Here is a 66,077-nt window from a genome sequence, read left to right on the forward strand (position 1 = left end):
GCACCAGCTGTCAGAGCAGCTCACAGATCACTGCACCTGTACATAGCCCATCTGTAAATAGCCCATCCAATCTACCACATCCCCATACTGTATTTATTTATTTATCTTGTTCCTTTGCACCTCAGTATCTCTACTTGCACATTCATCTTCTGCACATTCTACCATTCCAGTGTTTAATTGCTATAATGTAAATACTTCGCCACTACGGCCCATTTATTGCCTTACCTCCCTAATCCTACCTCATTTGCACATACTGTATATAGACTTTTCTACTGTATTATTGATTGTATGTTTGTTTATTCCATGTGTAACTCTGTGTTGTTGTATGTGTCGAATTGCTTTGCTTTATCTTGGCCAGGTCGCAGTTGCAAATGAGAACTTGGTCTCAACTAGCCTACCTTGTAAAATAAAGGTGAAATAAAAAATGATTTTTAACGTAAATCTGAGACACTCCATTTGGTATGATATGTTATGATTTACAATTAGTATTATATGTTACGAATTTAAAATGGTATGTTATGTTGCGAATTCTAGCTAGGTGGCTAACGTTAGCTAGGCTAGGGGTTAGGGTTAAGTTAAAGTGTTAGGTGAAGGGTTAGCAATCATGATAAGTAGCTGCAAAGTAGCTAAAAAGTAGTAGTAGTTCAATAGTTCCTAATTAGCAAAAATGAAAAAGTTGTTTGTTGAGATTTAAACTCACAACCTTTGGATTGCTAGATGCTTGGGTTATATGTCCATCCCGACCAACCACCCTACATTAGTTTTGCCTTAAGTAACCATCTGTCTTGTTTAATCATACCAAAATAACATTTCATACTAATTTGAGTGGCCTGGATTTACATTTACTATGTTACATCTAGTATATGAGACCAGGCTGAAAAATATGATGACGTGGGTAAGAAAGGATAGACTGGAATCCAGTAGGAATATCAACCTAACACTTGTTCACAGTTGTCCTATTTGTGCTATTTATTTACCAGGTTTCTGACCATTTTCCTATCACAGTAGTCTTTTGTTCTACATTTCCCAGTGCAATGACGTACCATACACACAAACCCAAACAGTGATTAGGTGACAACTACCATTAGACTTGATGTGATTATGATTAGAATGGGTGGTTACTTCCGTTTGTATTCAACCTAAAAGGCAGTTGTTGAATATAAGGCAGTTATTTTGCTACAGTCCCTTCAGTGTTCTCAGTATAGAACTGCTTCAAGTAAGAACTGCATGAGCCCTTTTTTCAATATCTATGGTCATCCATCCAGTTTTTAAAGGTAATTGGTTGAACTGCCTGTCTGACTGAGGTCCCTTCATTGAGACGGACACACACACAGGCCTACAGTGTTTAGAGATCTACAGTGTTTGGAGAGAACACATTTCAGGGCCAGGTGTGGGAAGACGACATCTTTCAGCACGAGGATGTGGGTTAAAAAGCTACAGTGTCAGAGAAGAAAAATCTCTTAAGATGGGCATTTAGCTTCCCCATGCGGAATCCTCCGCTCTCCACTTTAGGAATGGCTTGGACAGTCTGGCTGAGTAAATAGACAGTGTGTGAGGGAAAGAAGGAAGGAGAGAGGAGGCAGAAATACTACATCTTGAATGCTAACCTGAACAAGTGAGAGTTATTGTAGACAGGTGAGAAGGATGAAACGGGTGAGTTAGAGCAGTGGGGATTCCTGAACAAATTTTCAGGGACATATATATTACCCATTGATATGACAAAACAATGTTTTTTTTTAAGATATTGAAAAACTAATCATCAGTCTTTCGAATCATCAGTCTTGTGTAAATGTTATGTTTAATTTGGGTTCACTATGAATGATGAATGCCAAACCTGGTTGAAAGTTCAAAGCCTGCTCCTCAAGGTTAACATTTCAATTAATAATACTGTCCCTTCATATTGATGAGTGTATTTTGGAAATGTAGTATTTTGTATCCTGGAGGAAAAACCTTTTAACAAGATTATAGCCTGTGTTTTATACTTCCCTGGTCTATCTTTGAGAACTGTTATAATGGAAGAAAAAATTCAATTTATGAGGTGGTGAAAGCATGCGCTCCTGCAAAATAGGTATAATTCTTTATTTTCCGATAAGAACCCGTGGTAGGTTTTTGAAGTAAGACTTTTTGGGGAAATAACTTTTTTGAACTAAGTTATTAATCAATGAAGTGCACTTTAAAATACCAAATGCAGGAGAACGTAGGACTAGTTGAATGTGATTTTTGGTGAGTGACTGATATAATATTTAATTTTGCTATTCAAAGAGTTCATAAGTTCAAATATATATAATAGTTTAAAAAAATAATCTTTACGCTTTGTAAATCATAGGCATATTCTGGAATAATGGTAGGTTAATTAATTACTGACTGCCTGACGTTTCAGTCGGCCGTCTCAATATTGTGACTATGGTCTTGCGTTTCTTGGAATAGTAATAACAACTTCATGAGCTTTTGGAATGAGGTCTTGGAGATATTGAGAAGTTACAACGTGATTTGTCGCCTACTTTATACTATGAAATAAAATAAACTTGAAATGCTTTATTTTGAGCTCTAAAGAATCACATGATAACACACCGGAGAGAAACTACCCCAACGTTCCAATGTCTGTGAGAAAGCATTCAAACAACTCAGCACACTGAAGAAACACCAGGAGATACGCATTGGGGTTTAAGAGGACAAATAGCTTTCAATAGCTCTGGATACGAGCGTCTGACTAAAAATGTAATGTAAAAATGTTTTAGCAAAAAACGTTTGTCTTTTATAGATATGTATTATATATTTTTTTTATTAGGCCTTTATTATAATATTTTTGGCCGATTTAAAAAATAATAATCCTATTAACAAAACCAAAAGAGAAGCTGATAGCAGACGGACCAAAGGCTTTCTTCTGAAACTGTTAACCAATTGTATTAAAATGTGTATAAGTTTAAACAACGTGTTCCCTCGTTTGAAATTAGCCCAATTATGCACCAAGGATATTTGGTGTTTTGTAAAATATCACGTATTCAAATATTGCATGGTATGGCAATGGCATTCACATTTCCCCACGATTTAAAATATTTTAAAAATCTACGAAACAGTTTATTGCACAGCCACTAGGCCCGTCCCTCTTGCATTGTTGTTCAATGCAATTGCACACCTTTCATGATTTGGACAAACATATGGCATGTAAAATAAACAAATTAGTTGAATTTTGTGTCCAAAATTGTAGGCCTGCACCCCGCCACGGGCCTGTATTGGAAATGTGACAGTAAGAGGCCATTGATCTTGTGAATGTTCATTAATGGTTTTCAGAGCGTGGCAGGGTCGAGTATCCTTACATTGTCCATCAAGAAACTGCGGATAAAATGGTGTCTTGGGTGGTCCAACTCATTAATACACTCCGTAGTCCTTGATTTACGACTCCCATTGCAACCACCAATTAACGTGAAAACAGACAAAAAGAGAACTCCCATGATAGAGGAAGCCAGCTTGAACTTTTATATAAAATGTAAAATAAATCATACACTCTAAATAAAGGTCATCATCAACCTTAACGTCAAAGTATCAGGCAACCACTGTTAACTGTTTATATTTTAGGCTGACCCCCGGGATAGGCGAGAAATTATTGGAGCCTTCGGTCTATATGCTCACTTTGAAATTGTAGGTAACTGGTTACAGGTTAATTCATTTGGTCTTAATAAATGTTGGTCCAAAATGTGTCTGTTCTATTTATATGTGACTTTGTTTAGCTAGATTAACGAAATATGATCTTTGATTGGACATCATACTTTCAAAATCTTAGCAAGCAGTCATCATGAATCAAATCAACAATTTACTGGCAAATCCTTCATAATCCTTGTCATATGAAGAGAAATAGTGAATATAAATGATAGATAAACATATCGGTCCTCATCGGCCTTTAGACATAAACATTACACAACAAGTTGGAAATCGCAAATTCAACCATGACTGGTTTGGAAGGAATCAGCTGCTATAACTGCAAGCATTGTAAAGCAATCATTAGCCTGCTATTCAGTGGAGTTGCTGTATGATCCCAAGTCTAAGATTAAGGGTCTCTTTTCCTATTTTAAAATGATAAACATTCAACATTGGCCATGCTGTCAATGAAGCATGATTTGTGCCATGCTCAAACAACTTAACTTGGAACTGCAAAATCTGACTTTAGTGAGTTCAAGACAACTGGGAACTCTGGAAAAAATGGGAAAATAGGTTTTGAACTTTCATCCAACTCGGAATTGTAAATTTGGAACTCGGGCCTCTTTCTAGATCTACAACCTGAAGATCACTGACATCATCATGATCAGCCTTTTTTTCCAGAGTTCCCAGTTGTCTTGAAAGCACTATAAATCCAGAGAATGCCAGGCTTTGATGGCAAAGTTTGATGACAAAATGTACCCAAAAGGACCACCTTCCAGTTCAAGTGAGCACAGCACAACAAGGTGAGTCCAAAAATGTATTGTTTGCTGCTGCATAAATTATGTAATATGCCAAGGAGATATGTATAATGTAGCTAAGAAAGTAAGATGAAGTGTATGTTGTGTAGTAAGTTGTTAGTAGCCCATGTGCCTCACCCTAATAATTTGGTCTATTTTCACCTCTTAATTTCGCCTACTGTTTTGACTTGGTGGTGAAATTGTAGCCTATTATCTGTTTTTGAGAAATGTAATCATTGAATATTGTAAGAGCTTTCATTGTCTGCTTATATGCCCCCATTATTTATCCTATGGTTCTGACTTGGTGTACAGGGAGAACACTGTGAGAACGACCTATGTTCTGAATTCTATTGCTGTACATTTCAAAAGTGCTTAACAAATAGTTATATTGACTACGTCCATCCTAGCTCGCTCATTAATGTCTTAATATCAAATTGCAGATTGTCTCTTGTCCACTTGTTGTCCCATTATGTCATAGTTTGTACATCTCAATTGTCAGTAGAAACCACATTTGTTTAAGCAAGTCATTCATATCAGCAATGTTTTTTTTAAAGGCAGTAAATGAGGCTGAATGAACTGTTTCGCTGCCAGACAGACTCCGCTGATAGTTAGGCGTAGCAGTGGTAAGATGTTGGGACTGCTGTTGGGACAGCTTTATGTAGGCTTTTGTGGGCACCATTTGTCACCGTTATTGTGCAATTAATGTATTGTTTAGTGTTGTGTAGTGGCTTTTCTGGCATGCATCCCACTTTTTCCCCCCTACCAAGATTTACATGCTAAAATCTCCACTGTTTGTGTATTATTGTAAAGTAAAACATTGCCAAATAACTTAGCTTCAACTTGAACTGAAAAGAGATGAGCCGCTCTGGTTTGCACGCACACACCATTGTGAGACAAGATGACCATGAATCTATATCCTCCGGCCATCTATATGTTGAACTAGACATCGCAAACATTCAAAATAACAAAAGATACTCCTGTATGTAGACCTACAAGCAGTAAATTACATTCCCAACGAACATGGCATGTAGTAGGCCTATGTCCACAACATGTATATTTCACTAAACTTGTGATAATTGAATAGTCTACATGTGGGAAGACATGACGTTGTTAATTAAAACCTGTAAAGAACCCATCTTGCACAAAACTCCTATATCCAATTAAAACCAGTTGGACTGTCTGAACGTTGTCTGATTGGTATAAGATCAATCATTATTTTCCTCTGAGAATGCATGTTCGGAGTCATTAAAGGGGCAATCTACACCGTTTCTGTAAACAGCTGAGGGGTTGGGGCTGTAGAAATGTAACCATTTTCAAATTCATAGACAGAGCTATGGGTGCAAGGACTGACCATCCATGATATCACAATTATATACTGAACAAATATATAAACGCAACATGCAACAATTTTGATGATTTTCCTGAGTTACAGTTCATATAAGGAAATCAGTCAATTTAAATGAATTCGTTAGCCATAGATTAGGGCCTATCACATGACTGGGCAGGGGCACAGCCATGGGTGGGCCTGGAAGGGCATAGGCCCACCCACTTGGGAGACTGGCCCACCCACAGGGGAGCAAGGCCCAGCCAATCAGAATAAGTTTTTCCCCACAAAAGGGCTTTACAGACCAATATACTTCTCAGTTTCATTAGCTGTCCAGAGGGCTGGTCTCAGATGATCCCACAGGTGAATAAACAGGATGTGGAGGTCCTGGGCTGGCATGGTTACCTGTGGTTTGTGGTTGTGAGGCCAGTTGGACATACGGCCAACTTCTCTAAAACGGCATTGGAGACGGTTCATGGTAGAGAAATTAATATTAAATTCTCTGACAACAGCTCTGGTGGATATTCCTGCAGTCAGCATGCCAATTGCACGCTCCTTCAAAACTTGAGACGTCTGTGACAAAACTGCACATTTTAGAGTGGTCTTTTACTGTCTCCAGCACAAGGTGCAGCTGTGTAATGATCAGGCTGTTTAATCAGCTTCTTGATATGCCACACCTGTCAGATGGATGGATTATCTTGGCAAAGGACAAATGCTCACTAACGGGGATTTGAGAGAAATAAGCTTTTTGTTCATATGGAAAATGTCTGGGATATTTTATTTCTGTCACGGATCCCTCCGGAACTTTCATCACGGACACCTGTCCCCTATTCACATTGATTAGTATTTGTATATATGTGCCCTTTGGTTTCCATTGTCTTGTCGATTATTGTTCCCATGTCCGTTGGTGGTGTGAGTACCTATGCGTTGGTGCAGCTGTTATGCTGTGTGCTATATATATATTGTGTATTACGGGTGTCGGTCAACGATGTTTACCCTCGCTCTTTTTTTGGGGTACAGCCCAGTGTTTTTGTATACGTGTTTGTTATGGGTGTATTAAAAACCCCTATTGTGTATTCCTGCGCCTGTCTTCAAAATCCTTTAAACCAGCATGACATTTTCAGCTCATGAAACATGGGACAAACACTTTACATGTTGTGTTAAGAATTTTGTTCAGTATAGTTTTAACTATGTTTTTAGGCCATATAGAGTTTGTTTAGGCTACCGTTAGCCTACATTGTTTACAAACAAAGACATAGCTTATAGATCTTATATGTCACCATATTTTTTCACTTCTGATTTTGTTTTCATCACAATATGGCTAATATCATATTGTTTTGAGTGGCAACAGTTGAAAACAGATCACCCTTTTCAGTTGTGTCCCTTTGTCTATCATATGTGCAGGTGTGTCCCTTCGTCCAGATATATGCCAACCGTAATTGGGTATTGGAAATTGCTAAATGTAGAGAGGAATACTAGTTAAATTGGCATCTGTGCAGCAAAGTAAATTTCTGTTAAGGTCATGCACTGTTGCATGGCACCCCATGACCTTGTCAAAAGCAATCACCGTGGTAACAGACAGGGCTATAGCTTTCCTCTCAGTTTAAAACATAATCTCTTTAATTGGTGTCAGAGTTGGAGTCTTGATGGTGAAAGAGTTCCAAAAACACCCACAGACCCACACTTCTGCTTGTTTCCACTTTTAAAAACAAATAAAACAGGCTCTGGTCAATGTGGTGGAACTCGTTAATTCCGTGAGGGTTGTCACCGCAAGCCCTCAAGCAAGTCAAGTGTGACCAAGCCCCTAAGACTGAGACCACTCACATCTGACCTCACAGACTATTAATCCTTACTTCATACACCCGTTGAACCCTACATTAACTATAGTGTTACAGAGATTAGGGAAATGGACTAAAAGTTCCCAGGTATAGTATTTGTCTGAAATCCCACTGCGGTTGTGCTCATGAGAGAGACACTTATAATTAAATACATCAGTAATAACAATGTAAGAAATGTCCTGAAAGAAGTGTCCTCTTCTGTTTGTGCATTGTGTGTGGCTGTAGAGAACCATAAAGTCGTTTTTTTTCTTTCTAACTGGGAAAACTGAATAAGTTTGCAGAGTGCTAGTCTGACATTAGTTTACGTAAGCAAAGATGTGGACACTATCAAAGAAAACAGCTACATGTGTATGAAAAGCAACATACATGGAGCAGGGTTACGTAAGCCAGTGGCTCAGAGATATGCATTAAAAAACTGCATATCAATGTCTGAACCAGAAATGATGTCTCCTTTCTCCCCGTCTCTTTGAAAAGCCTCATGCTCACTCATTGCTGTGCAATGAAGGCGAGAGATGGGACAACATCCAAAGCAATTATGTAATTCAATAGCAATCTATATGAGGTGTGAGGAGAAACCTTGAGGAATACAACAACCTTTGCTCTTTGATGGCCACAAGTTTCATGTAACATGTCATCAGTCATGACAACAATGTACAACAATGTACAACAATGTACATTGGAAAAAAACATGCTGACCCCTTGGAGAGAGTGGAAGGTTTGGTTTTTTGATTAGGAACAAAATTCTCTCAAGCTTAATTACAACCCTTTCAAATAAAAATCTAACTAAGGGGTCTTTCAATGTGAGGGTTTTCTCTTTGTTTTTTACTTTTTCTCCCTTGTACATTCACCTGTACATTCACCTTTCCATTCGTTAAAGTGAAGGAGAAATGGAAGAAAACCAAGTGGATGTGGAATGAGGAAAAGTCCAGTTAATGAAACAGGAAATTAGAGGCTAACATCTGCAAATCACCAGTGGTTGTGAATGTGTCCATTGAGGCAGTGTTCTGGTGTTTCCCCGATGCTTCCCCTAATGGCCTGTTTATCTGAAGTAGCACAAGGAATGCTACCTCCTCAATACCTCCCAACTCACTGCAGGTTTTAGAACCGGATGACAGAGCTGTGTGAGTGAGTGTTTGTGTGCACACCCTTTTCCTATCTGAAAACCCAAATTCCGGCATCCTGTCTCCCATCCTGTAATGAACCAAGTGTTCATATTTATGTTGTTCTCACTGAATACTTGAAACACAAGAGGGGTTATAGTAAAGAGCCCCTACAGGGTGGGGGAGGGGGGCTTCTTTAAAATAATCAGGTGACCAGAGGAAAATAGTGTGGCCTTAACAAGCCCAAATTAAAAAAGAACATCATTTTCATTACGCAGTCAAACACAATTACAAGCAAATGTTTTCTCTGTGGAGCTGGCCTTCTTTCAGGGGCTTTGTCCCCAGCTCCTTAGTGTGTGCAGAGAAAGGCCCCGGTGGTCAATGGGCAGCTGAGTGGCGTGTTCAGCGGAGGCCCACATCCTTAGCCCCCAGCACAGAATGCGTTTTGTCAGGAGAGCAGCCATACATTCTGAGCAGATTTGTTGAATTAGAGAGCACAGCGGGAGATGGGGGGGATAAGTGATGGGGACAACTTGTTGCTAGGTGACTGACAGACAACTGCATTATGCCAGTTCTCATTGCTTGGCACTTCTTTCTGTTTTCCTTTTTATTTTGTTTTATTCCTTCCCTCCTCCCACCAATTTACTTGTCTGTCCCTCCTCATTGATGAAGTGTTGATAATGAAGGTAAAGAGAGAGTGGCTGAAACAGGCAGGAGACATACTGTTTACCGACCACTACTTAAGAACCCAGTCATCATCTTTTTAACTATGTAGAGGTGAGTATAGAATCTGGCATTAAGTATTAGCTTCATAGAGACACTTTGCAACATCAGCAGAAATATGGTATTTTCTAGAAGCTGGTGACATACAAACAGTCTGAATTTCCCTTTGTCCCCACTCTCATCCATAGCAGGGCTGCTACCAGGGAATATTGAGGCTCTATCTGCTCCTTATCATACAAATACAGCATCAATATCAAAGGGAACGAACGGTAAGATACATTGGACCTGTCTCTGAATTTCAAAGTATATTATATTAAACATAATATAATTCAGTGTGGTGCTCTGTATGGTTAGTTTTATCTTCCACTATAATATTTAACTTCTGCTAAGATCTATGAATTATAGACAGTCATTTTTGTTATCAAGGACATTTCATTGAATTAATCTGCACAGCAGCGACATTATGCCTTGTATAAAGTATACCTTTGCTACCTATTTCTACTAACAGTAGAATAAAGATATGCACAAACTGGCGCAGAAGGAGAAGGCTGCCGTTTCACGATCCCGCAACCAATTGTGCTATTGGGTATGTTTTTTCGCGTTATTTGTAACTTATTTTGTACATAATGTCTTATTACCGAAAAGAGCTTCTAGATATCAGGACAGCGATTACTCATCCCGTACTGGAGGAATACTTTTTCTTCAACGAGAAGGACGGGAAGGATATACTTCAGACGCCCGACAAGGCCCACATCCCCGTCATTCACAGGAGAAAGAGACGGAGGTAACGTGGACGACGGTCCGGGTGCCTTGTAAGGATCCATTGCAGAGAGGGAATCTACCTTTACCATCGGTCCGATTAGCCAACACACAATCAATCGATAATAAAATAGACAAACTACAATCACGTATATCCTACCAACAGGACAATAAAATAGTGTAATATCTTATGTTTCACCGAGTCGCGGCTGAACGACGACATGAATAACATACAGCTGGCAGGTTTTAAGCTTGTTCGGCAGGATAGAACAGCGGCCTCCGGTAAGACAAGGGGTGTCGGTCTATGTATATTTGTAACCAACAGCTGGTGCACGAAATCTAAGGAAGTCTCGAGGTTTTGCTCACCTGACGTAGAGTATATTATCATAAGCTGTAGACCACACTATTTACCAAGATAGTTTTCATCTGTATTTTTCTTAGTTGTCTATATACAACCACAATCCGATGCTGGTACTAAGACCGCACTAAATGAGCTGTATACGGCCATAAGCAAACAGGCAAACGCTCATCCAGAGGCGGCTGTCCTAGTGGCCGGCGACCTTAATGCAGGGAAACTCAAATCTGTTTTACCTCATTTCTACCATCATATTAAATGTACAACCAGAGGGAAAAAACTCTAGATCACCTTTACTCCACACACAGAGACGCGTACAAAGCCCTCCCTCGCCCTCCCTCGCCATCCATTCTGCTTACAAGCAAAAACTAAAGCAGGAAGCACCAGTGACTCAGAAGCACCAGTGACTCGGTCAATAAGAAAGTGGTCAGATGAAGCAGATGCTAAGCTACAGGACTGTTTTGCTGGCACAGACTGGAATATGTTCCGGGATGGCATTGTGGAGTAGACCACATCAGTCACTGGCTTCATCAATAAGTGCATTGATGACATTGTCCCCACAGTGACTGTACGTACATTCCACAACCAGAAGCCATGGATTACAGGCAACATCAGCACTGAGCTAAAGGGTAGAGATGCTGCTTTCACGGAGCGGGCCTCTAACTCAGAAGGTTATTCGAAATCCCGCTATGCCCTCCGACGAACCTTCAAACAGGCAAAGCGTCAATGCAGGACTAAGATTGAATCGTACTACACCGGCTCTGAGGCTCGTCGGATGTGGCAGGGCTTGAAACTATTACAGACTACAAAGGGAAGCACAGCTACGAGCTGCCCAGTGACACAAGCCTAGCAGAAGAGCTAAATTACTTCTATGCTTGCTTCGAGGCAAGTAACACTGAAGCATGCATGAGAGCATCAGCTGTTCCGGACGACTGTGTGATCAGTCGGCTTGGCCGGTAGGGATATCCTTGTCTCATCGCGCACCAGCGACTCCTGTGGCGGGCCGGGCGCAATGCGCGCTAACCAAGGTTGCCAGGTGCACGGTGTTTCCTCTGACACATTGGTGCGGCTGGCTTCCGGGTTGGATGCGCACTGTGTTAAGAAGCAGTGCGGGTTGTGTATCGAAGGGAGTTGTAGCGATGAGACAAGATAGTAGCTACTAAAAAACAATTGGATACCATGACATTTGGGAGAAAAGGGGGTAAAAAAAAAGAAAGAAACGAAATAAATATTATTTGTTACTTTTATTTTTTCTTAACATCTTGAAGCATTGTTGTTTAAGGGCTTGTAAGTTAGCATTTAGCTGTAAAGTACCTGTTTTATTCGGCGCATGTGACAAATAAAATTTGATTTGAAACTGTGTTCTTTCCCCATTTTGGTCAGCCATTTTAACAAACCTAGGTACACTAAGAGGCTGTTTCTTTATTCTGCATAATAATTCAAATGTCCTGTGCAGAATCTCTTGCTCTTCCATCCTCTGTGTGCCTGGCTCCACACCCCCCCCACCCCACACCCCAGTGGGTGACAGCACCCACTGAGACAAGGAGCATCTTAATAATAGTTTAGCTTCACTATGATGTGCCAAGGAGGACTGGGCCACAGTGAATGGGTTACACTGTTTATTAGGTGCATTTTTTTGTTTTGCGGAACTATGTGAATGTCTGTCATAGTGGAATTCTAGTGCTTGTACAGAATTTACCCAGGTCTCTTATTTGTCAAAAATGTAACAAAACATTCAGAATTTGTCAAAAAAATCTAATCCGTCTTTGAACATCACGTATTCACCCAAGGCATAGTGCATGGTACAGAAATTCAGGGCAATGCCGATGTTGTGTATTACCCCTTAGTGTTGCATTTATTTGAAGCTCAGCTTGAAAGTCTCAACCAAATACACCAAGAGGGGAAACCCATTGTGGATATGCTTCCCCACCTCGCTCTGCCCTCCTCTTCACATCGAAAGGATCTTCTATTCCTTTGTGATGCTGGAGGCTGCTTAGACTATCAAGGCACACCTAGGCTGTGCCCAAAGAAAAATTCCCCTGCTTACTTGAAAGCTGAGTATTAAGCGCAAGGCCATGATAGGCAATGTTTCTAAAAGCATTCAAGGTATAGAAAATGGAGATGAGAGAAACTCCTGGGCTCTCAGTTACTTACAAAGACACAACAAGATAAAAAATAAATACAATGATCTCATCTGGCACACAATTTCTCTGGAACTACAGTTAGGCAACTCATCTGACAGTAACCCTTCTGATTCACTGCACAATGCAAAGGGAGCGATAAGACCAAACTGTCTCTAGGTAGAATGTCTATATGTCACATTGTTAAATTATTTAACAATGTGACATAGTGACAGTTTGGTCTGACCTCTCCCTTTGCATTGTGCTGTGAGGCAGACACGGATAGAGTGTAAATCTCCTTTGATATGATATCAAGATCCATTCATCTTGATATGAGACACTTATGGGCTTAGAGTGAACATACACTACACTACCAAAAGTATGTGGACACCTGCTCGTCAAACATCTCATTCCAAAATCATGGGCATTAATATGGAGTTGGTCCCCCTTTTGCTGCTATTGCAGCTTCTACTCTTCTAGGTAGGCTTTCCGCTAGATAGTGGAATATTGCTGCGGGGACAGCCACAAGAGCATTAGTGAGGTTGGACACTGATGTTGGGTGATTAGGCCTGGCTCATAGTTGGTGTTCCAATTCATCCCAAAGGTGTTCGATGGGGTTGAGGTCAGGGCTCAGTGCAGGCCAGTCAAGTTCTTCCAACCCGATTTCGACAAACCCTTTCTGTACTATCCTAGCTTTGTGCACAGGGGAATTGTCATGCTGAAACAGGAAAGGGCCTTCCCCAAACTGTCCCCAAAGAAGGAAGCACAGAATCCATCTAGAATGTCATTGTATGCTGAAGTGTTAAGATTTCCCTTCACTGGAATTAAGGGGCCTAGTCCAAACCATGAAAAACAGCACCATACCATTATTCCTCCTCTACCAAACTTTACAGTTGTCACTATGCATTCGGTTAGGTAGTGTTCTCCTGCCACCCGTCAAACCTAGATTCCGTCGGACTGCCAGATGGTGAAGCGTGATTCATCACTCTAGAAAACGTGTTTCCACTGCTCCAGAGTCCAATGGCGGTGAGCTTTACAACACTCCAGCCGATGCTTGGCTTGCGCATGGTGATCTTCGGCTTGTGTGCGGCTGCTCGGCCATGGAAACCCATTTTATGAAGCTCCTGACGAACAGTTCTTGTGCTGATGTTGCTTCCAGAGGCAGTTTGGAACTCGGTAGTGAGTGTTGCAACCCGAGCACAGACAATTTTTATGTGCTACGTGCTTCAGCACTCTGCGGTCCCGTTCGGTGAGCTTGTGTGGCCTACCATTTTGCGGCTGAGCAGTTGTTGCTCATAGAGGTTTCCACTTCACAATAACAACACAGACAGTTGACCGGTGGCAGCTGTAGCAGGGCAGAAATTTGATGAACTGACTTGTTCGAAAGGTGGCATCCTATCACGTGTGCCAAGTTAAAAGTCACTGATCTCTTCAGTAAGGCCATTCTACTGCCAATGTTTGTCTATGGAGATTGCATGGCTGTGTGCTCGATTGTATACACCTGTCAGCAATGGGTGTTGTTGAAATATCCACATACTTTTGTAACTCAGGCATCTGCCGTAGATCTTTACTGACCTCATCCGTCTTAATACTGTCTCATTGTTCTACAAATTTGTCTATAGAAAGTCAATGTACACAGGGATACAGGTATGTACTGTATACAGTGCCTTGCGAAAGTATTCGGCCCCCTTGAACTTTGCGACCTTTTGCCACATTTCAGGCTTCAAACATACAGTTTTATATCTTTATTTTTTTGTGAAGAATCAACAACAAGTGGGACACAATCATGAAGTGGAACGACATTTATTGGATATTTCAAACTTTTTTAACAAATCAAAAACTGAAAAATTGGGCGTGCAAAATTATTCAGCCCCCTTAAGTTAATACTTTGTAGCGCCACCTTTTGCTGCGATTACAGCTGTAAGTCGCTTGGGGTATGTCTCTATCAGTTTTGCACATCGAGAGACTGAATTTTTTTCCCATTCCTCCTTGCAAAACAGCTCGAGCTCAGTGAGGTTGGATGGAGAGCATTTGTGAACAGCAGTTTTCAGTTCATTCCACAGATTCTCGATTGGATTCAGGTCTGGACTTTGACTTGGCCATTCTAACACCTGGATATGTTTATTTTTGAACCATTCCATTGTAGATTTTGCTTTATGTTTTGGATCATTGTCTTGTTGGAAGACAGGTCTTTTGCAGACTCCATCAGGTTTTCTTCCAGAATGGTCCTGTATTTGGCTCCATCCATCTTCCCATCAATTTTAACCATCTTCCCTGTCCCTGCTGAAGAAAAGCAGGCCCAAACCATGATGCTGCCACCACCATGTTTGACAGTGGGGATGGTGTGTTCAGCTGTGTTGCTTTTACGCCAAACATAACGTTTTGCATTGTTGCCAAAAAGTTCAATTTTGGTTTCATCTGACCAGAGCACCTTCTTCCACATGTTTGGTGTGTCTCCCAGGTGGCTTGTGGCAAACTTTAAACAACACTTTTTATGGATATCTTTAAGAAATGGCTTTCTTCTTGCCACTCTTCCATAAAGGCCAGATTTGTGCAATATACGACTGATTGTTGTCCTATGGACAGAGTCTCCCACCTCAGCTGTAGATCTCTGCAGTTCATCCAGAGTGATCATGGGCCTCTTGGCTGCATCTCTGATCAGTCTTCTCCTTGTATGAGCTGAAAGTTTAGAGGGACGGCCAGGTCTTGGTAGATTTGCAGTGGTCTGATACTCCTTCCATTTCAATATTATTGCTTGCACAGTGCTCCTTGGGATGTTTAAAGCTTGGGAAATCTTTTTGTATCCAAATCCGGCTTTAAACTTCTTCACAACAGTATCTCGGACCTGCCTGGTGTGTTCCTTGTTCTTCATGATGCTCTCTGCGCTTTTAACGGACCTCTGAGACTATCACAGTGCAGGTGCATTTATACGGAGACTTGATTACACACAGGTGGATTGTATTTATCATCATTAGTCATTTAGGTCAACAATGGATCATTCAGAGATCCTCACTGAACTTCTGGAGAGAGATTGCTGCACTGAAAGTAAAGGGGCTGAATAATTTTGCACGCCCAATTTTTCAGTTTTTGATTTGTTAAAAAAGTTTGAAATATCCAATAAATGTCATTCCACTTCATGATTGTGTCCCAATTGTTGTTGATTCTTCACAAAAAAATACAGTTTTATATCTTTATGTTTGAAGCCTGAAATGTGGCAAAAGGTCGCAAAGTTCAAGGGGACCGAATACTTTCGCAAGGCACTGTACGTGGAGGGTTTGAAACTCACATTCGTTCTGTGTAAATTAAAACAGTAAAGGCTTTCTCAAATGGAACATACCACCCTACATTAAAAAATACTACAGTTTACTATAGAGTACTATAGCAATTTATATAGAACTGTGTAGTAAACTGTAGTAAACTAAAATATACTGTAGAACTCTATACTCCACACTGTAGTATCATTCAATCATGTGTAGTACTTACAATAGAATGTTTAGTATACTGTAAAATACTATATTCCACACTGTAGTATCTCTTGATCATGTGTAGTACTTACTATATCATTTTGTAGCACACTTTCTAATACTATAGTAAATACTACAATATTATCCACAATAAACACTGCAGTAAATACTACAGTAATGTCCACCAAAACCCTACAGTGTATGCAAAGACACTACAGTAATACGTTTGAAGGTAAGACCCAGTTGCAGACAATGTCGAAGTAACAAAAGTTTATTCATTCGAACACGTGCAGTCAAAGGTACAGGACGGCAGGCAGGCTCAGAGTCAGGTCAGGCAGAGGTCGGTAATCCAGAGTAGCGGGGCAAAGGTACAGGATGGCAGGCAGGCTCAGAGTCAGGTCAGGCAGAGGTCGGTAATCCAGAGTAGCGGGGCAAAGGTACAGGATGGCAGGCAGGCTCAGAGTCAGGTCAGGCAGAGGTCAGTAATCCAGAGTAGCGGGGCAAAGGTACAGGATGGCAGACAAGCTCAAGGTCAGGGCAGGCAGAAAAGGTCAAAACCCGGAAAACTAGAAAACAGGCACTATAGACAGGACAGGAGCAAGGGGAAAACGGTGGTAGGTAGGAATCAACAAAACGAACTGGCAGACAAACAGATAACACATGTATAAATACACAGGGGAAGATGGGCGACACCTGGAGGGGGGTGGAGACGATCGCAAAGATAGGTGAAACAGATCAGCGTGTGACATACAGTTTTTTTACTATAGTAATACTACAGTATTTAATTTGCATATACCCTACCCATTCCCCTCCCCCACATCCCAATTTGTGCCACCAATGAGTAAGTAACCTACATACAAAGTATAGACCATAGGTTGTGTTCCCTATAGGTTATAGAAAAGAGCAGAAGCTCTGAACTATCTTTTCGGACTCCAGTCCTACCTATTAGTATTTATACCATAGTTTACTATCGTATTTTTCCTCCTTATCCCATATCAACTGTCCCAACAACTATTACTGAATTGAGTATTTTACTCTCTCTGTCTTTTCTTTCTTGCCCTCGCTCAATGACTCTCATCAATGTCCTCGTTTGACTACTTCATAGAATACATTTATATTTTTCCCCTTGAAGGGTTGTTGGTCAGAAAAAAAGTTAATTTTGTTCTCCTAAAGAAAAGTTATTCCACTTCGAGCTAATTGCATACTGTAGAGAATGGGAAAACACTCAATATTGCACATTAGTTTTTCTACTTGAGTTCCAATGGATCATCATTTCTGTATGAAAGTAAAAGGCTTACGGACAAAAAGGGGGAGATTGGTGTGTGGGTGTGGTGCAAACTGTGTGCAACATAATATGTTTTCTGAGAGAGGACATACTGAATTGTGAGTGATTTTCCTTTTCGGATCACAACAGGAATAATTAAAGGCCCAGTGCTGGCGTCATTAGAACCAAGAAATAGATGTGGAGGGAGAAAGAATTCTAAACAGCGATATCAAGGTTAGATGATGTTTCAGCCCATAAACCAAAACACAGGGATAAGTTCACAGGACACTGTACACTGAACACTTTAAGTTCATTGTTGTAAAACGATAGGACAAATTTCTACCTTGGAGAAATTCTCAATTTACATTAATCGTTTGCTGTAACAGTACTACGGGCGTGCTACTGTAGCAGGACTGATATGTGGGTGCTCACGTGTGTGTGTGTGTGTGTGTGCGTGTGCGTGTGTGTGTGCGCGCATGCATGCGTGCGTGCGAGTGTGTGTGTGTGCGCGCGTGCATGGGTGCATATGTGCGTGCTTGCGGATGGTGTATGGTGTGTAGTAGCATATTGTAGCTGCATATTCAATCAGTGTTTTTTCAGAATCTTGGCAATGCAAGGAACTGTTGGATAGGAGAGCAGGGAGTCTACATCTGCATTGCTTGCTGTTTGGGGTTTTAGGCTGGGTTTCTGTACAGCGCTTTGTGGACTCTGCTGATGTAAAAAGGGCTTCATAAATACATTTGATTGATATTGATTGGCTCAATTCAATGCCTGGTTCAAAGCATATGGGCTTGTCTGTTAGCTGATTGGATTAGTAGCCACATCCCCTTGGCCACCCTGCATACCTTAAAAGGACTTTAGGATGTACCAGGATGAGATTCTCTAAGCTATGAAGGCATTATCACTGCCAAGGATTGTACTTGTACTCTGTTTGTGTGTCTGTCTCTGTTGTGGGCTACAGTAATGTAGAGCAGTGTGCCAAACTATTTGGCAAGGCTTCCATTGAACTTAGATGCCTGTGCGTCTTCTATCATCTCCAAGCCAATGGGAAGGGCCATTTTTAATGTTATTAGCTATATTCATTTACACTCAAAAGGAAAAAATAAACGTGACGAATACTGTTGACAAAAAAACTGTGGTATATTGTTAGTTGAATTTATATGAAATTGTATGATTGTATTATGCTGGTACATTGGATAAAGGAAACCGAGTTGGGATACATTTTATTTATATTCCATGAAATTAATGAAATAATTTAGCAGGTTCATTTAATCAAGGATTTGTTTTGAATTGACTGCAATTTAGATGAAAAATATTCAGCCCTATAAGGTAGACCCCATGTGATACAGTTAGTCTGAACATATGCACCCATGTACAAGGACTTTTATCATGCATTTGTCATTATCTTTATGCCCCCTTTTGTAGAGTTATCTGGGCGACAGTTTGCAAATTTATATTGACACTGGTCCTGAGAATGTATATTAATTCAAATGATTTCATCTGCTCTGGCAGGACCTCCCAGTGCACCCCTCTGCTTGCTCTCCAAACATACATTTTCTATCAGCATATTAGAAAAACTCCTTAAGATGTAAGTTAAGATGTAATCCCTCATTACACTAACAGACTCATCAAACACACTGCTTCTTGTATTATTGCAGAGGACTGTTAGTGTAATGAGGGATTATTTTTTAGTGACCACAACACTGGAGAGGTTCTACAGAGATAAATATTTGAATATGTGTGAGGGGTGAAAGTGAGATGACTCTCAGCCTGTCAGTTGTGATCGGAGTCATGGCATCAAGCAGGGGACCTGCTCTGTGACACAGTGTGACTCAAGTAGTCACACGGGCACACACACACACACACAGACCTGTCAGCAAAGCCCTGTCAAACTCATCACCACATCAACCCCCTGGTACTGGTACAGCAGGGTTTGCACAGACAGTGATCGGGCATCGCACCAGCTCTGCCTTCCCCTGCCTTCCCTCTACCTAGCAGAGCCTCTCAGCCTAATGAACTCTGGCAGAATGGCATTTGACATAAGCCATCAATAAAGCACAGTTGACAGACATTAAGACTGTGGAAATCCAGGAGATCCCTGGCCCCTGGCCTCCTGAAGAGGAAAAATACACAGCAGTAATGCTAACCTGATAATCTGGGCACAAGTCCCTCTTCGGATGTTCTGATCTAATGCACAGCTGATAGTTATCCATGTAACATCACTCAGATTGAAATCTGGGTTCTGTGCTGCCACACATATTACACAAAAGTGCATACTTTATGCATTCCCATAAACGCTTTGCTTATGCAATGCATACATTGTTGATTGCAAGCTTAAACACTGCCTTCTATTTGGTTATCACACTGCACTCTCAGAAAAAAAGGTACTGAATTGTACTTAAGGCACCTCAGGTGTTTGTGGTATATTGCCAATATACCACAGCTAAGGGCTGTTATATTGGCCATATACCACACACCCTTGGGCTTTATTGCTTAATTAACATAACCATAGACCATTTAAACTGGCACAACGCTTCCACTCATGAGTGCCCAAAAATATCTAACTAAAAGCCATGCCTCCACTAAGCCATGCCTCTTCACTACATTGTCAATTTGTAGCTATTCTGCTAAGCAAAGGGACATATCAGTACCATGGACACTCATTAGTGTACCCTTGAGGGTACACAAAATAAGTTTGTACCCTTGGAAACAGAAATGTACCTTCTCTGTACCCCTTTTTTTGAGAGTGTGTGATGATTGTACGTTATATATTCAAAATATTGGGTACAAAAATGTTCTATTATTTTAGATTATCCTCACATGTACCCTAAAAGGTACCCAACAGTACCATATGAGATCATATGTGTACCTCTGAAAGTACATTATGTGTATTTTGATATTTTTGCACCCCAGGGAACAATACAGTACAATAACTGTACAGTTTTTCTAATAGTGTGGGAATGCTTTTTTAGTGCTGCAAAATGTAGCTTTACGTTATGTTGTAATTTGAAAAGAACAGTACCAGAGGAAATATGTATTTGATGGCCTTTCCCTGTAATACTTGACTAGTGATGTCCAGGAATGTACAACATGTTCCAGACACCTATTCCAAGACAGGATCATCATGCTTTACTGTTAAGTAACAGATTGGTGTCTGTAAGCTACATGTCGTGACATATGTTACACTGCTTTTGTTGTCTGGTGATGTTGCTCCTGGACATACTATGCAAAGCCCAAATACCCATTCCCGCTACAGAAGGCCACGTCAGGTGCCTGACTGTACTACGGCTGAGTCTATTAAAATACTTACTCCTAAATAGGAAGCAGAACAGTGCTATTTTTATGGAGACTGAACTAATTAAGGGAGCCTCTTAAGTCATGGAAGAAGTGGGGACGGAGTCTACAGACCAAAGTGTAGTGTACTGTAACTCTGAGCTCAGGGAGTCATTGTGCTACCAGGGGCCTGCTATGAATCACACAACACCATTTATCAAGATATACAAATTCATGCATATTGAAATCTAACCATAAGAAAATATCACTATTTCTAGTATCTAGGAGATATCCCCAGTTTGGGTGTCTAGAGGTCGTTGTTGCTGAAAAGCTGGGGTCTGCAGACAATAAAAGAGCAAATGAAATCAAATGTTATTTGTCACGTTTCATAAACAACAGATGTAGACGAACAGTGAAATGCTTAGTTACGGGCCTTTCCCAACGATTCAGAGAGAAAAATAGATGTGCAGAGTATGAGGGAATTGAGGTAGTTAAACTATATATACAAAAGTATATGGACACCCCTTCAAATTAGTGGATTCGGCTATTTCAGCAACACCCGTTGCTGGAAGGTGCGTCAAATCGAGCACACAGCCATGCAATCTCCATTGACAAACATTGGCAGTAGAATGGCCTTACTGAAGAGCTCAGTGACTTTCAACGTGCATCGTCAGAGAATGTTTGTCAAATGTCTGCCCTGCTAGAGCTGCTCCGGTCAGCTGTAAGTGCTGTGATTGTGAAGTGGAAACATCCAGGAGCAATAATGGCTCAGCCACTAAGTGGTAGGCTACACAAGCTGACAGAACGAGACCGCTGAGTGCTGAAGCGTGTAGTATGTAAAAATAGTCTGTCCTCAGTGCAACATTTTCTACCAAGTTCTAAACGGTCTCTGGAAGCAACATCAGCACAAGAACTGTTCGTTAGGAACTTAATGAAATGGGTTTCCATGGCCGAGCAGCCGCACACAAGCCTAAGATCACCATGCACAATGCCAAGCGACGGCCGGAGTGGTGTAAAGCTCGCCGCCATTGGACTCTGGAGCAGTGGAAACTGTTTTTTTTTTCATTTATTTTTTTACTTATTTCACCTTTATTTAACCAGGTAGGCTAGCTGAGAACAAGTTCTCATTTGCAACTGCGACCTGGCCAGGATAAAGCAAAGCAGTTCAACACATACAACAACACAGAGTTACATATGGAATAAACAAACATACAATCATTAATACAGTAGAAAAATCTATATACAGCATGTGCAAATGAGGTAGGATAAGAGAGGTAAGGCAAATTATTATTTATTTTGTTCACCTTTATTTAACCAGGTAGGCTAGTTGAGAACAAGTTCTCATTTACAACTGCGACCTGGCCAAGATAAAGCATAGCAATGTGAACAGACAGCAACACAGAGTTACACATGGAGTAAACAATAAACAAGTCAATAACACAGTAGAATATTTTTTTTGTAAAAAAAATAATAAAAAATAGTCAATATACATTGTGTGCAAAAGGCATTAGGAGGTAGGTGAATAATTACAATTTAGCAGATTAACACTGGAGGGATAAATGATCAGATGGTCATGTGCAGGTAGAGACACTGGTGTGCAAAAGAGCAGAAAAGTAAATAAATAAAAACAGTATGGGGATGAGGTAGGTCAATTGGGTGGGCTATTTACCGATGGACTATGTAAAGCTGCAGCGATCGGTTAGCTGCTCAGATAGCAGATGTTTAAAGTAGCTGAGGGAGATAAAAGTCTCCAACTTAACGATTTTTGCAATTCGTTCCAGTCACAGGCAGCAGAGAACTGGAAGGAAAGGCGGCCAAATGAGCTGTTGGCTTTAGGGATGATCAGTGAGATACATCTGCTGGAGCGCGTGCTACGGGTGGGTGTTGCCATCGTGACCAGTGAACTGAGATAAGGCGGAGCTTTACCTAGCATGGACTTGTAGATGACCTGGAGCCAGTGGGTCTGGCGACGAATATGTAGCGAGGGCCAGCCGACTAGAGCATACAGGTCGCAGTGGTGGGTGGTATAAGATGCTTTAGTAACAAAGCGGATGGCACTCTGATAAATTGCATCCAGTTTGCTGAGTAGAGTATTGGAAGCCATTTTGTAGATGACATCGCCGAAGTCGAGGATCGGTAGGATAGTCAGTTTTACGAGGGTAAGTTTGGCGGCGTGAGTGAAGGAGGCTTTGTTTTGCGAAATAGAAAGCCGATTCTAGATTTGATTTTGGATTGGATATGTTTGATATGAGTCTGGAAGGAGAGTTTACAGTCTAGCCAGACACCTAGGTACTTATAGATGTCCACATATTCTAGGTCGGAACCATCCAGGGTGGTGATGCTAGTCGGGCGTGCGGGTGCAGGCAGCGAATGGTTGAAAAGCATGCATTTGGTTTTACTAGCGTTTAAGAGCAGTTGGAGGCCACGGAAGGAGTGTTGTATGGCAATGAAGCTCGTTTGGAGGTTAGATAGCACAGTGTCCAAGGAAGGGCCAGAAGTATACAGAATGGTGTCGTCGTAGAGGTGGATCAGGGAATCGCCCGCAGCAAGAGCAACATCATTGATATATACAGAGAAAAGAGTCGGCCCGAGAATTGAACCCTGTGGCACCACCATAGAGACTGCCAGAGGACCGGACAACATGCCCTCCGATTCGACACACTGAACTCTGTCTGCAAAGTAGTTGGAGAACCAGGCAAGGCAGTCATTAGAAAAACCGAGGCTACTGAGTCTGCCGATAAGAATATGGTGATTGACAGAGTCGAAAGCCTTGGCCAGGTCGATGAAGACGGCTGCACAGTACTGTCTTTTATCGATGGCGGTTATGATATCGTTTAGTACCTTTAGCGTGGCTGAGGTGCACCCGTGACTGGCTCGGAAACCAAATTGCACAGCGGAGAAGGTACGGTGGGATTCGAGATGGTCAGTGATCTGTTTGTTGACTTGGCTTTCGAAGACCTTAGATAGGCAGGGCAGGATGGATATAGGTCTGTAACAGTTTGGGTCCAGGGTGTCTCCCCCTTTGAAGAGGGGGATGACCGCGGCAGCTTTCCAGTCCTTGGGGATCTCAGACGATATGAAAGAGAGGTTGAACAGGCTGGTAATAGGGGTTGCAACAATGGCGGCGGATAGTTTCAGAAATAGAGGGTCCAGATTGTCAAGCTCAGCTGATTTGTACGGGTCCAGGTTTTGCAGCTCTTTCAGAACATCTGCTATCTGGATTTTGGTAAAGGAGAAGCTGGGGAGGCTTGGGCGAGTAGCGGCGCGGGTGGTGGAGCTGTTGGCCGAGGTTGGAGTAGCCACGAGGAAGGCATGGCTAGCCGTTGAGAAATGCTTGTTGAAGTTTTCGATTATCATGGATAGGCAATGGTGGCAAATTAATTACAATATAGCAATTAAACACTGGAAAGGTAGGATGTGCAGAAGATGAATGTGCAAGTTGAGATACTGGGGTGCAAAGGAGCAAGATAAGTAAATAAATACAGTATGGGGATGAGGTAGATTGGATGGGCTATTTACAGATGAGCTATGTACAGGTGCAGTGATTTGTGAGCTGCTGTGACAGCTGGTGCTTAAAGTTAGTGAGGGAGGTAAGAGTCTCCAGCTTCAGAGATTTTTGCAGTTCATTCCAGTCATTGGCAGCAGACAACTGGAAGGAGAGGCGGCCAATGGAAGAATTAGTTTTGGGGGTGACCAGTGAGATATACCTGCTGGAGCGCGTGCTACGGGTGGGTGATGCTATGGTGACCAGTGAGCTGAGATAAGGCAGGGCTTTACCTAGCAGAGACTTGTAGAGGACCTGGAGCCAGTGGGTTTGGCGATGAATATGAAGCGAGGGCCAGCCAACGAGATCATACAGGTCGCAGTGGTGGGTAGTATATGGGGCTTTGGTGACAAAACGGATGGCACTGCGATAGACTGCATCCAATTTGTTGAGTAGAGTGTTGGAGGCTATTTTGTAAATGACATTGCCTAAGTCGAGGATCGGTAGGATGGTCAGTTTTACGAGGGTACGTTTGGCAGCATGAGTGAAGGATGCTTTGTTGCGAAATAGGAAGCAGATTCTAGATTTTATTCTGGATTGGAGATGTTTAATGTGAGTCTGGATGGAGAGTTTACAGTCTAACCAGACACCTAGGTATTTGTAGTTGTCCACATATTCTAAGTCAGAACTGTCCAGAGTAGTGATGCTGGACGGGTGGGCAGGTGCGGGCAGCGATCGGTTGAAGAGCATGCATTTAGTTTTACTTGCATTTAAGAGCAGTTGGAGGTCACGGAAGGAGAGTTGTATGGCATTGAAGCTCGTCTGGAGATTAGTTAACACAGTGTCCAAAGAAGGGCCAGAGGTATAGAGAATGGTGTCGTCTGCGTAGAGGTGGATCAAAGGAGCACTAGCAAGAGCGACATCATAGATGTATACAGAGAATAGAGTCGGCCCGAGAATTGAACCCTGTGGCACCCCCATAGAGACTGCCAGTGGTCCGGACAACAGGCCCTCCGATTTGACACACTGAACTCTATCGGAGAAGTAGTTGGTGAACCAAGCGAGGCAATCATTTGAGAAACCAAGGCTGTTGAGTCTGCCAATAAGAATGTTGTGATTGACAGAGTCGAAAGCCTTAGCCAGGTCGATGAATACAGCTGCACAGTAATGTCTCTTATCGATGGCAGTTATGATATCGTTTAGGACCTAGAGCTTGGCTGAGATGCACCCATGACCAGCTCTGAAACCAGATTGCATAGCGTAGAAGATACGGTGAGATTGTAAATGGTTGTTTATCTGTTTGTTAACTTGGCTTTCGAAGACCTTAGAAAGGCAGGGTAGAATAGATATAGGTCTGTAGCCGTTTGGGTCTAGAGTGTCTCTTAGAAGAGGGGGATGACCGCTGCAGCATTCCAATCTATGGGAATCTCAGACGATACGAAAGAGAGGTTGAACAGGCTAGTAATAGGGGTTGCAATAATTTCAGCAGATAATTTTAGAAGGAGAGAGTCCAGATTGTCTAACCCAGCTGATTTGTAGGTGTCCAGATTTTGCAGCTCTTTCAGAACATCAGCTATCTGGATTTGAGTGAAGGAGAAGTGGGGGAGGTTTGGGCGAGTTGCTGTGGGGAGCGCAGGGCTGTTGACCAGGATAGGGGTAGCCAGGTGGAAATGTCCTAATAACTGGACTTATCGCAGCTTGATCTGGGTTCCACATCTTTATTTCTATGTGGATCTCAAAGCAAACCAAAACAATAAACAAACAAAATGAAATGTGAAGCTACAATAATGCTCACAGGTAACTAAACATAGTCAAGATCCCACAAAACACAAAGGGGAAATGGCTGCCTAAATACGATAAACAGCTGCCTCTGATTGGGAACTATACCAGGCCAACACAGAAATATAATTACCTAGTTGACCCACCCTTGTCAGACCCCAACCTAACCAACATAGAAAATAAAAAGCTCTCTATGGTCAGGGCGTGACAGTATTCCCCCCCCCCCCCCCAAAGGTGCGGACTCCGACCGCAAAACTTGACTCCATAGGGGAGGGTTCGGGTGGGCATCTACTGTCAGGGGCAGCTCCGGTGCGGGGGCGAAGTACCCACTCCGTTCGCGGATACCTCATCTTCAATGGCGGCTCTGGTGCGAGGATCGTCTCCGGGGGCTCCGGACCGTGGATCGTCGCCGGAGGAACCGGACCGTGGATCGTCGCCGGGGCACCGGACCGTAGCTTGTCCCGGGAGGAACCAGGCCGAAGATCGTCGCCGGAGGAACCGGACCGTGGATCGTCGCCGGAGGCACCGGACCGTGGATCGTCGCTGGAGGCTCCTGACCGTGGGTCGTCGCCGGAGTAATCGGACTGCGGACAGTAGATTGTCGCCACCGCTGGAACCACCGCTGGAGGCTCTGGACAGCAGATTGTCGCTGGAGGTTCTGGACCGCAGACCGTCGCTGGAGGCTCTGGACCGCAGACTGTTGCTGGAGGCTCTGGAACGCCGATCGTCGCTGGAGGCTCTGAAACGCCGACCGTCGCTGGAGGCTCTGGACCGCCGACCGTCGCTGGAGGCTCTGGACAGCGGACCGTCTCAGGAAGCTCTGGACCGCGGACCGTCTCAGGAGGTTACGGACAGTGGGCCGTCGCCGGAAGCTCTGGACTGGGAATGGAAGCAAGTCCCTGCAGCAATGTTCCAACATCTAGTGAAAAGAGTTCCCAGAAGAGTGGAGGCTGTTGTAGCAGCAAAGGGGGGGCCAACTCCATATTAATGCCCATGATTTTGGAATGAGATGTTTGACAAGCAGGTGTCCACATACTTTTGGTAATGTAGTGTATGTGCATTTAGGTTGGGGTAAAGTGACTAGGCAACAGGATAGATTATAAGCAGTAGCAGCAGCGTATGTGATGAGTCAAAAGAGAGGATCCGGGTTTCTGGTTAACTATTTAGCAGTCAATGGCTTGGGAGTAGAAGCTGTTCAGAGTCTTGTTGGTTCCATACTTGGTGCATTGGAACCATGCGAGAGTAGAGAGAACAGTCCATGACTTAGTTGGCTGGAGTCTTTGTCAATTTTTAAGACATTCCTCTGACACCGCCAGGTATAGAGGTCCTGGATTGCAGGGAGCTTAGCCCCATTGATGTACTGGGCCATACTCACTACCCTCTGTAGCGCCAAGCAGTTGCCATACCAAGCAGTGATGCAGCCAGTCAAGATGCTCTAAATGGTGCAGCTGTATAACTTTTTGAGGAACTGAGGGCCCATGCCAAATCTTTTCATCCTCCTGATGGGGAAGAGGCGTTGTCGTGCCTTCTTTACTACTGTGTTGGTGTGTGTGGACCATGTTAATTCCTTAGTGGTGTGGACACCGAGGATCTTAAAGCTCTTGACCTGCTTAGACAGATTATCTTGGCGTTTTGGGGCAGCTGGTCAGCGCATGCTTTGATTACGTGTCCTGGTAATCCGTTTGGCCCTGCAGTCTTCTGAATGTTAACCTGTTTAAAGGTCTTACTCACATCGGCTACGGAGAGCAAGATCACACAGTTGTCCAGAGCAGCTGGTGCTCTCATGCATGGATCAGTGTTGCTTGCCCTGAAGCGGTCATAGAAGGCATTTAGCTCATCTGGTAGGCTTGTGTCACTGGGCAGCTCGAGGCTGGGTTTCCCTTTGTAATCCGTGATGGCAAAGGCTATAGCAAAGGAAAATGTTGATTGACAGACCGACAGACAGGGAGAGTCTTTTAGTATGCATGTGAGAGCATGTGAGAGTGATTAAGACTCGCCGACAATGTGAAGAGGAGGTGAGTGGAAGGCAGCAGCACAGCACAGAGACCTGTGCCCTGACTCACGCATAATTTGGGTCCCTGGCCTAGCTTCGCGCCATGATGAATTTTAACTCCTATCATCTTTGGGTGACGTCAAGACCCTTTGACATGGACAGGACAGGAGGGATGCTTCCTCAGCCACAAATGTTCTGCGGGTGACCATCTCTCCTCTGACTGAGAGAGGATAAATCTGAACATTCAGTGATGGTGAATAACTTTTTGCAAAAGCTAAACTCATTTTATAAGGCTATCTGATGATAATTGCCATGTCATCACAATGTTCACTGTATTTTAGCAACCTGAAATGCTTTGATAGACACTGCATTTTGTCATTTTGTTTTGATATTCTTCAAAAGTGTTCCAACATTTTTTCATGGGAAATAAACATATTGTTTCTGTCTAAAATGTCATTAGCATACATTTAGCAAAGTGGAAAGTGTACACTGAAAGAATGTGAAGATCAGTTATTTTGACATGCAACAGATTTGTCAGAAAAAAGTATTGCTATCGATACTTCCTTGCTGAACAGCCAGGTTGCTAGCCTTCAACTGCGTTTTTGACATTTGTCCAAGGTAGTTGTCATGAAGCATACTACGGTAGCTATTTGTTCTCCTATACCTGCCATTATCTACACTGTCAATGCCACAGTGTACAGTACTGTAACACTGTGGCACACAATAAATAGTCTGTTTAACAATCACAGATATTTTCATTTGATATATTTTCCGGATTCATTATTCTATTCACTCTTATTTCAAACATATTTCAAGGATTTGTGTTAAAAATGGTTCCTGCTATTATACAGTATACCCAGTATGTCCACGACTTACACTGAGTGTACAAAACATTATGAACACCTTCCTAATATTGAGTTGCACTGATTGAAATGGATTTAACAAGTGACATCAATAAGGGATCATAGCCTTAACCTGTATTCACCTATTCAGTCTTACATATTGGTTACATATTGGTTATGCATATTCATAATACTTTTGGAGTGAGCATTTGAATATGAGCATTTCCACATAGACGGAAATTAGTTGGCTTGTGGCTAGCATGCAAATAGCAACCATATAAAGGGCAGGGTGTTATAGGCCTACCTAATAGTGACAACAAACCCATATACAGTGGGGCAAAAAAGTATTTAGTCAGCCACCAATTGTGCAAGTTCTCCCACTTAAAAAGATGAGAGAGGCCTGTAATTTTCATCATAGGTACACTTCAACTATGACAGACAAAATGAGGAAAAACAATTCAGAAAATCACATTGTAGGATTTTTAATGAATTTATTTGCAAATTATGGTGGAAAATAAGTATTTGGTCACCTACAAACAAGCAACATTTCTGGCTCTCACAGACCTGTAACTTCTTCTTTAAGTTGCTCCTCTGTCCTCCACTCGTTACCTGTATTAATGGCACCTGTTTGAACTTGTTATCAGTATAAAAGACACCTGTCCACAACCTCAAACAGTCACACTCCAAACTCCACTATGGCCAAGACCAAAGAGCTGTCAAAGGACACCAGAAACAAAATTGTAGACCTGCACCAGGCTGGGAAGACTGGTAAGCAGCTTGGTTTGAAGAAATCTACTGTGGGAGCAATTATTAGGAAATGGAAAACATACAAGACCACTGATAATCTCCTTGAACTGGGGCTCTACGCAAGATCTCACCCCGTGGGGTCAAAATGATCACAAGAACGGTGAGCAAAAATCCCAGAACCATGCCGGGGGACCTAGTGAATGACCTGCAGAGAGCTGGGACCAAAGTAACAAAGTCTACCATCAGTAACACACTACGCCGCCAGGGACTCAAATCCTGCAGTGCCAGACGTGTCCCCCTGCTTCAGCCAGTACATATCCAGGCCCGTCTGAAGTTTGCTAGAGAGCATTTGGATGATCCAGAAGAAGATTGGGAGAATGTCATATGGTCAGATGAAACCAAAATATAACTTTTTGGTAAAAACTCAACTCGTCGTGTTTGGAGGACAAAGAATGCTGAGTTGCATCCAAAGAACACCATACCTACTGTGAAGCATGGGGGAGGAAATATCATGCCTTGGGGCTGTTTTTCTGCAAAGGGATCCAGACGATTGATCCGTGTAAAGGAAAGAATGAATGGGGACATGTATCGTGAGATTTTGAGTGAAAACCTCCTTCCATCAGCAAGGGCATTGAATATGAAACGTGGCTGGGTCTTTCAGCATGACAATTATCCCAAACACACCGCCCGGGCAACGAAGGAGTGGCTTCGTAAGAAGCATTTCAAGGTCCTGGAGTGGCTTAGCCAGTCTCTAGATCTCAACCCCATAGAAAATCTTTGGAGGGAGTTGAAAGTCCGTGTTGCCCAGCAACAGCCCCAAAACATCACTGCTCTAGAGGAGATCTGCATGGAGGAATGGGCCAAAATACCAGCAACAGTGTGTGAAAACCTTGTGAAGACTTACAGAAAACTTTGACCTCTGTCATTGCCAACAAATGGTATATAACAAAGTATTGAGGTAAACTTTTGTTATTGACCAAATACTTATTTTCCACCATAATTTGCAAATAAATTCATTAAAAATCCCACAATGTGATTTTCTGGATTTTTTTTCTTCTCATTTTGTCTGTCATAGTTGAAGTGTACCTATGATGAAAATTACAGGCCTCTCTCATCTTTTTAAGTGGGAGAACTTGCACAATTGGTGGCTGACTAAATACTTTTTTCCCCCACTGTATATCTTGTAGCTTATATTCACTTATTTACACACACACATACGCACACGCACACAGACACACACACACACAAACATAGGACCAACATACTTATCTCATCTATGTTTTTCCTTACTTTCAATTAAACCTCTATCCATCCAACCTTTTTACTAATGGACTGGACACAAAAATGGATTGGACAGTTACTGTATGGATGGAGAGAGGTTTACATGAAAGTAATGGAAAATACAGACAATATTATTATTTTGTGTGTGTACCCTCTGCTGTCATTGTGGTTACAAAAAATGAATTAAATTCCTAATGCTCTTGAGGCTGAATGGAAGCAAGTACCAGCAGCAATGTTCCATCTAGTGGAAAGAGTTCCCAGAAGAGTCGAAGCTGATGTAGCAGCAAAGGGGGGACCAACTCCATATTAATGCCAATGATTTTGGAACGAGATGTTGGAGAAATGGCTTTTTGTTGCATCCAGATACTATACAGATAAAGGCAGAGGTCTGCTCAGGCATATTTGTTTGCAATTAGCCAAATCTTATTTTCTCATTTACTACATGACCTGAAAGGTAGATTCTAGGAAGCCTTTGATAAGACCTCTCCATTCTGTCGTACGAAACAGCAGCTGTGATCCATGAACTTGTATGAAGATTCTATTTCAGAGCACAGATTGTGGAACAGCACATAATGTACAGTACCAATCAAAAGTTTGGACACATTTACTCATTCCAGGGTTTTTTATTTATTTTGACAATTTTCTACATTGTAGAATAATAGTAAAGACATCAAAAATATGAAATAACACATATGGAATCATGTAGTAACCAGAAAAGTGTTAAACAAATCCAAATGTATTTTATGTTTGAGATTCTTCAAATTAGCCACCCTTTGCCTTGATGACAGCTTTGCACACTCTTGGTATTCTCTCAACCAGCTTCATGAGAATACATTTCAATTAACAGGTGTGCCTTGTTAAAAGTAAATTTATGGAATTTCTTCCTGCGTTTGAGCCAATCTGCCTCATTGTCTAATGATTGGAGACAGGCGCAGGAATACGTAACAGGGTTTTTAATTTACTCCACAGAAACTAAAGAGTGAGGTGTAAACCTCTACATAATACATGGGACAAGACCTGTAAAACAAGTGCACAATAACACGTAGCGTGGAAGCCGATACAACAGCACAGGTACTCACAAGACCAACAGACATGGTAACAATAACCGACAAGGACAATGGGGAAAAGAGGGCACATGTATAACATACTAATCAGGGGAAATGGGAACCAGGTGTGCGTAATGAGACAAGACATTACGGGGTTGGTGGTAATGAATCCAGTTCAGTGACGTCTAAAAGGCAGGTGACGTAGTCCTCCGGAGCAGCGGTACCGGGGGGATCCGTGACACAATCAATTGTGTTATGACAAGGTAGGGGTGGTATACAGAAGATAGCCTTATTTGGTAAAAGGCCAAGTCCATATTATGGCAAGAACAGCTCAAATAAGCTCAAATAAGCAAAGAAAAACAACAGTCCAGCATTACTTTAAGACATGAAGGTCAGTAAATACAGAACATTTCAAGAACTTTGAAAGTTTCTTCAAGTGCAGTCGCAAAAACAGTCAAGCGCTGTGATGAAACTGGCTCTCATGAGGGCCGCCACAAGAATTGAAGACCCAGAGTTACCTCTGCTGCAGAGGATAAATTAATTAGAGTTAACCGCTCCTCAGATTGCAACCCAAATAAATGCTTCAGGTAACAGATATATCTCAACATCAACTGTTCAGAGGAGACTGTGTGAATCAGGTCTTCATGGTCGAAAGAAACCACTACTAAAAGCTAGAGCTGCCGCTTTCAAGGAGCGAGACACTAATCCGGACGCTTATAAGAAATCTCGCTATGCCCTCAGACGAACCATCAAACAAGCAAAGCGTCAATAAAAGATTAAGATTGAATCCTACTACACCGGCTCTGACGCTTGTCGGATGTGGCAGGACTTGAAAACTATTACGGACTATAAAGGGAAACCAAGACGCGAGCTGCCCAGTGACACGAGACTACCAGACGAGCTAAATGCATTTTATGCTCGCTTGGAGGCAAGCAACACTGAAGCATGCACGAGAGCACAAGCTGTTCTGCATGACTGTGTGATAACGCTCTCGGTAGCCGATGTGAGCAAGACCTTTAAACAGGTCTACATTCACAAAGCCACAGGGCCAGATGAATTACCAGAACGTGTACTCAAAGCATGCACGGACCAACAGGCAAGTGTCTTCACTGACATTTTCAACCTCTCCCTGACTGAGTTTGTAATACCTACATGTTTCAAGCAGACCACCATATTCCCTGTGCCCAAGGAAGCAAAGGTAACCTGCCTAAATGATTACCGCCCCGTAGCACTCACGTCGGGATCCATGAAATGCTTTGAAAGGCTGATCATGGCTCACATCAACAGCATCCTCCCGGATACCCTAGACACAGTCCAATTCGCATACCTCCCCAACAGATCCACTGATGAAGCAATCTCAATCGCACTCCACACTGCCCTTTCCCACCTGGACAAAAGGAACACCTACAGTGGGGAGAACAAGTATTTGGTACACTGCCGATTTTGCAGGTTTTCCTACTTACAAAGCATGTAGAGGTCTGTAATTTTTATCATAGGTACACTTCAACTGGGAGAGACTGAATCTAAAACAAAATCCAGAAAATCACATTGTATGATTTTTAAGTAATTCATTTGCATTTTATTGCATGACATAAGTATTTGATCACCTACCAACCAGTAAGAATTCCCGCTCTCACAGGTCTGTTAGTTTTTCTTTAAGAATCCCTCCTGTTCTCCACTCATTACCTGTATTAACTGCAACTGTTTGAACTTGTTACCTGTATAAAAGACACCTGTCCACACACTCAATCAAACAGACTCCAACATCTCCACAATGGCCAAGACCAGAGAGCTGTGTAAGGACATCAGGGATAAAATTGTAAACCTGCACAAGGCTGGGATGGGCTGCAGGACAATAGGCAAGCAGCTTGGTGAGAAGGCAACAACTGTAGGTGCAATTATTTGAAAATGGAAGAAGTTCAAGATGACTATCAATCACCCTCGGTCTGGGGCTCCATGCAAGATCTCACCTCATGGGGCATCAATGATCATGAGGAAGGTGAGGGATCAGCCCAGAACTACATGGCAGGACCTGGTCAATGAGCTGAAGAGAGCTGGGACCACAGTCTCAAAGAAAACCACTAGTAACACACTACGCCGTCATGGATTAAAATCCTGCAGCGCACGCTCAAGCCAGCGCATGTCCTGGCCCGTCTGAAGTTTGCCAATGACCATCTGGATGATCCAGAGGAGGAATGGGAGAAGGTCATGTGGTCTGGTGAGACAAAAATAGAGCTTTTTGGTCTAAAATCCACTCGCCGTGTTTGGAAGAAGAAGGATAAGTACTACCCCAAGAACACCATCCCTACCGTGAAGCATGGAGGTGGAAACATCAGTCTTTGGGGATGCTTTTCTGCAAAGGGGACAGGACGACTGCACCGTATTGAGGGGAGGATGGAATGGATGGGGCCATGTATCGCGAGATCTTGGCCAACAACCTCCTTCCCTCAGTTAGAAGATGGGTCGTGGCTGGGTCTTCCAGCATGACAACAACCCGAAACACACAGCCAGGACAACTAAGGAGTGGCTCCGTAAGAAGAATCTCAAGGTCCTGGAGTGGCCTAGCCAGTCTCCAGACCTGAACCCAATAGGAAATCTTTGGAGGGAACTGAAAGTCCGTATTGCCCAGCGACAGCCCCGAAACCTGAAGGATCTGGAGAAGGTCTGTATGGAGAAGTGGGCCAAAATACCTGCTGCAGTGTGTGCAGACCTGGTCAAGAACTACAGGAAACGTATGATCTCTGTAATTGCAAACAAAGGTTTCTGTACCAAATATTAAGTTCTGCTTTTCTGATGTATCAAATGCTTATGTCATGCAATAAAATGCTAATTAATTACTTAAAAATCATACAATGTGATTTTCTGGATTTTTGTTTTAGATTCCGTCTCTCACAGTTGAAGTGTACCTATGATAAACAATTCCAGACCTCTACATGCTTTGTAAGTAGGAAAACCTGCAAAATCGGCAGTGTATCAAATACTTGTTCTCCCCACTGTATGTGAGAATGCTGTTCATTGACTACAGGTCAGCGTTCAACACCATAGTGCCCACAAAGTTAATCACTAAACTAAGGACCCTGGGACTAAACAACTCCCTCTGCAACTGGATCCTGGACTTCCTGACGGACCACCCCCAGGTGGTAAGGGTAGGCAACAACACATCTGCCACGCTGATCCTCAAGACTGGGGCCACTCAGGGTTGTGTACATATTCCCCTCCTGTACTCCCTGTTCACTCACGACTGCATGGCCAAACACGAGTCCAACACCATCATTAAGTTTGCTGACAACAATGGTAGGCCTGATCACCGACAACGATGAGACAGCCTATAGGGAGGAGGTCAGAGAACTGGCAGTGTGGTGCCAAGACAATATCCTCGCCCTCAATGTGAGCAAGACAAAGTAGCTGATCGTGGACTACAGGAAAATGCGGGCCGAACAGGACCCCATTAACATCAACTGTGCTGTAGTGGAGCGGTTCAAGACTTTCGAGTTCCTTGGTGTCCACATCACCAACGAACTATCATGGTCCAAACAAACCAAGACAGTTGTGAAGAGGGCACGACAAAACATTTTCCCCCACAGGAGACTGAAAATATTTGGCACGGGTCCCCAGATCCTCAAAAGTTTGTACAGCTGCACCATTGAGAGCATCCTCGCTACAGAGGGTAGTGCGTATGGCCCAGTACATCACTGGGGCAAAGCTTCCTGCCATTCAGGACGTATATTATAGGCGATGTCAGAGGTAAGCCCATAAAATTGTCAGAGACTCCAGTCACCCAAGTCATGGACTGTTCTCTCTGCTACCACACGGCAAGCGGTACCGGAGCGCCAAGTCTAAGACCAAAAGGCTCCTTAACAGCTTCTACCCCCAATCCATAAGACTGCTGAATAATTAATCAAATGGCCACTGGACTATTACATTGCCCCCCCCCCCCCCCATTTGTTTTGTATACTGCTGCTACTCGCTGTTTATTATCTATGCATAGTCACTTCACCCTACCTACATGTACAATTACCTCAACTAACCTGTACCCCACACACTGACTCGGTACCGGTACCCCCTGTATATAGCCTTGTTATTGTGTTACTTTTTATTATTTTATTTTTTTACTTTAGTTTATTTGGTAAATATTTTCTTAACTCTTCCTGAACTGCGCTGTTGGCTAAGGGCTTGTAAGTAAGTATTTCACGGTAAGGTCTACACTTGTTGTATTCGGTGCATGTGACAAATAAAGTTTCATTTGATTTAAGGACAACAATGAGAAGAAGAGACTTGCTTGGGCCAAGAAACACGAGCAATGGACATTAGACCGGTGGAAATCTGTCCTTTGGTCTGATGAGACCAAATTTGAGATTTTTGGTTGCAATCGTCGTGTCTTTGTGAGACACAGAGTAGGTGAACGGATGATCTCCGCATGTGTGATTCCCACCATGAAGCATGGAGAAGGTGTGATGGTGTGGGGGTGCTTTGCTTGTGACTCTCTCTGTGATGTATTTAGAATTCAACACACCAGGCTGTGTGAGACCTTTAAACAGGTTAACATTCACGAGGCCGTAGGGCCAGACGGATTACCTGGGTGAGTACTCAGATCATGCTCTGACCAGCTGGCAAGTGTCTTCACTGACATTTTCAACCTCTCCCTTACCAAGTCTGTAATAACACCATCATCCCAGACACCCTGGATCCACTCCAATTTGCATACTGTTCACCCACGCGCACGACTCCAACACCATCACTAAGTTTGCTGACGACACAACGGTGGTAGACCTAATTACCAACGAAGATGAGACAGCCTATAGGGAGGAGGTCAGAGACCTAGCAGTGTGTTGCCAGAACAACAACCTCTCCCGCATCGTCAGCAAAACAAAGGAGCTGATCGTGGACTATGGTAGATGGAGGGCCGAGCACGCCACCATTCACATCGACGGAGCTGTAGTGGAGCGGGTTGAGAGCTTCAAGTTCCACGTGTCCACATCACTAAGGATTTATCATGGTTCACGCACACACAGTTATGAAGTGGGCACAACAATGCCTCTTGCCCCTGAGGAGGCTGTGAAGATTTTGCATGGGCCCTCTGATCCTAAAAAATGTCTAAAGCCGCACCATTGAGAGCATCTTGACTGGCTGCCTCACCGCTTGGTATGGCAACTGCTTGGCATCCAACCACAAGGAGCTACAGAGGGTAGTGCGTACAGCCCAGTACATCACTGAGGTCAAGCTCCCTGCCATCCAGGACCTCTATACCAGGCGGTGTCAATGCACCAAGTCTGGAACCAACAGGACCAAGAACGTCTTCTACCCACAAGCCGTAACACGGCTAAATAGTTAGTCCGTGTAGCTATTTGGTTACACACAATTTAACTACAGTGCCTTGCGAAAGTATTCGGCCCCCTTGAACTTTGCGACCTTTTGCCACATTTCAGGCTTCAAACATAAAGATATAAAACTGTATTGTTTGTGAAGAATCAACAACAAGTGGGACACAATCATGAAGTGGAACGACATTTATTGGATATTTCAAACTTTTTTAACAAATCAAAAACTGAAAAATTGGGCGTGCAAAATTATTCAGCCCCTTTACTTTCAGTGCAGCAAACTCTCTCCAGAAGTTCAGTGAGGATCTCTGAATGATCCAATGTTGACCTAAATGACTATTGATGATAAATACAATCCACCTGTGTGTAATCAAGTCTCCGTATAAATGCACCTGCACTGTGATAGTCTCAGAGGTCCGTTAAAAGCGCAGAGAGCATCATGAAGAACAAGGAACACACCAGGCAGGTCCGAGATACTGTTGTGAAGAAGTTTAAAGCCGGATTTGGATACAAAAATATTTCCCAAGCTTTAAACATCCCAAGGAGCACTGTGGAAGCGATAATATTGAAATGGAAGGAGTATCAGACCACTGCAAATCTACCAAGACCTGGCCGTCCCTCTAAACCTTCAGCTCAGACAAGGAGAAGACTGATCAGAGATGCAGCCAAGAGGCCCATGATCACTCTGGATGAACTGCAGAGATCTACAGCTGAGGTGGGAGACTCTGTCCATAGGACAACAATCAGTCGTATATTGCACAAATCTGGCCTTTATGGAAGAGTGGCAAGAAGAAAGCCATTTCTTAAAGATATCCATAAAAAGTGTTGTTTAAAGTTTGCCACAAGCCACCTGGGAGACACACCAAACATGTGGAAGAAGGTGCTCTGGTCAGATGAAACCAAAATTGAACTTTTTGGCAACAATGCAAAACGTTATGTTTGGCGTAAAAGCAACACAGCTGAACACACCATCCCCACTGTCAAACATGGTGGTGGCAGCATCATGGTTTGGGCCTGCTTTTCTTCAGCAGGGACAGGGAAGATGGTTAAAATTGATGGGAAGATGGATGGAGCCAAATACAGGACCATTCTGGAAGAAAACCTGATGGAGTCTGCAAAAGACCTGAGACTGGGACGGAGATTTGTCTTCCAACAAGACAATGATCCAAAACATAAAGCAAAATCTACAATGGAATGGTTCAAAAATAAACATATCCAGGTGTTAGAATGGCCAAGTCAAAGTCCAGACCTGAATCCAATCGAGAATCTGTGGAAAGAACTGAAAACTGCTGTTCACAAATGCTCTCCATCCAACCTCACTGAGCTCGAGCTGTTTTGCAAGGAGGAATGGGAAAAAATGTCTGTCTCTCGATGTGCAAAACTGATAGAGACATACCCCAAGCGACTTACAGCTGTAATCGCAGCAAAAGGTGGCGCTACAAAGTATTAACTTAAGGGGGCTGAATAATTTTGCACGCCCAATTTTTCAGTTTTTGATTTGTTAAAAAAGTTTGAAATATCCAATAAATGTCGTTCCACTTCATGATTGTGTCCCACTTGTTGTTGATTCTTCACAAAAAAATACAGTTTTATATCTATGTTTGAAGCCTGAAATGTGGCAAAAGGTCGCAAAGTTCAAGGGGGCCGAATACTTTCGCAAGGCACTGTATCTGCATCGATCCTTTTTGCACTAACTTTTTTTACTCATCATATACGCTGCTGCTACTGTTTATTATCTGTCACTTTATTCCTAGTAATATGTACATATCTACCTCAATTACCTTGTACCCCTGCACATCCACTCGTTACTGGTACCCCATGTATAATGCCAACTTATTTCCCATTGTGTATTTATTAATGATTTTATTTGTATGTGTTTTACTTTTTTATACATTTTCTATTTCCTTTTTCTCTGCATTGTTGGGAAGGGCCCGTAAGTAAGCATTTCACCGTTAGTTTACGAAGCAAGTGACAAATAAAATTGGATTTGATATGATTTGCATATATGTAACAGTTCTCTTCTCATTAGTAACACAATGTAGCCTAATTCCAATTAAATTTAGCATACATTAAGATTATTGTAAAAGAGTTTTAATAAACGGCATGAAGATAAAAAATATGTATATATAATGTTTTATCGTGTTTCTTATTACACCTCTGTTGTGATGCCTATATGCTGTGTACTGTGTGTCTGTTGAGACAAAGTGTTGTGTGCAGTATCTGTGTCAGGCAGCAAGTCATGTGGGTATGTCCCCACACTGGCGGGCAGCTGCACTAGCCCTGGCCCTCCTCTATTCGTGTCAGCAGGGCTCTCTGACTGGGAGTCGGTGGATTACACACACTGGAGGCCAATGGGTCACTGGATAAGAAGTCTTCTCTGTTACCTCAAATCCACAGATTAAACGCAGCATCGAGAGCCAGTGCTCCCTCGAGGACAAATGGGACTGAAAACACAGCTCTGCGAGGCCTCCAGCTTTGGCTTAACCCTTCTGTCTGTGTAGTGATTAAGCAATGTATGGATGAAATGACTTATTTTAGAGTTCTCTGTAGCAGACTTAAATACATCCAGGGCAAAATAGGGTTATGGCCAGTGTTGTTGACATGATATCTTAATTGGAAAGTTAATCCTGTGGCAGCTGAGTCTTATGAAACTAGAGTAAAACAGTCTGTCAAGCAGAATGAACTGAACACAATACTGACACAAATCACCCTGTGAACAATTATTAGACAGTAGTATTTGATGGCTTCCTTAGAGTTTGGCAAGCCAGGGTGACTAATTCCATGCCTTAGGCAGCTCTATGAACAGATAGCGTGGGTATGTGCTGCCCTGCATGCATGCCAGGCGGAAACAGTATGTGTTGATGTTGTTTGGTTGCTTTGGAATGCAGGATTTACAGGGTTCAGGAGGTTTAGAGACAGGTCAAAGGGTATGACATGGTTGCTTCAGGGTTATAGACTCAACATAATTATTACAATGTTCAAGCGTGTGTGTGTGTGTGTGTGTGTGTGTGTGTGTGTATTTAGGTTAGTGTGAGTGAATGTTAACTTATTGTACAGTGTGTGTGATTGTAAGCAGGTGTGTGTATTTTTCATGTGAGTTTATGAGGGGGTAATAATAGTGTGGTGTATGCTTAGTTGTGGGAGAGAACGATGAAGGTGATTCAGAATGAAACAGTGGCAGGGTGAGTGTTGTACCGTCTCGTCTGCTCGACTGATCCGAGGGAATCTGGGTCACTTCCAGACTGTTCACATACTACTGTGTATGTTCGACCCCCTTTCCATGTTCCGTCCTATCTGCCCTGGAGAATCTGCGACCCAGCTAGCGCCATGCTGATGACTCAAAGTAAATGTACTCATCCCCTATGGCAAATTGAGGAAAAAAATTAACAGTAGTTGTTTGTGTTGCACTAACCCTCTGGTGTCTCAATCTTCAGTGGTCTCATTTAGTAATATACCTTTTATGCCCACCTTTTGTGTCTGTCCAGTATATAGACATATCTACTGGATAGTTATCGTTGAAATCCATATATTTACATTTTAGTAATTTAGCAGACGCTCTTATCCAGAGCGACTTACTAGAGCATTTAGGGTTAAGTGACTTGCTCAAGGACAAATCGGCAAATTTTTCACCTAGTCGGCTCAGGCATTCAAACCAGCGACTTTTCGGTTACTGGCCCAATGCTCTTAACCGCTGGGCTACCTGCCGCATATCTATCATGGCATTCAAGGCTGTCTATTCTTCTCTTTGTGTCTCTCTCTACTCTCCATTTGTTGTTGAGAATGAGCACAATGGAATGGTACAGTACTAGTATATCACCACTTTTACAAATAGCACTATAGTCTGTGCTGCTGTCCTCCAGTCAAAAAGAAAGAATGAATTTTGATTGAAAACAAATATTCATTCATCTCGACTGATCATGGCAAAGCTAATGAGAAAAGCAACACGTTGTTATACAGATATATATTTTAATCCAGGCTTTACATGTCTGATACAGTGTCTGACACAGTATCACTAGAGAATGTTATCTAGCATAGTGCCTGTGTACCTGATAGAATGGATATGTTACCATCAGCTCTAGACACAAATATAATACTTTTTTTGTAGCCTATACATTTTTTAAACGGAAATATTGTATAAAACATGCAAATTTTGTGGTATTTGCACATACCCAAAATCCATTTTTCTCAACACTGGATGAAGTTGGCCTAAATATTATGGTTTTAGTTGGTTAAGACACTCCAGGACCTGATTTCGGTTAAATACTTTTAAAATCTTTCTATCTGTAAAATACTAAAGACATATCCTTTATATATACAAAAGTATGTGGACCCCTTCAAATTTGTGGATTCGCCTTTTTCATCCACACCCGTTGCTGATAGGTGTATAAATCGAGCACACAGCCATGCAATCTCCATAGACAACAATTAGCAGTAGAATGGCCTCACTGAAGAGCTCAATGACTTTCAACATGGCACAGTCATAGGATTCCACCTTTTCAACAAGTCAGTTCGTCATATTTCTACCCTGCTAGAGCTGCCCCGGCCAACTGCCCAGGCCAAAGTGCTGTTATTGTGAAGTGGAAACCTCTAGGAGCAACAACGACTCCGAAAAGTAGTAGGCTACACAAGCTCACAGAATGGCATCGCCAAGTGCTGAAGTGTGTAACGTGTAAAAATCGTCTGTCCTTGGTTGCAACACTCACTACCGAGTTCCAAACTGCCTCTGGAAGCAACGTCAGCACAAGAACTGTTCGTCAGGAGCTTCATGAAATAGGTTACCATTGCCGAGCAGCCGCACACAAGCCTAAGATCACCATGCGCAATGCCAAGCTTTGGCTGGTGTGGTGTAAAGCTTTCCGCCATTAGACTCTTGAGCAGTGGAAACGCGTATTCTGGAGTGATGAATCATGCTTCACCATCTGGCAGTCAGGCTGATGAATCTGGGTGTGGTGGATGCCAGGAGAACGCTACCTGCCCGAATGCATAGAGCAAACTGTAAAGTTTGGTGGAGGAGGAATAATGGTTTGGGGCAGGTTTTCATGGTTCGGACTAGGCCCCTTAGTTCCAGTGAAGGGAAATCTTAATGCTACAGCACACAATTACATTCTAGACAATTCTGTGGCAACAATTTGGGGAGGCCTTTTCCTGATTCAGCATGACAATGCCCCTGTGCACAATGCGAGGTCCATACAGAAATGGTTTTTCGTGATCAGTGTGGAAGAACTTTACCGGCCTGCTCGAACACCTTTGGAATGAATTGGAATGCTGACTGCGAGCCAGGCCTAATCAGTGCCCAACCTCACTAAAGCTCTTGTGGCTGATTGGAAGCAAGTTCCCGCAGCAATGTTCCAACATCTAGTAGAAAGCCATCCCAGAAGAGTAGAGGCTGTTATAACAGCAAAGGGGAACCAACTCCATATTTATGCCCATGATTTTGGAATGAGATGTTCGATGAGCAGGTGTCCTCATAATTTTGTTATCTAAAAATGCTTTTTTTGGCACATTTTTCCAAGAAAATGTTATCTAGAATAAAACTTTGACAACATATGAACAATTCCTTCAGAGTAAGTCTGGAGAATGTATAAATGGATAACCACACAAACTTTGGTAAATGTAGACGCTTCTGAAACTGAGAAAAGGTTGTTGGCATGTGGGAGGAATCTGACTTTCGGGAATGGCATGCAGTTATTAAAGACGAGTAGGCCTAGACATCATTTTTTGCCTGACAATCACCAAACGCCTATCTGGACCCGAGAACCATTTCTTCAAAGTAAGTTACTACATATAGTGCAGTTTGTAACATTCTTTATGAAATTAGCTTTAAAATGATGTGCTATGTAGTAAGCTTTGAAATTACAGATGCATGTCCATTTAAAAGTGGTTAAATTCATGAAAAGTTGATGATTGCACTATTATAAACTAAAGAAAATATACATTTACATTAAGTTCTGTACATTTTTATGTTTACATTTTGAAAGTACTCCTATTAAAGGACTAAAATGCCAAAACATCTCAAAATTGATAAGTAGATGCAAAAACGTAATTTCAGCCTGTGGTGCCTGGCCTTAAGTCATTAATTCAATCATTTGGTAAGCCATGAGGGAAGGCAAGCTGCAGACATGGATTTTGAATTGTATTGCACAGTCCAATGGAACAGAGTAAATATGTATTATAACATCATAGATTTAGCCGGTTGTATCTTGTGGAATAGACACTGTTTGGAATGCGGTGTTAACCAATCAGCATTCAGGATTTAGACCTCCCCTCGATGTACAATAGTGCAATAATACATCTAAAAATAGAGGTGGTCAACAAATAACACTGACCGTGACAACTGAAATTATTCTAAACTTGTTTGACTATATTAAAGCATACCGTTTTGTCAAATGCTATTTAGTCAAACAATACTGCTCTTCATTTCTAATATACAGTACCAATCATAAATTTGGACACACCTACTCATTCCAGGGTTTTTCTTTATTTTTATATTTACTTTACTACACTGCTCAAAAAAATAAAGAGAACACTTAAACAACACAATGTAACTCCAAGTCAATCACACTTCTGTGAAATCAAACTGTCCACTTAGGAAGCAACACTGATTGACAAAACATTTCACATGCTGTTGTGCAAATGGAATAGACAACAGGTGGAAAATATAGGCAATTAGCAAGACACCCCCAATAAAGGAGTGGTTCTGCAGGTGGGGACCACAGACCACTTCTCAGTTCCTATGCTTCCTGGCTGATGATTTGGTCACTTTTGAATGCTGGTGGTGCTTTCGCTCTAGTGGTAGCATGAGACGGAGTCTACAACCCACACAAGTGGCTCAGGTAGTGCAGCTCATCCAGGATGGCACATCAATGCGAGCTGTGGCAAGAAGGTTTGCTGTGTCTGTCAGCGTAGTGTCCAGAGCATGGAGGCGCTACCAGGAGACAGGCCAGTACATCAGGAGACGTGGAGGAGGCCGTAGGAGGGCAACAACCCAGCAGCAGGACCACTACCTCCGCCTTTGTGCAAGGAGGAGCACTGCCAGAGCCCTGCAAAATGACCTCCAGCAGGCCACAAATGTGCATGTGTCTGCTCAAACGGTCAGAAACAGACTCCATGAGGGTGGTATGAGGGCCCGATGTCCACAGGTGGGGGTTGTGCTTACAGCCCAACACCGTTCAGGACGTTTGGCATTTGCCAGAGAACACCAAGATTGGTAAATTCGCCACTGGCGCCCTGTGCTCTTCACAGATGAAAGCAGGTTCACACTGAGCACGTGACAGACGTAACAGAGTCTGGAGATGCCGTGGAGAACGTTCTGCTGCCTGCAACATCCTCCAGCATGACCGATTTGGCGGTGGGTCAGTCATGGTGTGGGGTGGCATTTCTTTGGGGGGCCTCCATGTGCTCGCCAGAGGTAGCCTGACTGCCATTAGGTACCGAGATGAGATCCTCAGACCCCTTGTGAGACCATATGCTGGTGCGGTTGGCCCTGGGTTCCTCCTAATGCAAGACAATGCTAGACCTCATGTGGCTGGAGTGTGTCAGCAGTTCCTGCAAGAGGAAGGCATTGATGCTATGGACTGGCCCTCCCGTTCCCCAGACCTGAATCCAATTGAGCACATCTGGGACATCATGTCTCGCTCCATCCACCAACGCCACGTTGCACCACAGACTGTCCAGGAGTTAGCGGATGCTTTAATCCAGGTCTGGGAGGAGATCCCTCAGGAGACCATCCGCCACCTCATCAGGAGCATGCCCAGGCGTTGTAGGGAGGTTATACAGGCACGTGGAGGCCACACACACTACTGAGCCTCATTTTGACTTGTTTTAAGGACATTACATCAAAGTTGGATCAGCCTGTAGTGTGGTTTTCCACTAATTTTGAGTGTGACTCCAAATCCAGACCTCCATGGGTTGATACATTTGATTTCCATTGATAATTTTTGTGTGATTTTGTTGTCAGCACATTCAACTATGTAAAGAAAAAAGTATTTAATAAGAATATTTCATTCATTCAGATCTAGGATGTGTTATTTTAGTGTTCTCTTTATTTTTTTGAGCAGTGTATAATAGTGAAAACATCAAAAATATGAAATGACACATGGAATCATGTAGTAACCAAAAAAGAGTTTAAACAAATCAAAATAACATGTATTTGAGATTCTTCAAAGTAGCCACCATTTGCCTTGATGACAGCTTTGCACACTCTTGTCATTCTCTCAACCAACTTCATGAGGTAGTCACCTAGAATGCATTTCAATTAACAGGTGTGCCTTGTTAATTTGTGGAATTTCTTTCCTTCTTAATGCATTTGAGCCAATCAGTTGTGTTGTGACAAGGTAGGGGTGGTATACAGAAGAGAGCCCTATTTTATCTGAGTTTGAATACCCATATTAACATACAGTATGCTCCATACTTAATGAGTACATTCTGCCTATTATATACTATTAGTTCATTTTAGTATACTGTAAACGAATGGTATCCTTTCAGTTGAGCGTACTAACGCTTCGCCTATTTCCCGGAAGTTGATGCTGTTGCTATAAAATCTCTTCTTTGTTAGCATAACAAATGACTAGCTAGACATTTTACGATTTTGGGTGTGTTTGTAAATTCAATCTGGAGTGCCCTCAGAGTGCGCTCTCGGTTTTCGTAAATCCAGAGCATTGTCAGATTGTCCGTTCGTGAATTCAGGACATTATGATCTCGGCGCAACCACTGGACGCTCGAGCTGAGCAGTGGGGTTGATCTGAGCGTTCTTACCTCACAACGGCAGTCTAGCACCCAAGCTAACTGGCTAACGTTGGCTAGCTTGCTAGCTACTTCCAGACACAAATGACAGAACACCTCACTCTGACCATTTTACTCACCCTAGCAGAGCTGGTTAAGCTGTTTTCATGTTAACCAGAGCGTTGATGACTGTTTCTCTGCTGCTGGCAACAATTGAATTACGCTTTTTTTGCCAACGTTTACTTACCTGTGTTGAGTGTTCATAAATTCAAGTTATTTTGCGCTCTGCCACACTCAGAGGAGAGATCTCTGAAATCAGAGTAGATAGACAGAATGAACAATATCCATTGAGAACGCACATTGACTATACCACTTAGCTAAAAAGGACGTGAATAATCAAGTCAATAAACTTTGAGTAGTTAGTTAGATTATACTTAATATACTGCCTGGCAAGTTCGATGTAATAGTAACCAACTAACGTTAGGTAACGAACAATAGCTAACATACCGGTACATACTGCTGTAATGCTATGCGTTTTGTATGGATAGCATAGCTAGCAAATTGTCAGCCAACAGAACGTGTAACGTAACTTTTTGGAAGTCATTACTTTATTACATTGCTTAAAATGTTCTTAACATTTGTCATAATTAGTTAAAGCAATGAATTTGTATCTGCTGTCGTTGGACTTCTGCTGCATATTTTCTGCCATTTTCTTAAATCTGAAAATGTTGTGAAGCCCATTTTCTTAAGAATTGCATTATGGGTCCTAAAAGCACGGAAATAGTGTCCACTGCTTGTATACTTCGTATTTTGACTAATTTAGTACGACATCCGGGAACTTTTGGCATACTAACCATATATATACTATGACCAATAAACATACTACATACTCAATTTACTTCACAAATAGTACACTTAGTGCAGTAAGTATGAGTATTTGAACACAGATTTGGTAAAAGACCAAGTCCATATTCTGGCAAGAACAGCTCAAATAAGCAAAGAGAAATGACAGTCCATCATTACTTTAAGACATGAAGGTCAGTCAATCTGGAAAATTTCAAGAACTTTGAACGTTTATTCAAGTGCAATGACCCAACACACCTCCAGGCTGTGATGGGGCTATTTCATCAAGACTGTTGGAAAAGCATTCCAGGTTAAGCTGGTTGATAGAATACCAAGAGTGTGCAAGCTGTCATCAAGGCAAAGGGTGGCTACTTTGAAGAATCTCAAATATAAAATATATTTTGATTTGTTTAACACTATTTTGGTTACTACGTGATTCCATAAGCATAAAAAAATTCCAATGTACTGCTTAACAAAACTCTCTCACACACACACAGTCTATCATATTACCTTCTAATTCGGGTTTATCCAGTTTATCGTACAAAGATGCTGGCCTGTCCCTGTCCCATTTATGACTTTGAGACACAATTGTTCTCTCAATGAATATGTGTGTGTGTGTGTGTGTGTGTGTGTGTGTGTGTGTGTGTGTGTGTGTGTGTGTGTGTGATTTTTGTTATGCAGTACATTGGAATTTTTAGACAAATAGAATGGACGGTATCCCAGCTAACAATGAAAATGTGCCCGCTTCAATACCAGACCTGGTTTGTCTAATCATGCTCACAGACAGTGTCGAGTTTGGTTGTGGATGGGGTTGTGTGGTCTATGACGAACAAAGCACTAGACAGAACCGAAGTCGTTGTATGAAATCCACTGTCTGTGTGTGGTTGAGTTGGTGAATTTCCATCCGGGGATATCGGTGTCAGGATGCTGTCTTTTGGCACAGTTGTGTATGTAATTGTAATATGTTCACTGTAGCTCCACCTCAAACTGTATTTTCTACAATTAATAAGTATTCCATACTTTGACTGGCAATGTAGCTTAATTTACTATTTTTGTGTCAATCATCGAAAAATATTTATTATTTCATATTTTGCCTTTGTTATCCAATTAAAGGCCTATACCTATTAAAATAATGTAAAATGCGCACATTAAACATTATACGAAAATGTGGTTTTAAGCATATAAGCTTATACTTAACAAAACCTTACCCATAGACCGAAACAGAACCATATACGTGGTATATTGATTGTTTTATTTCAATTAGTTACAGTATTTTGGTTTTAGCTTAGCCTATGTGTCTATTAGTCCCTCAAGAAATGTATGTTTTTTTTTTGAATTTCTAAAAACGTGAATGCAGTCTTATCACTTGATATATAGGTTATGTCTAAGCTAAGTAAAAGAGTAACAGCATGTTGTTAATTACTATGTTTCCATATGAAATCAACATTTACACCGCCATATAGGCAGGCTTACTGTAAGCTTGGACATATGGCTTAGGCTACCGGAAGGCCTAAGTATGCGCGCTGTTCCATTGTCTGCGTAATTGTTTATTGACAGACCTCCGTTTATGATATCCAAAATGTCCCCATCTTTTATTCATGCACTCAAGTGTCCTTGTAAATGTAGGTTAGAATAGGCCTACAAGATGAAATATTTAAAGGCATCTAAATATTTCAAACCAGCACCCTGTCACTCATCTTCACAATAAGGCCTACTGTTTTCCATCGACTGTGCCCTATCTGGAGGCCCTATAGTTAGGCTTATTCACCGATAATTAGCCTATTTTTTTATTTGTATAATTAACCTGTATTTAACGAAAGGAACCCATTGATACCATGGTCTCGTTTCCAATGGTGCCTTGAGAAAAACAGTTCAAGCAATGTGAGCAACACATTTAAGCATGATCACTACAAGTAAATTACATTACATTAATTACATTACATTAAAAAGGGCAGTAGAAACTAATATAACTAACTAATAACTAATAGTCAATCAAAACAGGTGCAGTTTTCATTGGTCACGTTTTTTTTAAATCAGAGAGCTAAATTCACATTTCTGGGCCAATGAATCAAGTTTTAGAGTGAAAGGTAGGTCATTCCAGGACTGAGGGGCATAGGGACTGAAATCAGTTTTTACTAACTCTGAGGAGACCCGTGGAACCTCTAGTACCAACCAGTCTTGAGAGTGAGTCTTATATTTACTATATTTACTATACCTATGTGGGATCATGAATAGTGACCCCTTTAATCGTCTTAATCCGTCTACTGCTCTCATATAGCCTCTAGAGTATGTATATCTGGTTACTTTGCAACAGCACACTGATAGTATAGGCTAAATGCCTACTTGATGACAAATGTGCTAATGCTTTCTTTATTCAAACCAACTTCTGTGTTTGATTACTATTACAATACTACGATAAAACATGTATAGATGTTTGAAAATTCGAAATATATTTAAACTATGTCCATTCTGCAAAATTCTGCAAAAAAAACAAAACATTTTGGAGGTATGTCTGTGAATGATGGAGAAGCTATGGCACGCAGTATGAGAATGAACAGCTTCACGCGCAGAATGAAGACAGTTTCATAAACGCGCTCTATGAGCCTCCCATAATTCATGCAAAAAAAGCCCGAAGGGATCTCTCTCTCTCTCTCTCCCTCTCTGTGTGTGTTTTCCGTCAGAATGAATTTTACCACTGTAGTCAGCCACGAAATAATCTGACCCGACACTTAAAACCATCTGCGCTATCTATCCGCCTTCTTATTTACTAAATCATCCCGTGCACAAAACGTAGTGTATCTGATACTAAACCCGAGTAGCCCGGCAGTGACACGACAGTTTTATACGCAAACACATTCCGTTTTTTTCCTGCAGTGTTTAGTAAATCACGTCTCGTTGATGGGTAGTGTGCACTGTGTAAATAAGAAACCAATGTAGCAGCAGGGATTTTATTAGACGAAACAGATGTGAATAAAATGTGACAGCGTATCAAATAAAGACTATTATATGTCGATCAATGTACGTTATCAGTAGGACCGAATTTGAAGTGAATCAATCAAATTGTTTTTGCATAAAAACCTAGACTGAACATCGCATAATAAAGCCATATTTCTGATTATCAAATGAATCGAACAATTCTAGAGCGTGGATGAATGGGCTAGATTTTCAGTCTGCATTAACCACAGCACCATTCAAGAGGATGCATCGCTATTGTAGTCTCAGAACATTCGTTCTCTGTTGTTTTTATTCGTCATTTTCAGAATTTAAAAAACGGTATGCTTTATGATAATATCTGTCATGCCTGCTGCTTGGATGTTATTTTCCAATGAGAGGTAAGCGTTTGTTAAATGTATTGCGTTTTATTTGGCTCGTCGCTTTTCTTCTTCACAGCTATGACTTACAAAGTAGAGGATGTAGGAAAACATGGAATCCAATTAAAGGTTTGAAGACAAAAAGCTAAGGTCAAAATGTTTACATTCTAAGGCGCTGTCGAGCACTGGGAGGTGCTGAAATCCCTTAGTGGCCCTTTCCGCGTGATTGGTAAACTTGACAGTTACTGACGGGCATCCATGGCAACCACGAAACCAATCTGCCAAGTCCAATAGAAAATCAGCAGATGGGCTGACTGTCTTTTCCCTGTTCAAAATGTATCTCGGTTTTAGTTTTTTTATACCTCTTGTACTTTCAACCTACGAAGTTCACCAGCCGATCGCTGCAGTAGCCAGTCAGAGGGCATAGTTCCTCAGTGTTTTTAACCGTTGATCTGTTCACTTTAGGATTGCCTTTTTGCCTGAGAGAGCGAGAGGGAGAGAGGATAAGCGCGAGAGGGGAGCGTGTGATAGAGAGAGACGGAGAGGAAACGAGAAGCCTCCATGTTTCAGCTGCCTATCTTAAATTTTAGCCCCCAGCAGGTTGCGGGGGTTTGCGAGACCCTGGAAGAGAGCGGGGACATTGAGCGCCTAGGTCGCTTCCTCTGGTCTCTGCCCGTTGCCCCGGCAGCCTGCGAAGTCCTCAACAAGAATGAGTCGGTGCTTAGGGCGCGGGCAATCGTGGCCTACCACACCGGGAATTTCCGAGAACTTTACCACATCCTGGAGAACCACAAGTTCACCAAAGAGTCTCACACTAAACTACAGGCCCTGTGGCTGGAGGCGCATTACCAAGAGGCAGAGAAGCTGCGGGGCCGCCCGCTAGGGCCTGTGGACAAATACAGGGTGCGGAAGAAGTTCCCTCTGCCCAGAACGATATGGGACGGAGAGCAAAAGACCCACTGCTTCAAGGAGAGAACCCGACATTTGCTACGCGAATGGTACTTGCAGGACCCTTACCCGAACCCGAGCAAAAAAAGGGAGCTCGCACAGGCTACTGGACTTACTCCCACACAAGTCGGAAACTGGTTCAAAAATCGTAGACAAAGGGATAGAGCGGCGGCTGCGAAAAATAGGTATGTATGCTGCAGTCTGTAGCTTACCTTTGTATTTTATCAAAGATGGTCTGAAGTTGTTTCAACATTTATTGTAATCTTTTTAACAAAAACAACCCTGCATTGCGAATTAATCGCAGTCAGCCTATGCACTTGCATTTGTTTCAATGCGAGCAATTATTCGGGCAAAATTTTTAATCGAATTATTTGAATTAAGTTATGTTGTTTCGAGTAAACATTGAAATAGAGCTGTCTATAATATATCAATAGGCTACCCTATAGTTCAGTTACCTTTGTTCATAAATAATATTTACGGAAATGACACCATAAACGCTGTAGCCTATTGAAATGAAGTAAAATGTATGACAAACTCCACTATGAGACTTGCCCTTGTCATTTTCATTGCAAAGTTGACTATATAGATTTGCCAGTAATGTGTATTTACAGTGTAAATACAATCACAGAGTTTCCCAAATTGACCATTATCTATGGTAGCCTATATCCTTCCCAGTAGCAAAACAGCTTAAGCATATAGGGCTATAGGTCAATGTCTCAATAATTCCGTTCAGATTATCTGTCTTTTTCCACAATGCATTTTGCATGTATTGACAGCTGTCTGTGTAGGCCCAAGTCTTTAAACCTAATTTAACACAAACATGCAATATGTCTGAAACATTTTGTATTATGGATGTTGCTTAATGAAAGACAGAAACACAGGAGCCATACGTTATTATTTGTTCAATCATGTATAATGAAATTTGTGTTGATCAACTCATGAAGGTAGCAGGTGTATTGAATACATCTGAATTGTTTCCTTTAAGAAGATATTAGAATTACAAGGCTAGTCTGTCTATCTATAAAATGTGCTCAATCCATAAAATGGGCTGGGGTTACTGTGTGTTGCTTGTGTTTGTGTGTTTACTAGCATAAAATTGCATTGTTGGGCTCCTAGCCTGGCACTTGTGCATCGGATTGCTAGGCCTCAGCAATAACTATGTTTCAATAAAGGATTACTTTGACAGAACATATTCGTATTGGATTGTGGTTAATTCCAGTTTTCCCTCAACGTCTGTCTTTTATCCAGGCTACAGCAAGGGTTGTCCCAAGGCTCGGTTCGGTCTTTGGCTGATGATGATGGAACCGTCGATCGACTCGGTCCCGCCTCCAGCCCCGAGGCAAGTTTGTCGAGCAAAGCCGCCACCTCGGCTATCTCTATCACTTCCAGCGACAGCGAATGTGACATCTAATGGAGCACAAAGCAGTCGAGAGGAGGAAGAGGATAAATTGACAGTATAAAAATGAAGGAGATGCTGAAAAACAATCTAACATAAAAACAGTCATAGTGCCTGCGTTTGAATTGAAAGAAACTGTTCTTCTTTGATGACTGCCAAAACACGAGGGTTCTAACGGAATGCCCTGTCTTAAAGCTATAGGCTACTTTCATTTTTTTTTTTCGTTTTCCACTATGGATGACTGAAGCTAATGCCAGCTGAAAGAAAATGTAAAGAAAAAACATATTCATATTCACGATCCTTTTTAGGGATGACTAATAAACCAATGCCTCAAGTTGAAACTCAAAATAAATAAAAAATAAGGAAAAAAGGAGAAGACATTCGAGCGCCTAACCTGCTATTTTCTGTGGGTATTTCATGTTGAAAAGACGCTGTAATATTTTTACTTTACTTTTAAAGTTGTATAAATAATGTTTATTTACTTATTTAAATGATAGGCGCTATTATAATTTGATATTTTTTTGCTTGGTGTTTTTATGTTTACCTTGTCCACAGGTGAACCCGTTGAGCATGTGCGCTTTAGTGAACATGTGTTTCAGTAAAAAGACAAAAAAGTAGCCTAAAGAAACTTAATAAAATTATTGTTGATCAAAAGAACAAAACATCAGTATTTTTATTCACAGATATTGAGAATGGTGTTTGCAGATATTGTATTACCCGATTATTAGCCTACTTGATATTATTATCGAGTAACGCCTAATTTGGCATGATACTTTAGATTATATTTTAGGGGTTTGGGACGATATTTAGAATATGATATATGTGTGAGAGAATATTTCAAATATCGTCCTATGACAGGTGTGGTGCATCCTACTGTATTATGTTGTGCCTCTGCTTTGGCCTGATGGAGTGGTCTATATATCTGAGAATTTAGACATGTCAATAAGTAGGCTGCTTAACTACCAAATATCTTGATATGTGTGTGGACTCTGAGTAAGAAAATTAGTTTTATTCTTTATAATGCCACACTTTATAGTGAGTGCCCTGACAGGTCCTCGGCGTAATTTGCCAACATGCCTCGCGTCATGTAATGTGGCATGACAGCGAGAGGTCAGAGAAAGGCCGTAAAACAAAACGGGATGATCTCCGAGTCCCGGAGTAAAAACAAATAGCCATACACAACACCAGAATATGAACTGTGCTCTGGATGACTGATGAGTAGTAGCCTATAAAAATAGCTATTGGCCATTTTATTATTTTAAATCAAAGATCATTTTAAAACCTGTTACATTTAATTTAGATAGGCTATAGGCATCGATTTCTGGGTGATATGCTAAAACATTTTCTAGAATTGAATCTGCATGAAAAGTGACAGGTTCGACCGTTGATCTGAACCATATTTCCTTTATCGTATAATTAATGTCAGCTAGCCTAATGTCTGCCACGACTAGGCCTATGGCGATGTTCTTATGAGAGTCTGCAAGGTTGATAGCTTACAACATATTTCATGTTTCAGGTATTTGAGTAAAGTCTGTTATTTATATTTGGTTATTAATGGTTCAGTTAAACACTTAACGTGTTTAGGAGGTATAGGCAGAAATGCTTGAAGCAGACCATGTTACGGTAGGCTAAAAAACGCAATGGCTGTGAAACATGTGGTTGTTTGATGTTATGATCAGACGTGATGCCGTTATTATTTTGTAATAGGGTTTGACCTAACCGTCTATAGATAGGCCCTTAAGTGTTTTTGTTATTGTTGTTTTTTTGCATTACGGTTTAGACTAGTATTTAAAAAGGTTACCACTAGCACACATCCCTGCCTATGATGAATATATGCCAAATAATGTTCTATTGGAACGTAAAGACGAGGGTAAACCGTGCATACACCTGAGGTTAAACTGTCTGTTCCCTCTTTATACGCGCTAACAGGATGTCAGCCCAAATGAGCAACGAAAATGAGAAATAGGCCAGTGTTTTTTCAATGGCTCCAGAGTTCTGGTTTTGGACAAACACCTGGATTTTCATCCAATTTGCAATTAATTACAGTAGCCAGTGAAAGAGACAAGATGTATTCCTCGAAACGTCTTTCAGCTGGAACAACACATAAATGCAGTGTTTCGGGTTTTGGATAAAAAGAGAGAGGAAGCAAGCGAGGGGAAGAAAGGGGGGGCCTTGCGTTTCTTTCAAATCATGGGGACAAAATGGCTGAATATTTCCGTTTCTATTGAAAATCAGGGCAACTAGGGGACACACATGAAAAAGTATTTTTAGCAGTGTATAAAGTTGTCAGCGGTAATCAGCACTAATGATGCGGTCTACGGTCCCCGAGCAAATGAAGGGGCGCTCCCAATGTTTTGTGAGGGGAAGCAACACGAGTTTGTACCTCTTCAAAGAATGAACTGCTGTCATGGTAAAGTCTGCCAGCCTGGGTACGGAAGTCAGCATTTTTGTTTAGCGTGTGTGTTCTGGGGCAGCTGCTGCAATGTGAATTCGCAAGTAGGACGATTAAAAGGATTTAGCCTAATTATCAATTTATTGACTTTTCTGACTGACTTGTACGTTTGCAACAGTCATAACACGTTAATTGTGCTCCAATAAACATGACGAACATTTTGAATAATTAAGAAAATATGATATAATATGTTGGATATCAACCACTGAATCGGGCGAAATTCATTGACTATTTTTCCTTAGACCTTCAGCACTTTTATATATTGGTAACATGGTATCTTCTTGATTTTTGTGTCGTTTGTAATCTATATATAAAAATGAAAGCAGATGGGACCCAATTTCAATGTTTGTGTCAACCATAATTTGAAAGAAGGTTCTCTTTCTCTTGAACTCCAATCCCTCTATGCTGTTGAGTCTTTATGATCGAATCTGTCATAGCAGTTCAGCAGTGATACACAACGTGGTGCGAGCTCGTGTCAGCACTGACAGTAGGCTATGGCTACGTGGGCTATTTCTCCTGCAGCAGTTACATGATATTATCTTGCTATTTACCACATTAGTCTGTATTTCTACACGCTTGTCTTGAACTGATTCGTAATGATCACTAATCAATGTTAGTTTATCACAGGGTTATTTTATGCATATTTCTTCCAACGGTGATAGTAGTCTCTACAATTTCTATTTTGATTGGTTTAATCTCTGGCATATTTTTCTCCACTCTGCCTCTTGATGTTTATATTAAATCCCCTGGTTTTAGGCGTATTTTTTATTTAACAGGCTCTGCTATAGCCTAGGTATGGTCCTGTGAAAAACATATTCAAATATATGTATTATTATTATTATCACCTGTAGTAGGCCCTTTTCGTAAAACAGACTTAATAGCCTAACTTGCCATAGAGTAGACCATTCACCTCTTGCCTGAGTTTTTCCTGTTTTCCCTAAAGCGGATGAGGTCATTAAATTACGTAGAAACATAAGTGCATTTAAGAGCTTGTCCTCCTCCTTAATTAGCAAAGCTCTCAATGAGGACCCCACACTGCTCCATCCCTTTCCCATAAACACTCTGTCCCGTCTCCCCACAATGTGCTAATTTGATTTGACCACTTTCTTGATGTCGTCTCTGCAATGACTGTCGTTCAAAACGTTATATATCTTGGTTTGTTCTTCTTAGCTTGAATTTCACAATTTCATGGATTCTTCTCTATCTTTGTTTTATTGGTGTAGTAGGCCTATTATTGTTGGCTATATCGTCGGCCAGGGCCACACCAACTTTACTGCTCGTTCGTTCAGCAAGAACAGAACATTCACTCACTGGAAACACTCAGCTATCAATATTCGTATTAAAATTAATAAGAATCCTGAATATATTTTATACTCTAGAAATGGCTTGTCTGTAAGTCAGTTATGTTCGTTCGCGTTTGTGTTGCATGTGTTTTATTGAAGTCAAATACTGTACTTTCTTCACTGGAACATTGTCTCTTTCATAAATGAAGTTCACAGAATGACTATAGTGAAGGTCTATTTACCATGTATTCACGTTAATAAACATTTTACATTAAGAAATTGCATGGAAGCATGCGTTTCACAGTAGGCTCCCAGAGAATGCCACGGATGACCTCTGGTGGTGATATTGGGTGGTAGCCTACTCTACTGCTTACTGGAGTGGAGAGACGCCGCTTGTCATGGTAGCCTACTTATTTACAATCACACAACCTAATCATTTAAAATTAAAATGGTTCCATTGTGTTAGAATGCATTATGATTTTCGAAAGCTATTTTTCTGGAATGCCTCCAAGCTCTAATAAAACGTACATAGCCTAATATCCTCCGCATAACCTGTTGTTTTATGTTTCATAAAACATCTCCAAACTGAAGTCAGCCTGAAGACTGGCTTTTTTCTGCATGCATGCACTTTTTTTTCTTTAGGGCTCCCGAGTGGCACAGCGGTCTAAGGCACTGCATCTCAACGCTAGAGGCGTCACTACAGACACCCTGGTTCGAATCTAGGCTGTATCACAACTGGCCGTTATTGGGAGTCTCATTGGTCGGCGCTCCATTGGCCTAGCGTCGTCCGGGTTTGGCCGGTGTATAAATAAGAATTTGTTCTTCACTGACTAGCCTAGTTAAATAAAGGTAAAAATGAAAAAAATATACGTTTACACCAGCAAAAACAATTAAAAAAAATACAAAGAAGCAACGGGTTTCACTTAGTTGTTCACAGTATGTGACATAGTCCCACCCTAACCTTTTGTCTAATCGTCTTGCACCGCACCCCTCTGGCAAGAGGCAGTCAACGGCAATTATGATGATGTGTAGGCCTCATAGAATTCGGGAGACGCGTTTCAGCACCATGGACAGGGAGGTCACCGCGTTTCAGCACCATGGACAGGGAGGCCACTGCGTTTCAGCACCATGGACAGGGAGTGCAACCGGGAGGGCACCCGGTAGGGCACCCATGCACCCATGGACATTTCCGAGATACATAGTTCTGACTAGCACATGAACGTGGCATATAGCAGGGGTGCTACAATTTTTGGGCATGTATAGCAGGGGTGCTCTAACTTTTGTGCTTGGTGGGCCTAGGCGATGGGCCTCGGGCCGAACAAATATACATAATTTAAACAATAAGGTAAACAATAGCTTTTTCGGATCTTTAAAAGAAAAGTAATCCTAAAATGACACTTCAAACATTAATCAAATGGTAGCCATATAACTTGACCCCTAACAACACAGTCTGATTACCAGTATTAAATATGTATTAAAACTTGTTTAACCTTTATTTAACCAGGAAGTGCTCATTGAGATTTAAAATCTCTTTTTCAAGAGCACCTGGCCAAGATAGGCAGCACCAAGTCATTACAAAAATGACAGACAAACAACTACAAGTAATCTAGTGAAAACCATAGAATTCACAAGAGTAAAACAAAATCAAAAACTTTTACCATTGTATCATAGAAACTGCAACCAAGTTTCTATGTTTATAAGACTAATAACTTTTTCCAGCTTTAAAGTAAGTTTCCTGCAATTCTACATATTTTGCTATAAGGCGTGGAGAACATTTTGCACTTTTAAAGCATGTTTAATGCAATCTACTCATTATGCCAACGGTTGGAGTAAAATTGTTGCAGTTTTAATGCTATTTTGCCTGCAGTTCTACATATTTTGCCATGACTTATGCCATGTGCATATGATATCTGAATGAGAGTGACTAACAAAATCAATGGGGGTCCCTGGGCCCATGCCCTGGGTCCCCAGTCAGTAATTCGGCCAGGATTACTACAAGGTTTAGATAGCTGGCTAGATTAACTTAACTAGAAATGTATAAAATGTTATCTGGCATGGGCTAATTGATTGACTGTCAGTGACTGACATAACAAGAGGAAAACTGCTGAGGCACTACCATATTTAAAGTAGCATGTTGTGTTTTTTTTACTATGCTATCTCTCAACTGGGATGGCCTCCCGGAGTAAAAACAAATACACAACACCTCACTCAGAAAAAAAGGTTCCGTAGGCTATAAAACCACAGTAAGTGTATCTCACTGGGCACAGACATCAATTCAACAACGCAATTTCATTGAGATGAAGTGGAAACATCATTGATTCAACCAGTGTCTGCCCAGAGGGATGATTTTATTAGCTAGCATTTAGTTTGCAGCAGCCCAGGTTTGTATGAACCTTGCTGTTTGCCACTCTGACCTCGGCAACAATGTTGCAAAATAGGAATTCGATCTCCCCCTGCCATAGTGAGAGCTAGTCATTTTTCTGACCAGGCGAATTCATGCAGTAGGATAGTTAATATGGATATAAATGTCAATGCAAAACAGCTAAAACAAATTAAAGGTAGCTAGTTAGAGGTCATTTCTGAGTTTGACTTGCCTGTCTTATCTTTTGTTAGCTGTTGTTGGCAAAAATCCTCAAGAGGTTCTATGTAGAACCCCAAGTTTTTCTAAGAGTGGGCCTACAGATTATGACATGTGCACTGGCTGATGGATGAGTATAGAAATACATGTTGTCCTACATTTTAATTTTAACCATTGTTGTGTATTTCAAATTAAAGATGATTTTATAGCCTAAGCATCACATTTAATTTAGATTAAATCATTAAAGCATTGATTTCTGGGTGATAGACTAAAACATTTACTAAAATGTTATCTGCATGGTAGGCAATAGGCTGTTCGATCATGGTTTAATTTATCATAGAATGAATGTTTGATAGATAGCCTAATGTCTGCCACAATTAGCCTTTGACCGATTCTCTTATGAGAGGCTACAATGTTTATCTGACAGAATACAGTGTGTTAGTATCAATCAGAAAGTATTATTGTCTGGCAACAGCATAATGGGGGTCCCACAGGGATCCATCTTAGAGCCTTTACTCTTTAGCTTATATATAAATTACTTGCCTCATGTGTGTCATGGTGTTGATTTACAAATGTATGCAGATGATACTGTTATATATACACATGCCACAACTGCAGAAGAAGTTGCATCTAAACTAAGTGAAGCTATGGCAGTTCGCAGCAGTCAAGTCTTAGTTTAAATATGAACTAAACTGTTGGTATGTCTTTCTCCAGAAGGAGACATCATGTAACTTTTCCTGACATCTTTATTAAGGCAGAATTTAAATACAAAAAGTATTTCTTAATATACATACCTGGGTGTGTTATTGGACTCTAAACAGACTTTTAAAAATAATGTTAAGAAGTTGGTCAATACTGTGAAATTTAACTTTAGACATATAAGAAACTGCCTTAACACTAATTATGCTATGGTTTATGTCTCAAATTGGTCACAACCAGGAGATATGACAATCAAAATATTGCAATCTCTGTACAAGCGTGGATAAAGCTGCTTTTTAAATGGTTACGTCGACTTGCTCCACAACCCTTAAGTAGTCAAGTGACTACTCTATAATCTATAGGGTCACATTCTAAGGGAGCAGTGAATGGCAACTGTAGAGTTTCAGTGTGAAGAATAGCACTTGCCCAGTCTGCATTTTCTTTAAAAGCTGTTCACCACTTGAACCAACTACAGAAAACTTAAAACATGTGGCTATAGTGTTCGTGAGTTCACACAAAAAAAGTTAAAAAGTGGTTTAAGGAACAGCAGGGTTGTAGCCACTTATTAACCTTTTTTGTTGCTGTTTGTAGGTTACTACTATTTGATTGTTTATATTTTATACTATTTAACTGTTTGTATTTATTGTATTTTATTTTCCATTATTAAAAAAATAAATAATAATGATAATGTTGAACTTCTTGCTTCTGTTATTTTAAAGCCAACATGGGGACTGTTTTTTGTTGTTGTATTTTGTTGTTTTGTTGTTGTTGTGGGTGGAAAATGTGTGATGTTAAATGTTTAATATTATTTATAATTTCTGAGTTGTCCACTCAATTGTTATTGTAGTCCTCCATGGGATTGCATTGATATACATGTGTACTTAGCGCAACCACGAGGAAGAGGCATTCAGAGTGTTAATGTGTCCGTGGCCATTGGAAGAAGCCCAGAGAAAAAACAGAGAAGCTAGCTCTCCGTGTCTCCTAATTCTTTATCCTGTTTCCTGGTTTGTATGCATGGTTACGTTTTCAAAATCTAGAGATAACACGTTTAACTAAACTGTGTTGAGTTTTCTGGTCAATTTTAATTCAAAATTATTTAATTGTTTTGTCTGAGTGGAAACAAATGAGATTTTCCTATTCACATGAATGTAACCAAGGTAAGTATTCAAGCTAACTTTTGTATTCAAGTCAATGAGAACAAGATGGCATTTCGTAACATTTTTTATTCCCATTATAAATGTTTTGGCTTTTAAATGGTTTTATTTATTTTTACAAACGATGGCTCATATTGAGTGGGTTTACATGGGTACATATTAACCACGCGATAACTAGCTATTTTTAGCTTCTGTTATTATTAGCTGTCCATTGGTTTTTGTTGCTTTTAATATACAGGCTTAAGGGTATTTTCATGTATTTGAAAAATGTGTGAATGTGTTTGCTTTTGGAATAGATGTAAATAGACACTTTTCTACAAAGAGATGATTTTGAATTAGGACTGTCAGCTTTAATCAGTTAACTCAGTTAACTTTTTGTAATTTTAGTGCACTCATTTTTTAAATCGTGATTAATGACATTGTCTGAAAGAGTTCAAAATACACTGAAAACATCCAAAATACATAATCTACACAGCTAAAAACATCAATGGGATGTCAAAACAAGTTGACATTGAGATGGAAGAAAACGTGCGTTTATCAATTTGCCTGATTTTGCTGACTTTGGACAAAATCAAGATGTCAATATTCTTATACTGCTTTTTATATCAATTACAGCTCAGTTTGAGCAAAATCCTGCAATTAACTCAATAAACATTTTATATGTTTGACAGACCTATTTTGAAATGAACGGTCAGTATTCTGACATTGAGATAAATGTATAATAAATATACAGTACATTGGAAGAGAAACCTAGTGTTGGCTCTCTTGGTCCAATGGTAAGACATTGGCTTCTCTCGTAGGAGACCTAGGTTTTAATTCCAGCGGTTACGAAAGCACACGCTAAATTTTTAAAAAAGAACAGGATTTTTTTGTTTTCACAAATACACTACATATATACAAAAGTATGTGGACATCCCTTCAAATTTGTGGATTTGGCTATTTCAGCCACACCCATTGCTGACAGGTGTATACAATCGAGCACACTGAATCGAGCCATTGAACTGTGGAGCAGTGGAAACACATTCTCTGGAGTGATGAATCACATTTCACCATCTGGCAGTCCAACGGAGGAATCTGGGTTTGGCGGATGCCAGAAGAACGCTACCTAACCAAATGCATAGTGACAACTGTAAAGTTTGGTGGAGGAGGAATAATGGTCTGGTGCTGTTTTTCATGGTTTGGGCTAGGCCCCTCAGTTCCAGTGAAGGGAAATCTTAACTCTAGAGCACACACTGACAGTCTAGATTATTCTGTGCTTCCAAGTTTGTGGCAACAGTTTGGGAAGGCCCTTTGCTGTTTCAGCATGGCAATGCCCCTGTGCACAAAGCGAAGTCCATACAGAAATGGTTTGTCGAGATCGGTGTGGAAGAACTTGACTGGCCTGCACTGAGCCCTGACCTCAACCCCATCGAACACCTTTGGGATGAATTGGAATGCCGACTGCGAGCCAGGCCTAATCGCCCAACATCAGTGCCTGACATCACTAATGCTCTTGGGGCTAAATGAAAGCCAGTCCCCCCAGCAATGTTCCAACATCTAGTGGAAAGCCTTCCCAGAAGAGTGGAGGTTGTTATACTTTAGCAGCAAAGGGGACCAACTCCATATTAATGCCCATGATTTTGGACAGAAATGTTCGACGAGCAGTTGTCCACATACTTTTGGTCATGTAAAGTAATTTGTTCACGTGAAAAATGTACATTTACAAAATCCATGTGAACTTTACACGTGTGATTTTGTTCATGTTTTTTTAAAGGGTTGAAACGCTTATGTTCTCATGAACTCATTCCAAATGAATACATTTTTTGTAATATACACTACCGTTCAAAAGTTAGAAATGTCCTTGTTTTTTAAAGAAAAGCACATTTTTCTCTGTCCATTAAAATAACATCAACATCACATTGATCATAAATACAGTGTAGACATTGTTAATGTTGTAAATGACTATTGTAGCTGGAAACGGATGATTTTTAATGGAATATCTACATAGGCGTACAGATGTGTCACACCCTGACCATAGTTTGCTTTGTATGTTTCTATGTTTTGTTTGGTCAGGGTGTGAGTTGAGTGGGCATTCTATGTTACATGTCTAGTTTGTCTATTTCTATGTTTGGCCTGATATGGTTCTCAATCAGAGGCAGGTGTTAGTCATTGTCTCTGATTGGGAACCATATTTAGGTAGCCTGTTTGGTGTTGGGTTTTGTGGGTGATTGTTCTTGTCTCTGTGTTTGCACTAGATAGGGCTGTTTTTGTTTGTTTTTTTAATTCTCACATTTCTTGTTTTGTTAGTTTATTCATGTGTAGTGTCTATATTAAAGAACCATGAATAACCACCACGCTGCATTTTGGTCCGCCTCTCCTTCACCTCAAGAAAACCGTTACAAGATGCCCATTATCAGCAACCATCACACCTGTGTTCCAATGGCACGTTGTGTTAGCTAATCCAAGTTTATCATTTTAAAAGGATAATTGATCATTAGAAAACCCTTTAACCGCAAAACACCAGTCTCAACGTCAACAGTGAAGAGGCGACTCCTGCACGCTAGCACTGTCCAGTGTCTGTGTTCTTTTGCCCATCTTAATCTTTTCTTTTTATTGGCCAGTCTGAGATTTGCAACTCTGCCTAGATGGCCAGCATTTCGGAGTCGCCTTTTCACTGTTGACTTTGAAACGGGTGTTTTGCGGGTACTATTTAATGAAGCTTCCAGTTAAGGACTTGTGAGGCATCTGCCATTTTGAGCATGTAATCAAACCCACAAATACTGATGCTCCAGATACTCAACTAGTCTAAAGAAGGCCAGTTTTATTGCTTCTTTAATCAGAACAACAGTGTTCAGCTGTGCTAACATAATTGCAAAAGGGTTTTCTAATGATCAATTATCCTTTTAAAATGAACTTGAATTAGAAACTTTTGAACAGTATATGTGTATATATTACAATAAACATATATTTGACAAACAAACCTACATAGACAATAAGAACAGACATTCCAAATTAATTCTACAGAACAGTTTCTCAAGTGTTGTAGAAGTATGTCTTAAAGAATTCAGTTTTCCAAGTCCACCCTTTCATCATGCTGTAAATTGCTTTTTACATTGCTCCAGACAGATCAATAGTTTGTCTGCCTTGTCCCTCTTGCCTCACTCACAATCTCACATTTGTTACAAGAAACAATTCAGAAATATGCAGCTATTATCTGACTGGTGCCTATGTAGTGAAGTCAATCAATGTGCATATCATCAAGATTCTCTGTGCACACAAAGGGCCTAATGTGAACTTGGATCCTCTGTCAACTTCCTTGCCTCAAACAATTATTAGAAATAAGTGGATATTGTTTTGACAATTGCTGGTGAGAGCTTTGTGAAATTAATAGGGGTTAAAATATGTGAAAGGGAAATAATGGGAAGAACACATGCAGGTCGGAAAAATAGAAATTTGTGGCGGTGTTCTATTATCAAGGGATGCACGAAGCACGCTGTAGGACAGGCAGAATGGTCAAAACCAGGAAAACTAGGAAACAGGAACTAGAAAAAGACAGGTGCAAGGGGAAAAACGCTGGTAAGCTTGTCGAACAAAACAAACTGTCAACAGACAAACATTGAACACAGGTATAAATACACTGGGGATAATGGGGATGATGGGTGATACCTGGAGGGGGGGGGGGGTGGAGACAAACACAAAGACAGGTGAAAGATCAGAGTGGAACAGTACCCACCCACCCCACCCCCCCTCTAGGGGCGCCACCTGGTTGACCGGGGTGCATGCCTGGTTGACTGGGGTGCCGGTGTTGGAAATCAGCAATGATGCCTGGGGACCCAGCACCTCTCCTCTGGGCTAAAACCCTCTCAGTCAACCAGGCACTGGAATCCCCTGCCCTGAGGTCGAACCTTCAGGACAGCCTCACTGTGTATGCCGGTTGGCCGGCTGATAACCCAGGGAACACTGATAACCCAGGGAACACTCAACGGGCGAGAGACCCGCGGAGACGTCAGGCCACCAAAAGCGTTGTCGCACAAAGGCCAGGGCCCGACGGTGGCAGGCAAGCTTGGAGGAGTGGGCCGACTCCAGAACCGAGGAGCAGAGAGTGTCAGGAACAAACATCCGGTTATTTGCGCCCTCCCCCCCAGGGTTCGGCTGGGAACCTGCTTCCCTATTACCCAGCTGAGTGCCGTCGCCAGGCATGAGGTGGGAAGGATGGTCTCAGGTTCCGGGGGTGTAGCCGCGGGGCTATAGCGTGTGACAGCGCATTCGGTTTTACATTCTTAGATCCCAGTCGGTATGAGAGGGAGAAGTTGAACCGGTTGAAAAGCAGGGCCCACCTAGCTTGCCTGGAATTGAGACGCTTGGTGGTGTGGAAATATTCCAGGGTCTTGTGGTCGGTCCACACAATGAACGGATTATCTGCCCCCTCCAGCCAGTGCCTCCACTCCTCCAACACCACCTTCACCGCGAGAAGCTCACAATTTCCCACATCATAGTTCCTCTCCATGGCATTGAGGCGATGGGAGAAGAAGGCCAGCCCCCATTCCGACATCCGAAGCATCGACCTCCACCAATGACTGGCAGGACAGGTCAGGATGAACCAAGATGGGAGCTGTGGTGAAAAAATGTTTGAGATCCTGGAACGCCCGGTCCATGTGAATGGAACCTTGGGAGAGGTGAGTGCAGACAGGGGTAAGCCAGGGCGCTGTAACCCCAGATAAAGTGATGATAAAAGCTGGCAAATCCCAGGAAATGTTGCATTTGCACTCTCCAATCCACCACCACTCTTACCTTCCCAGAATTAATCTGTACACTCCCTGCAGCAGAAGGACAGGCAGAATGACAGATAAACTCTGCAGCTAGGGAGTCCACAATATAGGTCTCCACAGCCTTGGTCTCTGGACCCGACAGAGAGTACAGCCGTCCCTGGAGCAGAGTGGTGCCTGGGAGAAGGTCGATCCCGCAGTCATAGGATTGGTACGGTGGAAGCGAAGTCTCCTGGGCCTTACTGAACACCAGGAGGTCCTGGTACTCCACGGGAATGGTGGAGCGGTCCGGGGCAACTTCCGAGCCCCCAGGAAGACTTCCCAGGGAAGGCTGCGCTGATTTCAGGCAATGAGTATGGCAGAACGGGCTTCAGGCCACGATGGCACCAGCAGACCAGTCAATAAGGGGATTGTGTCGCTGGAGCCAAGAGGATCCCAATACCACGGGAACCTGAGGAGACTTACTAAGCGTGAATTGGATCATCTCGCTGTGGTTCCCTGACACATGTACAGTAGGTTAATGGGGGTGGTATTGTGGGTGATCCGGCCTATAGAGCGCCCGTCCAGAGCTCTTAACGCCCATAGGAATGGAGAGGGGCTGAGTGGGATGCCCAGCTCGGACGCCAGAGTAGCGTCCATAAAGCTCTCATTGGTCACAGAGTCGATAAGTACCCAGAAAGATTTCAACTGGTTTCCCCACAGCAAGATGGCATGAAAAGATGTGCTGGTAAGGGGAGAGGAAAAGTTGTCCGTATGGCCCACCAGAGTACTCGCTCCTACCGGTGAGCCTGGTCTTTTAGTGGA

At 41.8% G+C, this 66,077-nt stretch overlaps 1 protein-coding gene across 1 annotated transcript; it reads left to right on the forward strand.

The window, feature by feature from the left end:
• Positions 1-50,248: 50,248 nt before the first annotated feature.
• six6a (SIX homeobox 6a) lies at positions 50,249-58,557 on the forward strand. Its single transcript, XM_021584955.2, has 2 exons — positions 50,249-51,151; positions 52,215-58,557. The coding sequence occupies exons 1-2, from the start codon at positions 50,580-50,582 to the stop codon at positions 52,375-52,377; spliced, it is 735 nt and encodes a 244-aa protein (XP_021440630.1). The 5' UTR covers positions 50,249-50,579; the 3' UTR covers positions 52,378-58,557.
• Positions 58,558-66,077: the final 7,520 nt, after the last annotated feature.

Source organism: Oncorhynchus mykiss, chromosome 25 (genome assembly GCF_013265735.2).
Source record: "Oncorhynchus mykiss isolate Arlee chromosome 25, USDA_OmykA_1.1, whole genome shotgun sequence".
Taxonomy (NCBI): Eukaryota; Metazoa; Chordata; class Actinopteri; order Salmoniformes; family Salmonidae; genus Oncorhynchus; species Oncorhynchus mykiss.

Excerpts from the sequence above, each read along its gene's own strand:
- six6a (XM_021584955.2), top strand. The coding sequence starts at position 50,580 with ATGTTTCAGCTGCCTATCTTAAATTTTAGCCCCCAGCAGGTTGCGGGG. Across the intron at positions 51,152-52,214 it reads GCGGCGGCTGCGAAAAATAG|GCTACAGCAAGGGTTGTCCC; the intron begins GTATGTATGCTG and ends TCTTTTATCCAG.